The following is a 72,089-nucleotide window of genomic DNA, read 5'->3' on the forward strand; positions in this document are numbered from 1 at the left end:
CAAATGACAGGATGTGAAGAGTGAATAGAAAACGCTTCCCTCGCACTCTCTCCTCTCTGGTTTGCTGAGTCAGATGGGCAGTCCAGGACTCCAGCAGCTTCAAGCTGTGCACTTCTGGAGGGCGTCCACAAAGGCAGAGATCTCTCTCCCACCTGGAATTGGATGTGCGATCTCAGCATGTAGCTTGCCTCTGGGGTATTGAAACAAAAGCTGGCAGATTGTGCTGTTTTCTCTTAGAATGCAGGGCAGAGGAAGCCAAATGTCAAGCTGCATGTTTCTGCACCAAGTGACATACCTGTCTCCTTCCCTTCCTTTTTTAGGCTGACTACTACTACACAAAGGCTGTCACTGGCAGATAACAATGCATTATTCTAGTTACTCCGGTGAGTGCCAGAGACAGGGGGCTTAGCTGCAGTGAGTCAGTGTCAGGCAGTACTATGAAATGTAGTTAGTTAAAAAAAAAAAAAAACCCAAAAACCCCTCGCATATTATTGATTTTTCATGAATTGTAATTGTATTATAGGAGTAAGGACTTCTTAAGCTGCTGTGATGGGTCAGGGATTGATTTTGATGATTTGTGGGATCTTCTAGGGAAAGAAAGAAGCTGATAAATTGCAGAAGCTGGTGTTGCTTATTGGGACATGAACATCCGTAAATTCAAAACATTTTTAGATAGAAGCTAACCAAGAGATCGTAACTTTCAGTGCCCTCAACTTAAGATATTTAAACTGGAAATATCATTTATCATTTTCTCAATGATTTCAGAGATCATTCTTAGCACTAGAAACATCTTGAATTCTGATCTAAAGAATAGTCAGAGGGCATGGAGCCTAGCGGACCAGGTAATGTTTGTGAATCTATCTATGACAATTCTTGGTGTATTGAATGTTAACTGTAATTGAAAAATAAAATAAAATGATAATAAAAAAAAATAAACCCTGAGAGCGTAGGTTGCAGGTTCGATTCTGCAGTCAGGACACATATAGGAGCTGCTCAATATTCTTGTCTCTCTCTCTCTCCCTGCCTTCCATCAGAAAAAGGAAAGAAAGAAATACAATACAAAGAATAGTCAAAGGGCATGGTGCCTGCAAGAACAGATAAAGTTTATGAATCTATCTATGTTGTTCTTGGTATCCCTGCCAGCAATTTTTAATATCATCAATCCACAGTCAAATAGAAACATTAGTGCCTGAATTTTTTACTGACATAGAACAGTAAGCATATGAAAATTTGAGAGGGATAATAAGTTAGAAACTATGAATGGATTTCATCACCAAAAAAAAAAAAACAACCCACTTAACCCTTTAAAAATGATACGTTTGTAATAGTCTTTAATGGACTCCAGAGTTCTTAATTAACCACTAAAAAAAGAGGATGGCTGTAATTACTGGAAAATCTAAAACAATCTCTAATGGCTTTTATTGTTAATCCTAATCAAGAGGGACCTGAAACATTGAAGACAAGGTCCGTCGGTTACACACCAAAGATTTATTGTCTAGCTTGGCCAAGCGGCAGCAACTCCGACAGAAATCTGAAGGAGGAGCGCGCTGGCCCTTTGTTCTACTTAGTTTTTATAGTTTTGCAAGTGGGAAGTACAGAGGCAAAAATTGCAGTTAGGGGCCTTTTACCACTATTGGTTATAGTCATATGTCCTTTAACATGATAAGACCATGTTCAATTTGCAAGCCATACATCCTTTTGGAGAAAACAAAATTTACAAGTCAATACAATGGCAGAAAGATATCTTTTTACATATTAAAAGGCATTCCCATATTATCTAGTGTTCATCTGCTATCTCTCTGTCCAGAGTCACACCTATTAACCACATACATTTACATAGGAGAGGTAGTTTCCGTGGGGACAAATGCCCGCAAATGGCTCATAGTTATAAGAAAAGGTTTATTTTGGCTTTTCTCTCCCTGCACCTGGCTAGCCATTCACCCCTTTCCCCACAGGTGTGGTGGAATGTCTGGGGATCCATGTTTTCCTCCCCTTTGCATTTACAATACAATGCCAATCACACAGTACAAAGACTATTCTCACAATTTCTCTGCACACCTTAACCCAAATTAATAAAATGTTCTTCAAGCCTCCCAAAATATTAATATTAATTCTGTAGCTTTTGGTACTTTACAACATCTGCGGGTGAAGTGGCTCAGTGGCTCCTCATTTATCATGTGCCTTCTAATGCCTATTTCTTTGCTTTCTACCAACAGGATCCTGCCATTCCAAGGTGTTTCCTTTGGTGGAAATTCTTTCATTATCAGCCATGTTTATTCAAGGGGTGAGGTTTACCCATTCTAACTTCAAGGCTGTGTTCTGATAATCTTAAATCAAGTTGGCCATTCTATTTTTTTAGTCACAGTATCAGATTCAGAGATGAATACATAAACCAACCAAATGCATTGAGATGTGAAGAGATATTTGCTAAGATTTCTAGAAAAAAGCAGCTTTCAATTTTTTCTATAACAATTCCTGGAAGATGCATGTGAGTCTCTTCCATTTTATAATTGTTTATAATGATGCCATCCATTTGACTAACACTACAGGTGGAGTCTGGTGGAGTCAGTATGAATGTATGTATGTATTGGTGGGAAGGGTTGTTGGCATAGTGCCTATAGATATACTGACCCTGTATATAGAAGGCATTGTAGAAAAATAAAGATAAATTAGATTCTGGGAAACATTTTTGTTTGTTTATTTTTTTAACTGGAGGACCATTCTCTGCCTGAACTAATGAGTGGACTACTTCTGGTTACAGATTAACTTTATTAAGCTTGTTTGATTTTATATATATATATATATATATATATAGAAATATATTGTGATTATATATATAAATATATAAATAATATATATATATAAATATATTGTGAGGGAGAGTTGGAAAGGATAGAGATGAGAAGCATCAACTCATAGTTGCATCACTTTAGCTGTTCATTGATTGCTTCTCAGATGTGCCTTGACTGGGAGTCTCAAGCCAAGCTAGTGACTCCCTGCTCAAGCCAGCAACTTTTGGGCTCGAGCCAGCAAACTTGGGGTCATATCTATTATTCCACGCTTGAGCCAGTGACACTGTGCTCAAGCCTGTGAGCTTGTGCTCAAGCTAGATGAGCCCATGCTCAAGCTTGTGACCTCGGGGTTTCAAACCTGGGACCTCAGCTCTATCTACAGTGCTGTCACTGGTCAGGCTAAACTTGTTTGATTCTTGATCTCTTACAAAATAACTAGTCCTAACTGTTACAGAATTCCAAAATTTTTGTAACAGAAAGTTCAACCATATGTTCAAAGAGGTCACAATCAATTTTCATAACAAGATCAATCTGTTTGTTAGAAAATGGCACACAGTTAATTTACGTATCTATCTTAACTCACTGTATTCTGGGAAGCAGTGTTGCAAGGAATAAATTCAGGGTCAAATTAATTCCCAGGTGTTCTTGTGCTGTGGCACCAACTGTTAAACATTGGCTCATACATCCTCACATTTTATTATGATGTGAAAGGAGAGGAGTGGGATCATTTATTTCAGATCAACAAACATTTATTGAATGCCTATTGAGTGAATTTTCTGTATTAATTTTGAGTGCCCAGGATTTAAATCTGCTTACTATATTCAGAAATGTCTGAAAACAAGTTAGGTATTTGCTTTCTCAGTCTCCCTTGCAGCCTGAGCATAGATAGGTATATGATGTAGGCTCTGCCAATCCATATAACTTCTCCAGAACTTTAAGTCAGAATCTAGTGATGTTATGAAGGAGAGTCTGTGCAGAAGATGTTTTGTTTGTGTGTGACAGAGGGAGCAACACTAAACAAATCTATCATCTAGATTTCAAAGTGGCCATAGTTTTCAGTGTAGTCCCCTCTGTAGTTTTGTCAGAGATGTAAGATGTTGAGTTTATTGTCTAGAACAGCATTTTTCAAACTTTTTCATGTCATGGCACACATAAACTAATTTTTAAAAATGTGCAGCACTCTAGAAAATATATATTTTCTCTGATCTGACAAATAAAGTTATAATTTTGATAGATTTACCTCCCCAAAATAGTAATTACCTACCTTTTTTTGTCCCAAAGTGACTTTTAAAAAAAACCCGTTGCCTAAACTTGTATATAAGGATTTCTGATATCAAGAATTAACTAATCAGATGCAACCTTATTATGTGACATGACCAATAATATGCAATTCTATTATATGACCTATATATTTATGGTTCAAGACAGGGTTTTCACATCAATGGCTATTGTTGTGTTAGCTGTTGTCATTTTTTTCTTTTTGACAATCTAAGGGTAAAAAGGTCAGTGTACCTGACTAAATAGTTCAGTATTACATGTTTAAAAATTCTTGTGGCACACCGGTTTTCAACACTGGTTGAAAATTGCTGGTCTAAAACAATGGCTATAGATTTTCCACTGGATCATTTCTGTGGATCTGTAGCTGCTTGGTTGGTCCTTAAGACCCAATGAGGTCTAAAGTGTCTGGAACAATCAGAAATTTATGTAGCTGTGATAAACTCCAATTAGAGAATAATGGCAATAGTCATTAGAGAAAATTTAGATCCTCTCTAGCAAACAACTCCTTTCCCTTTAAGAAAGAGCTCTTGATTTGCAACTAGGCTCAGAGGGAGACCAGAAGTGTTATCATAGTTCATTGGATGGTCATGCAATAAAAGCTACCCATTAATTAGTATTTCAAGCTATAAAATAAGAGCATGCTCAGTAGAACCCCCTTATTAGATGGAGTGGAAATATGGACTTAGATCCAAGCAGGCCCTGAAGGCACAAATAAAATAAATAATGGTTGACTTATACCTAGTGTGCCTGCTTCTGTTAACCCATAGGGTTGGCTGGGTAATCAAGTTACCTGAGTGACTCAAGCCCAAGGCATACTGGCAAGACATTGCAGTTTCCTTGCCTGTGGTCTGGAGCACAGTGGAGAAAGGAAATATTCCTAGTAGTAGAAACTCAAACTGTATTTAAATTTTCTAGAAAAAGACACTCTTGAAGGCATGGATCTATCCCAGTTCATAAAATGTGGCAAATAGTTTGGCTAGTTGGTCTAGAACTTAAAAGATACACACTTGAAAAGAGGAATGCAGAGGTTTAAAGAAGAGTTAGTTGACCTCTCAAATGGGCCCAGAGCATGAGAATACTGACCCATATTAATGCTAAGCCAAAGGCCCTTCCTGGAGAAAATTCACTTGACTGGAAAGGGTAACAAAAGATGCTATCTAAATAAAAAACATACACAAGAAAATGTGCCCAACCTCATTAGTTAGAAGGAAAATGGAAATCAAAATTTCAATAGGTCCCACTAAATACCTAACAGACTGGCTAAAATTAAATAGATTTAAAATACCATAAAAGTTTCAAGTGTCACATGTTGGCAACTATATAGAGTAACCAAGACTCTCTAATCCTGTTACAGGAAGTGCACATTATAAATTTACAGTTTGGAAAACTGTTTGATAATACCTACTGAAATATAATATATATACTTTCTTTGACTCAGCAATTCCATTACTAGTTCCATACCTAATATAATTGCATTTTGTATACCAAAAGATACTTAAAAGACTACTTATAGAAGCTAAAAAAAATATGAGAACTAAAGTTTGGAAACAACCAAAATATCTACTAATTAGAATGGATAAGTAAATTGTGTATTCAGACAACTGAATATTATTTAGCAACAAAAATGGGGGACTTCTGGTAAAGATAGTGGCATAGGCAAACACGGAACTTACGTCTTCCCACAACCACATCAAAATTACAACTAAACTAAAGAACAACCATCATTCAGAAGCACCTGACATCTAGCCGAATAGAAGTTCTACAACTAGGGATTTAAAGAAGAAGCCACATCAAGACTGGTAGAAGGAATAGAGATATGGATTGGGATGACACCCATGTGCGACAGATAAAAATTGGGAGGGATATCTTGGCTGCCAAGGTCCCCCTAAAGAATGTGGGCTCCCAGCCCCACACCAACTCCCCAAGCCCAAGGTTCCAGTTTAGAGAAGAAACCCCCCACTACTTCTGGTTATAAAAACCAGTGGAGAGGGAGAGTAAAGGAGATGGAGTGCTATTGGAGTCCCAGGCAGTTCCTCTTAAAGGGCCCAAGTGTAGACTTAGTCTGACTCACTTTTCCTAAGTTCCAATGCTGAAATAGCAGCTCAGAAGGCAACAGGAACATACAGAGAAGAACTGAATTCTCTGGCATCAGGAGTACAGCTGAAGGGTCACCTTACCTAGAAAAAAGTACAGGTAGAAGCCACTGTTCCTTTGATGATCCCTCCCCTACAAAGCTGGCAGGCAGGCACCACATTTGATTCTCCATCAACCAGACACACACTATTTTCTCTGCCTTGGATGATTCCCTGAGACCAAACTTGCAGGCCCACCCAAACTTTTTCTAGTGCCTTTTCCATTCGAATGGCCTGTCTTGGCTCATACTTCAGACTTCTAAAATTTCTCAGACAATAAGCATCTGGCCTCAGCATGCCCTGTACTTCTCACTAAGTGGCCTCAGATCTAGCACTAGGAGTAGCCAGCCATGGTTCCCAGCTTGGCTTCTTTTGGGCACCTCCAAGCCTAGTAAAAGTAGCAGGAAGCTGCAGATTGCTTTGTCACTTAAGCCAGCTGGCCCTGGGCAGAACATAGATAGCAGCTGACTTTGGCCTGCATATTCTGGGAGACCCCAGAGCCAGTGCACCCAGTGGACAACTCAGACTGTGTTAAAACATCGTCCAACCACCTCCACAGCAACACACTCAAGTTGTGGAGTCAGTGGGCACCAGATCCCCACTGAAATAAGTCCTGCTTTATGGGGTGGGCCCTGAACAGCTTACCCTCCATGGTGGTTGGTGGTCATAGCCAGTCTTTGCACTGGATTAGACTGGGAGTAAATCCCTCCATCTGCTAACAACAATCAAGGCTCAACTACAACAGGATTGTGTATACAGTCCACATGGGGATGGCTATATAGCACAACTAGAGTGGCCTGCTTGGGTAATTGGGGAGGCTGTGCCACTGGACCCTACAGGATACCTACTACATTAGGCCACTCTACCTAGCCCCGGAGATGTAGCAGCTCTACCCAATATGCAGAAACAAACACAGGAAGCCTGTCAAAATAAGAAGACAAAAACCAAAACCAAACAAACAAAAAACAAGTCCAAATGAGAGAACAGAACAGAACTTCGGAAAAAGAACCCAACAAAACAATAGCAATCTACTAGATGCACAGTTCAAAACATTGTCTATCAAGATGCTCAGCGAACTTAGAGGAAGAGAAGTTGAACTAAGAGATATCTTCAACAGCATAAAAAATGACATGAAAACCATAAAAAAGAACCGGTCAGAACTGAAGGATATACTGACTGAAATGAAGAATAATTTACACGGAATCAACAGTAGAGTAGATGAAGCCAAGAATCAAATCAGCAATTTGGAATATAAGGAATTGAAAACACCCAATCAGAACAGCAAAAAGAAAAAAAAATCCAAAAAAAAATAAAGAAAAGGAACTTCTGGGACAAATTCAAGTGTATCAACATGCATATCATGGTGTTTCTGGAAGGAGAAGAGAGAAAGCAACACATTGAAAACCTATTTTATTTTATTTTATTTATTTATTTTTTTAATAAATTTTTATTAATGGTAATGGGATGACATTAATAAATCAGGGTACATATATTCAAAGAAAACATGTCTAGGTTATTTTGTCATCAAATTATGTTGCAACCCCCTCGCCCAAAGTCAGATTGTCCTCCGTCACCCTCTATCTAGTTCTCTGTGCCCCTCCCCCTCCCCCTAACTCTCTCCCTCCCTCCCTCCCATGTCCTCCCTCCCCCCCCACCCTTGGTAACCACCACACTCTTGTCCATGTCTCTTAGTCTCATTTTTATGTTCCACCAATGTATGGAATCATGTAGTTCTTGTTTTTTTCTGATTTGCTTATTTCACTCCTTATAATGTTATCAAGATCCCACCATTTTGCTGTAAATGATCTGATGTCATCATTTCTTATGGCTGAGTAGTATTCTATAGTGTATATGTGCCACATCTTCTTTATCCAGTCTTCTATTGAAGGGCTTTTTGGTTGTTTCCATGTCTTGGCCACTGTGAACAGTGCTGCAATGAACATGGGGCTACACGTGTCTTCACGTATCAATGTTTCTGAGGTTTTGGGGTATATACCCAGGAGAGGGATTGCTGGGTCATAAGGTAGTTCTATTTGCAGTTTTTTGATGAACCACCATACTTTCCTCTATAATGGTTGTACTACTTTACAGTCCCACCAACAGTGAATGAGGGTTCCTTTTTCTCCACAGCCTCTCCAACATTTGCTATTACCCGTCTTGTTGATAATAGCTAATCTAACAGGAGTGAGGTGGTATCTCATTGTAGTTTTGATTTGCATTTCTCTAATAACTAATGAAGCTGAGCATCTTTTCATATATCTGTTGGCCATTTGTATCTCTTCCTGGGAGAAGTGTCTGTTCATGTCCTCTTCCCATTTTTTTATGGGATTGTTTGTTTGTTTGTTGTTGAGTTTTATGAGTTCTTTGTAAATTTTGGATATTAGGCCCTTATCTGAGCTGTCGTTTGAAAATATCAGTTCCCATATAGTTGGCTGTCTGTTTATTTTGATATCAGTTTCTCTTGCTGAGCAAAAACTTTTAATTCTGATGTAGTCCCATTCATTTATCTTTGCCTTCACTTCTCTTGCCATTGGAGTCAAGTTCATAAAATGTTCTTTAAAACCCAGGTCCATGATTTTAGTACCTATGTCTTCTTCTATGTACTTTATTGTTTCAGGTCTTATATTTAGGTCTTTGATCCATTTTGAATTAATTTTAGTACACGGGGACAGGCTGTAGTCGAGTTTCATTCTTTTGCATGTGGCTTTCCAGTTTTCCCAACACCATTTGTTGAAGAGGCTTTCTTTTCTCCATTGTGTGTTGTTGGCTCCTTTATCAAAGATTATTTGACCATATATATGTGGTTTTATTTCTGGGCTTTCTATTCTGTTCCATTGGTCTGAGTGTCTATTTTTTTGCCAATACCATGCTGTTTTGATTATCGTGGCCCTATAATATAGTTTAAAGTCAGGTATTGTAATGCCCCCAGCTTCATTCTTTTTCCTTAGGATTGTTTTGGCTATTCGGGGTTTTTTATAGTTCCATATAAATCTGGTGATTTTTTGTTCCATTTCTTTAAAAAATCTCATAGGGATTTTGATGGGAATTGCATTAAATTTGTATATTGCTTTGGGTAATATGGCCATTTTGATTATATTTATTCTTCCTATCCAAGAACAAGGAATATTTTTCCATCTCATTGTATCTTTTTCGATTTCCCTTAACAATGCTTTGTAATTTTCATTATATAGGTCCTTTACGTTCTTTGTTATGTTTATTCCTAGGTATTTTATTTTTTTTGTTGCAATTGTGAAGGGGATTATTTTTTTGAGTTCGTTTTCTAATATTTCATTGTTGGCATATAGAAAGGCTATGGACTTTTGTATGTTAATTTTGTATCCTGCGACCTTACTGTATTGGTTTATTGTTTCTAATAATCTTTTTGTGGAGTCCTTCGGGTTTTCGATGTATAGGATCATATCATCAGCAAAAAGTGATAGCTTTACTTCTTCTTTTCCGATATGGATGCCTTTTATTTCTTTGTCTTGTCTGATTGCTCTGGCCAGAACTTCTAGCACCACGTTGAAAAAGAGTGGAGAGAGTGGACAACCCTGTCTTGTTCCTGATTTAAGGTAGAAAGTCCTCAGTTTTATGCCGTTTAATAGGATGTTGGCTGATGGTTTATCATATATGGCCTTTATCATGTTGAGATATTTTCCTTCTATACCCATTTTGTTGAGAGTCTTAAACATAAAATTGTGTTGTATTTTATCAAAAGCCTTGTCTGCATCTATTGATAAGATCATGTGGTTTTTGTTCTTTGTTTTGTTGATATGGTGTATTACGTTAACCGTTTTGCGTATGTTGAACCATCCTTGAGATTCTGGGATGAATCCCACTTGATCATGATGTATTATTTTTTTAATATGTTGTTGTATTCGGTTTGCCAGTATTTTGTTTAGTATTTTAGCATCTGTATTCATTAGAGATATTGGTCTGTAGTTTTCTTTCTTTGTGCCATCCTTGCCAGGTTTTGGTATGAGAGTTATGTTGGCCTCATAAAATGTGTTTGGAAGTATTGCTTCTTCTTCAATTTTTTGGAAGACTTTGAGTAGAATAGGAACCAAGTCTTCTTTGAATGTTTGATAGAATTCACTAGTATAACCGTCTGGGCCTGGACTTTTATTTTTGGGGAGATTTTTAATAGTTTTTTCTATTTCCTCCCTGCTGATTGGTCTGTTTAGGCTTTCTGCTTCTTCATGACTCAGTCTAGGAAGGTTGTATTGTTCTAGGAATTTATCCATTTCTTCTAGATTGTTGTATTTGGTGGCATATAATTTTTCATGGTATTCTACAATAATTCTTTGTATTTCTATGATGTCTGTGGTGATCTCTCCTCTTTCATTTTGGATTTTATTTATTTGAGTCCTGTGTCTTTTTTCCTTGGTGAGTCTTGCCAAGGGTTTGTCAATTTTGTTGATCTTTTCAAAGAACCAGCTCCTTGTTTTATTGATTTTTTCTATAGTTTTTCTGTTCTCTATTTCATTTATTTCTGCTCTGATTTTTATTATCTCCTTTCTTCGGCTGGTTTTGGGTTGTTTTTGTTCTTCTTTTTCTAGTTCCTTAAGGTGTGAAGTTAAGTGGTTTACTTGGGCTCTCTCTTGTTTGTTCATATAGGCCTGAAGTGATATGAACTTTCCTCTTATTACTGCTTTTGCTGCATCCCAGAGATTCTGATATGTCGTATTTTCATTTTCATTTGTCTGTATATATCTTTTGATTTCTGCGCTTATTTCTTCTTTGACCCATTCATTTTTTAGAAGTATGTTGTTTAGTTTCCACATTTTTGTGGGTTTTTCCCCCTCTTTTTTGCAGTTGAATTCTAGTTTCAAGGCTTTATGATCAGAAAATATGCTTGGTACAATTTCAATTTTTCTAAATTTGCTGATATTGTCTTTGTGGCCCAACATATGGTCAATTCTTGAGAATGTTCCATGTACACTAGAGAAAAATGTATACTCTGTTGCTTTGGGATGAAATGTCCTGTAGATGTCTATCATATCCAGGTGTTCTAGTATTTCATTTAAGGCCACTATATCTTTATTGATTCTCTGTTTGGATGACCGATCTAGAGCCGTCAGCGGTGTATTGAGGTCTCCAAGTATGATTGTATTTTTGTTAGTTTTTGTTTTAAGGTCAATAAGTAGCTGTCTTATATATTTTGGTGCTCCTTGTTTTGGTGCATATATATTAAGGATTGTTATGTCTTCTTGATTCAACTTCCCCTTAATCATTATGAAATGACCATTTTTGTCTCTGAGTACTTTTTCTGTCTTGTAGTCAGCATTATTAGATATGAGTATTGCTACACCTGCTTTTTTTTGGGTGTTGCTTGCTTGGAGTATTGTTTTCCAGCCTTTCACTTTGAATTTGTTTTTATCCTTGTTGCTTAGATGTGTTTCTTGTAGGCAGCATATAGTTGGATTTTCTTTTTTAATCCATTCTGCTACTCTGTGTCTTTTTATTGGTAAGTTTAATCCATTTACATTTAGTGTAATTATTGACACTTGTGGGTTCCCTACTGCCATTTTATAAATTGCTTTCTGTTAGTTTTGTATCTAGTTTGATTCTTCTCTTTTGTTTTTCTATCATTTGTTTTTGTTTGTTTGTGTTCCATACTTCTTTCCTCTGTTGCTACCTTTTTTAAGTCAAGTGTTTTTGTGGTGGTTTTTTTAAGGGTGGTTACCATTAAGTAATGAAAAGGGTACCTACCATATTCATTGTAGTACCCTATTTTATAAGTATTTCTGCACTTCATCATCCTTTGCTACTGTTAATCTCCATCCTCTCCCCCCTTTTTTTCCTTTGTTGTCACAGTTTAAGTTTGGTTTTATTGTGTTCTTGGTGGAGCTGTTACTTGTGGTGTTGTTTTCTTTTGTTCTTTGAATCTGGTTGGAAAACCCCCCTTAGTATTTCCTGGAGTGGGGGCTTTCTGTTGATAAATTCTCTCATCTTTTCTGTATTTGTGAATGTTTTTATATCTCCTTCATACTTGAAGGATAGCTTTGATGGGTATAGTATTCTTGGCTGAAAGTTCCTCTCTTTCAGGGCTTTAAATATTGGGGTCCACTCTCTTCTAGCTTGTAGAGTTTCTGCTGAGAAATCTGATGATAATCTAATAGGCCTTCCTTTATATGTTGTACTCTTCTTTTCCCTGGCTGCCTTGAGAATTTTTTCTTTGTCATTGGTTTGTGTCATCTTTATTATGATGTGCCTTGGAGTGGGTTTGTTGGGGTTAAGAAAACTTGGTGTTCTGTTTGCTTCTTGAATTTGAGGCTTTAGTTCCTTCCACAGGCTTGGGAAGTTCTCGTCTATTATTTGTTTGAGTATATTCTCCATTCCATTTTCTTTCTCTTCTCCCTCTGATATACCTATTATTCTTATGTTTTCTTTCTGATGGAGTCAGACAATTCCTGTAGGGCTTTCTCGTTTTTTATTATTTTTGAGTCTCTTTCTTCTTCTCTCTGTTGTGCCTCAAGTTGTTTGTCTTCTATTTCACTAATCCTATCTTCAATCTGGGCTGTTCTGTTAGCTAAGCTTGTTACCTCGTTTTTCAGCTTGTGAATTGAGTTTTTCATTTCTGTTTGATTTGTTTTTATAGTTTCAATTTCCTTGGTAATATATTCTTTGTGTTCATTGAGTTGTTTTCTGATATCCCTATATTGCCTTTCTGTGTTTTCTTGTATATCTCTGAGTATTTTTAAGATTTCTATTTTAAATTCTCTGTCATTTAGCTCCAAGGCTTCCAATATGTTAAGTCTTTTCTCCATAGATTTTTCCACATCTATTTTTGTTACCTCTCTTTCTTTTGTATCCATAATATTCGATTTCCTCTTTCTTATCGGCATCTGAGGGTGGTCTTATTGATAGCACGCAGGCGCACTCCCTCGCGGCTTGAATGAGCGTTGAATGAGCGTCGCTGCGGTAGCTTCCTCCACACCCTCGTCTCTCAGATTCAAGTGATAACAGTCCTTTTGCTTTCAGTTTGTGTGGAACTCCGGAATGCTCCGAGGATAAATTTTTCTGTTTCTAGTTGATAAATTTGTTGTGATTTAGGGGAGAGCTGTCGGACGCGCTTCTCACGGCGCCATTTCCGTCAGAAAACCTATTTTAAAAAATAAAGACAAGACGACTTCCTTAATCTGGTGAAAGAAATAAACATACAAATTCAGAAAATGCAAAAAATCCCAAACAAGATGAACCCAAAGAGGCCCACAACAAGACACATCACAATTAAAATGCAAAAGGTTAAAGACAAAGAGAGAATCTTAAAAGCAGCAAGAGAAAAACAGTTACTTTCAAAGGGGCTCTTATAGGAGGCAGTTGATTTCTCAACAGAAACTTTGCAGGCCAGAAGGGAGGGGCAAAAAATATTCAAAGTGATGAAAACCAAGGACCTACAACCAAGATTACTCTCCCCAGCAAACTATCATTTACAATCAAAGGACATATAAAGAGCTTTGCAGAAACAGAAAAGATAAAGGAGTTTATCACCACCAAACCAGTATTACATGAAATATTAGTCTTCTTTAAAAAGAGAAGAAAAAAAAATAAAAAATGTGACAAAAAAGTTGCAATAAATGCATATCTATCAATAAATAAATATAAAAAAATCAAAATAAATGAACAAGCAGAACAGAAATAGACTCATAGATACAAGAACATTTTGATGGCTGTCAGATGACTAAGGGGTTGGTGGGGGTCTGGGTGAAAAGGTGAAGGGATTACGAAGCACAAATTGATTGTAACAGAATAGTCATGGGGCTGTGAAGTGCAGCCTAAGGAATATAGTCAATGTTCTAATAACTATCTGTGGTATCAGATGAGTACTAGATTTATTAGGATGATCACTCAGTAAGTTATATAATGTCTAATCACTAATGTGTACACCTGAAACTAATATAATATGTTAACTGTAATTAAAAAATAAAAAATGATTTAAATAAAAAAAATGAACAAACTTGATACATTTAACAACATGGTCAGACTTCACAAACATAATTCTGAATAAATGAAGTAAGATCCAAATTATATATATCTATATTATATATATTATATATATTATATACATATAATATATATCCATTTGTACAAATATATTCAAAACAGGCAAAACTAACATGGTGATTATAGGATTCAAGATAAAAGGGGCTTATTGACTTGAGAGGAAATTCTGGAGTTACTGATAATGTTCTATTTCTTGATCTGGTTGTGATCAAGTGGTTGTGTTTGAGTGTAGTAATCAAACTGTATTCTTTGGTGTATTTTTCTGTGTGTTCTTATATTCCAATAAAAATATTAAAAAATGCAGGATAGATAAAATCATAGACTATAAGATAGCATTTTAAATGAAAAAAAGCATAATGATTGAAATAGATTGAAAAATATAAAACACATAAAATTATTGAGACTATAATGATAAAACAAAGCTCATAATTATTACCAGGGCACCAACATACTGTTAATGATTTGAATTAAGTGAGCCAGACTTTCTATCACTTGAGACTGTGATATTCCTTATATGACAAAATCAAGTTAGGTTCAGGAGGTTCACAATGTTACTAACGTATGCCAACCTTCTTAAGTTAGCTGAGCTGAGCAGCCTGCATGACATCTAGCTTTGGGCACCTAGATTTCTTGAAGGCTATACTTTTTGTCTATTTAACCTTTTTTATCTCTTCATTTAAGATTGCTGGACAGTTACCCTTTTCTAATCTAATTAAAGCCAGAGAAGTTTGTCATTCACTGGACATGTGAAATGTCTTGTCACCTTTGAATAGTCAACTGTGAACATTCAATTTTAGTACTGTATTCCAGAAGCCACTAATCACTAGCAGAGATAAAGGGCTCCCAGAGCAGTAGGTCGGTTAGCAGTGGGCTTGTCTATGACAGGGAGAATGGATGTTTCTCACTCTTTAGCCTGTTGCTCTAACTGCTAGAAAAGGGTAGAAAAGAAGCAATAGAAGAACAACGTTTAAACAAGGGTGAAAATTCTTGAGATGATTCATTTCTAGGAGATTTCCCAGGAGGTTGATATCTACTTACCTACCAATCTATATTTCCCTTGTTTTTCAAAGGTAGACGCTTATTTAATTGTATTAGTTTTTCAGATATCCCCACCCCCAACAATTGGAAACTATACAATTTATATAGTGGTCCAGCGCCCAGTCAAGAGATAAGGCCATGAATTCAAAAATTATTGACTAACTTCTGTGACCTTGTATAAGTTTATGTTTATCTTTTCATATATGGATTAATAACTGAACTGTGTTTTAAATAAAAGTAAAATATATCTTGTTTAGAAAGATCTTTTTAAACAACTCCTTGGGGAAATAACTGGGAAACAGACATTTTATTTAAAAAAATATTTTTAAAGATTTTATTTATTCATTTTAGAGAGAAGAGAAAAAGAGAGAAGTGGGAAAGGAGCAGGGAGCATCACCTCCCAAATGTGCCTTGACTAGGCAAGCCCAGGGTTTTGAACTGGCGACCTCAGCGTTCCAGGTCAATACTTTATGTACTGTGCCACCACAGGTCAGGCCTGAAACAGACATTTTAAATGTCTTTACAATCCTAGAATTTATCAGATGGAAAGACTTGTCAACTCCAAACATAATTGTTAATGTTATTTTCACATGGAACATCCCTAATGCTTCTGATTTTTGTTAAATTAAACCCACATGGAATTAAAGTTATTTTAATTAAACATATACAGCTAGTGCTCGACTTACGACCATGATTGGTTCCAATAGACCAGTCATAACATGATTTGGTTAAATTGAGTAGGCTATATGTACAGTACTGTGAAATGATGTTATAAAAATCTTTAAGTCATATTTTATCATAATTTTCTTTCATTATTGTTATATATCATCATTTTCTTTGTTCATTTTATGCCATTTGTATCATCTCTACACCATTTTGTTTCTTATTTTTACATTCGTCAGGTTTAAGTAAAACACTGCATTACCAGTATAACTGGTTTAATATTTTCAAAACATACAAAATTACAAAATACAGGTGCATACAAAAATACAAAATACAGGTGTAAAAAATACCATAGGAAACATTTTCACAATTGCAAAACATATCAAAATAGATAAACATGTACGAAACATTTTATTGGCACTGGTGCTTGACTGCAGATCATTGATGTCGTTATCTGAGGCAGTAGTTGGGGTTACCGAAGTTGGTTTTTTCATAAACATGTGCGATCACATTCACTTTCTTTCCTCCTTCGTACTTGTTCATTGATTGCTTTCTAGTATGTGCCTTGACCAAGGGGGTTACAGCAAAGCGAGTGGCCCCTTGCTCAAGCCAGTGACCTTGGGCTCAAACCAGTGACCATGGGGTCATGTCTATGATACCATGCTCAAGCCAGGGCTCCCGCACTCAAGCTGGTGAATCCATGCTCAAGTCAGATGAACCCGCGCTCATTTTGGTGTCGAGATCGATGGCCTTTCTTTTCTTCTTGGCAGGCTGAGGTGTAGACAAAGACAATTTCCTCTTGGTAGATATCTTGGGAGGGGTTTGATGAAAAATAACCAAGACACAAAACACAAATTGCTGTGCTGAGTCTGGGATAACATTTGAAATGATGCACGTGGAGATGGTAGTGCTGCAGGAAGCACTGGTTCACACTGTCGTACACCCAGCTGGGCAACACTTGCGCTGCCAGATGCGGAGCAGTCGTGGCTAGCAATTGTGGTTGTAAAGTCGAATGGTCGTAAGTTGCATAGGTCGTAAGTCAATCAATATCTGTAACTTGGCACTTTCTCTTTTCTTTCCTTTTTATATTTATTTATTTATTTTAGAGAGAGAGAAAGGAAGGGAGATAGAGAAAGAGATAGTTCAGTTTGTTCCACTTATTTGTGCATTCACTGGTTATTCTTATGTGCCCTGACTAGGGATGAAAGCCACAATCTTGGTGTATCTGGATGACACTCTAATCAACTGTGTTATCCAGCCAGGAATAACTTGGCACTTTCTAACCTTAAATTTTAAGACAATAGTGTATTTTATAATGCTCAATATATTAATCACTCCTGGGACCTTTATAAATATGATTAGGAAGGGTAACTATCCAATTATTCTAGATGTAAAGCTAAAAAATTTGCATTAGCCAGCCCAAAAGTTCAGCCTTTGAAAGACTTTCTCTCCAGAAATGAGTGTTTGGACAATTGCTGAGCCAAGAAGAAGCATTTATAATGTTGGAATGGGAAGAAAAATAATACACACACACACACACACACACACACACACGTACTCATATATATTATTTTTCTATTGATTTGAAAGAGACAAAGAGAGAGAGGGAGAGAAAGCCTCACTCATTGTTCTATTTAGTTGTTCCATTTAGTTGTGTCCTCATTGTTTGCTGCTCATGCATGCCCTGATCAAGGATTGAACCTGCGACCCTGGCACAGTATTGTTTCAAAGAGATAGGTTGACATACTTTTTTTGTTGTTTTGTTTGTTTGTTTATTGATTGATTTTAGAGAGTGAGGAAGGGGATCAAGAGGGACAGCAACATTGATCTGATTTTATGGGCCCTACCAGGGATCGAACCAGCAAATTTTGATTATCGAGAGATGCTTTGACCAATCAAGCCATCTGGTCTGGGCAGGGTGACATACATACTTTTAGTGGTGATCAGAAATATAAATTTCTCACTGTTATTTATTCTGAAACCTTAAGAGAAGCTCCAAATGACAAAAAAAAAAAATTCTGTTGTTTCTGCTAATTTAGCCATAACTGTGTAGGTTTTTTTTGTTTTGTTTTGTTTGTATTTTTCTGAAGCTGGAAACGGAGAGAGACAGTCAGACAGACTCCCGCATGCGCCCGACCGGGATCCACCTGGCACGTCCACCAGGGGCGACGCTCTGCCCACCAGGGGGCGATGCTCTGCCCTTCCGGGGCATCACTCTGCCCCAACCAGAGCCACTGTAGCGCCTGGGGCAGAGACCAAGGAGCCATCCCCAGCACTCGGGCCATCTTTGCTCCAATGGAGCCTTGGCTGCGGGAGGGGAAAAGAGAGACAGAGAGGAAGGGGGGGGGATGGAGAAGCAAATGGGCGCTTCTCCTATGTGCCCTGGCCGGGAATCGAACCCGGGTCCCCCGCATGCCAGGCCAACGCTCTACTGCTGAGCCAACCGGCCAGGGCAACTGTGTAGGTTTAATCCTCACACCGGCCTTATACAATAAATGTTACTACCACCCTGGCCGTTTGGCTCAGTGGCAGAGTGTTGGCCCAAAGTGTAGAAGTTCCCAGTTTCATTTTCGGCCAGGGCACACAGAAGCGCCCATCTGCTTCTCCACCCTTCCCCCTCTCCTTTCTCTCTGTCTCTCTCTTCCCCTCCCACAGCCAAGGCTCCACTGGAGCAAAGTTGGCCCAGGTTCTGAGGATGGCTCCCTGGCCTCAACCTCAGGTGCTAGAATGGCTCCAATTGCAGTGGAGCAATGCCCCAGACGAATTGAGTATCACCCCCTAGTGGGTATGCTGGATGAATCTTGGTCTGGCGCATGTGGGAGTCTGTCTGTCTGCTGCCCCTGCTTCTCATTTTGAAAAAATACAAAAAAATAAAAATAGTGTTACTACCTTAAAATTAGATGAGGAAACAATGGCCAAGAAAGGCTAAGTAATTGTTTTAACACAGAATTATTGAAGCCAGCTTGAAAAACGTAGGTCTATCTGAAATAATTCAACTTTCCCCTACTGTGTCATGTTGCTTTTTTTAGCATTTTGCAATCCAAGTTTGAATGATATAAATAAGGAAATCAAAAGAAAATACAGTAAGACCCTTGGATATTGTGCTTCATTGAAAAAGAGAGCCAGAGAGAATGAGTGAGAGACATGGATTTATAGTTAGTTGGAAGACCTTGGGTTCTTCCACTTGTTAGCTAAGACCTTGCTCTCTTAAGAAACATCTTTGTGCCTTATGATTTTAAATCTGTTTAAATGCTTACTATAAACCTACCACATAAGAATATGGTAAGAGTCTGACTAGGCGGTGGGGCAACGGATAGAGCGTCGGACTGGGATGCGGAAGGACCCAGGTTTGAGAACCCGAGGTCGCTGGATCAAGCAAGGGGTTACTCGGTCTGCTGAAGGCCCAGGGTCAAGGCACATATGAGAAAGCAATCAATGAACAACTAAGGTGTCACAAAGAAAAACTGATGATTGATGCTTCTCATCTCTCTCTGTTCCTGTCTGTCTGTCCCTGTCTATCCCTCTATCTGACTCTCTAAAAAAAAATAAAATAAAAAAGAATATGGTAAGAAATTAATTATGTATGTGAGCATTTTTATGATTATCACCTGCCATTTAATAGGTGCCTTAGATTTTTCTTACATGAATGAAATGACTACACAGAGTATGTAGATCTCAGCTTTAAGTGTGTTTTTATCTACTTATAAAGTCTGAGTGGTATCTTCTAAAATATGAGTGTTTCCCAGTCTTTTAAAATGATCTCTTAAGCCCTGGCTGGTTGGCTCAGCGGTAGAGCGTCAGCCTGGCATGTGGGGGACCCGGGTTCGATTCCCGGCCAGGGCACATAGGAGAAGCGCCCATTTGCTTCTCCACCCCCCCCCTCCTTCCTCTCTGTCTCTCTCTTCCCCTCCCGCAGCCAAGGCTCCATTGGAGCAAAGATGGCCCTTGTGCTGGGGATGGCTCCTTGGTCTCTGCCCCAGGCGCTAGAGTGGCTCTGGTTGCGACAGAGCGACGCCCCGGGAGGGGCAGAACATAGCCCCCTGATGGGCAGAGCTTCGCCCCTGGTGGGCGTGCCGGTGGATCCCCGGTCGGGCGCATGGGAGTCTGTCTGACTGTCTCTCCCCGTTTCCAGCTTCAGAAAAATACAAAAAAAAAAAAAAAAGAAAAAAAAAAAAAGATCTCTTAAATCTGATATGACTCCTAAAGAGAGAAAAGCTCATCTTCTTCTTAATTCTGCCATCTGTATGGGCACTCAGATGCTAATGTGATAGGTACCTTTGAAATAAATATTTTAAATAAAATTATGCTGTTTTAATAAACTGGGTTTTGTTTTTTGTTTTTTTGCTTCTTTGCTTCCTCATTTTTATCAGCAAGGCAAGAAAACACCTAGATGGGGTTGTCAAGTCTCATTCATCATAAATAATGAAGTCATATATCTGACTAAAAATCTCTAGGCACTTCCAGTAAATCAGTTGTTTCTTTAATATTGCCTTCATGTATTTTATTTTCTAAGCTCTTCCAAATTTGATGCCGACATACTCCAAAAAAAAAAAAAAAAAAAGAAAAGAAAAGAATCAACTTTACTAAATTCAGGATTTGACCTCTCAAATCGTTGTTCTTTTCTTGCACAATAGTATTTAAAACACTAATGAATGTAAGGAAGGCATTAACAATGAAATAACTCTGTAGCAGCTGATTAAATGAGTGAGAAATTCTTCATCTGAATTTTAAGTGTGAAATGATGAAAATCTAGTTTACAACTTATAAAATTCTAAAAATGGAAGAGTATCACAGTTTTTTTTGTATCCTCATGAAACTATTTTGTGAATATGATTGCACTTTCTTAGCTCTGGATAATAATAGCTTAGAGTAAGTTTGCAATAGTTCAGGTTTAGTGTATCCCTGTACATTAGAGTAGTAGTTGTAAAACAGCTAAGAAAATATTAGCATTTAGTTAAAGATATTTGTGTTGAGCCCACCTCTGCACCATGCTTACGATTTAAGCACACTAAGCTTCAGTTTTTCCATCGGTTCTACTACTTGAAAATTAGTAATCTGACCCAATGTAAATACTAGCACAATGACAATGACAGTGCCTGCTACTAGCTACACAGCTCAGCTATGTAGCCATTAGTCCTTCCATTAAATCTCATACCTTGGCTGAGTACTGTATAACCCAATCTTAGTAATGGTGGAACTTCTAGGCCCTTGAAATGTTCTTTTGAAAAGGAATCTATATTATAAAGTACTGTAATTATTGACTGTCTTAAAATTGGGTTGCTGGTCTCCTACAAGTTAAATGAAATTTCTCTACTGTAATTATAGACTGCATAAAAATTTGGGTTGCTGGTCTTCTATAAGCTAAATAAAAATCCTCTTATTTTATTTTTTCTCTTTGTCTCTGTCTCCTTCATGGAAAGCATAAGAAAGCAATTCTGTTTATTAGAATTCCAGGTAGATGTTTGGTTTCTAAGAGTTCTGAGAGTTATTCTTTTTCACATTAAAAATTAATCAGTTCCGAATTAATTGTGTTTACAATCGTATTTCCTTCTTCCTACCAGTCATTAATAATGTTCTAAAAAAACCTGTTTTTTCCACCTGATCAAGATGCTTCACTGGAAATAACTGAGATTATCTTAAACACAATGGTTTCTTTCTCTGTAAAGATTTCTGCTTAGCTTTTTAAGGATCTTTTACATTTCTGCCAGGCAGTAATCCAAAGGATGATAGTCAGCCTATTAGAGTAACAAAGCTACATTTTTTTCTTAATAAATTGAGGTATGAATAATGAAGAAAATATGGCAAAAAGTTAATGGATTTAGTAAAAACTTTTTTGACTCAGTGAATTTCAAAACCTAAATATTAAAAATAAAAACACAGAGTTGCATCTTATCATCTTTAAAGTTTTAAAATTTTAATTAAATTCAAATGTATGTGCATGTGTGTGTGTGTGTGTGTGCATGTGAGCACGTACAGTCAGATTATGATCCAATCAATGAGCAAGTTCCCAGAAGTAAGAAACAGCTGACTTGAAGGAATCAATAGTATTTTACATTTGTGTGATTTATGGACTGAATATAGATTCCTATTCCTGAGTAAAGTTCAACTCTAATTTGCATTGTGTTGTCTTACTTTCTTTTTCCCCTTCTTATCACCCCTTCTTCCACCTGCCACTCTTCCTGCCTAGAAAAGTGGTTAGTAACTTAGTTTCCACCTATAGCATGTGTAGCAGGTTTGTTGTAGTTATGTGAGAGTGTGTGTGAATATACACAGTAGTATTGTGGGATGGATTCACTAGATCAACACTATTACTTTTTAACAAGAGTTTTAAAAAAGCCAAACTCTGAAAAATTAAGAAAGCTATCTTTTAAAATGAGCTAATAAGTTGGAAAGTTAATAAAGAATAAAATTAATTTATTAAATAAGTAATTCATTAAAGAATTTATTAAATAAATAGAGATTCTTCAAAAAATTAAAAGTAGAACTACCATCTGATTCAACAATTCCACTTCTGGGTAATATCTTAAAAAAACCCCATAAAACAACAAAAACACACATTAACTTTAAAAGATATTTGCGCACTCATGTTCATTGCAGTACTGTTTACAATAGCCATGATATGAAAACAACGAAATACTATACAGATAGATAGATATAGATATAATATTTATAAAATGGAATATTAGTCATAAAAAGAATAATACCTAAATAAATGATCATTATTTATAGATATGATTGTATAAGTAAAAACAACACAAAACATAATTTATATGTGTTATTATAATTGTAAGAGAACTGGGCAAAGGGCCTAAATATGAAAAACAATTGTACTGTTATTCACTGTGGGTAGAAACTTTTATTAAAATGTAATCTTAAAAGATACCATTCAAAATAGCATTAGAATATAAAGCACTTTGAAATAAATCTAACTAAATATGAGCAAGAATTTGAAGGAAAAACATCATAAAAGTCTATTACTTGATATTACCCAAAATCTAAATAAGTGGGGTAGGAAGACACAATTTTGAAAGGCCAGCTGATCTATAGATTAATCTATAGTGCTAATGTAAATTGATCTACAGAGTTAATGAAATTGAAGCAAAAATCCCAATAGGTGTTCTGGGTGGAATTTGATTAGCTAAACATAATACAGAAATTAAAAATTCCCCAAAGGGCTAAAACACCCTTGAAGAAGTACAGAATGGAAATACTTTCCTTATCAGATAAAAGAAAACTTACAGCAAATTAGATAATGTGGCACGGCTACAGGGATAGATAAAAAGACCAATGAAACAGATTGAAATGCCCTCAAAAAGACACACTCATATATGGAAACTTAATTTTGGTCAAAGCTGTCACAGTAGCTATGTGGGGGAAAAGAAGGGATATAAAAAATATTGTTGAAACAACTGAAAATCATATGAAAGTTTAAAGATTAATATGTGAAAGACAAAACTATAAAACTTAACCAGAAAATATAGGAGGATATATTTATAACTCCCAGGGTAGTGAAAATTTCTTAGATGTGGTTCAACAGCATACATTTTAAAGGGAGTGATAGATGAATTTCACTAAATTAAAATTAAGAACCTCTGTTCATCAAAAGATGTTTTAAAACTGTTCATAAAGACACTTTGAAACAGGGAGAAATATAATCCACAGAAGGAAGAAAATATTTGCAGCACACAAAACCAATAAAGGAATATAATTCAACTCAACGGACTACAGAATGGAAAGACAATCCAGTAGAAAAATGGGTCAACGACGTGCATAAACATTTCACAAAGAAAAATCACAAATGGCTTATAAATACAGGGGTGGACAAAAGTAAGTTTACAGATGTTCATATGGAAAAATATACAAGAATAAATAATATAAGAACAAACTGCTTTGTGTGCTAACAACTGTAAACCTTCTTTTACCACTTCTCCCACCTCCCCTCACCCACCCCATGTGTGAAAATTTGCTCAGCCTCATAAGTGATCATGAAAATACAGGTTAAACTGTAAGGAGATACCATTTTACACAAGCTTATAATTTTAAGGTGAGATGTGGAGTGATGTGCACACTATGGCACACTTCATGTGAGAATGGGAGATATTGGAATGGTTCTTGCATGAGACATGGCCAGGAATGTTCAGGGTCAAAAATGGAGGCAGCCTCGAAGTCCAACACCAGTCAAATGAGTAAAGGAATGGCAGTACATTTACACACTGGAATATGAGGGAATCATGAAAAGTGAAGAATTATAGCTTTAGGTAACAAAATTGATGACTCTCAGGAGAAATATAATGCTGTGAGGCAAAGAGAGAGCTCTGGAAAAATATGTTCAACATGACTATGTAATGTTCAAAACCATGTAAACCAAACAATATTCTCTTAGGGATATAAAATAGCCATGGCAAAACTTTAAAAAAGAGCAGGGTGCTGCATTCAGGAGGTTGTGCTTCGCTCTGAGCAGGGAGGAACTCAGTTGGAGGAGAGACATGAGAGGCCCTCTATTTTAATGGTGTTACTTTTTACTGAAACTAGGTAAAGGATGCACAATTATTTGCATCACTTTTCTTCATGATTCACCTGTATCTCATAAATATTCTTTTGTATCTAGTCAATATTTAATGAAATGAATGAAAACAAATTAAATCTAAAGCAGAAGAACAGGTTTGAAAATATTGAGCAAAATCTAGATCAGGGGTCCCCAAACTTTTTACACAGGGGGCCAGTTCACTGTCCCTCACACCGTTGGAGGGCCGGACTATAAAAATAACTATGAACAAATCCCTATGCACACTGCACATATCTTATTTTAAAGTAAAAAAACAAAACGGGAACAAATACAATATTTAAAATAAAGAACAAGTAAATTTAAATCAACAAACTGACCAATATTTCAATGGGAACTATGCTCCTCTCACTGACCACCAATGAAAGAGGTGCCCCTTCCAGAAGTGCGGCGGGGGCCGGATAAATGGCCTCAGGGGGCCGCATGTGGCCCGCGGGCTGTAGTTTGGGGACCCCTGATCTAGATTGTCACTTAGGATGGTTATCCACAGAGGCAATTTTCCCAGATCCTTGGCTCATGTATCCTGGGGTTGCATTCTGTGTGGTGTGGACTGCCAGGGCCCTGATTAGCCCAGCTGTTAGCAAGGGGTGGCACTTCAGACTCCTGACTGACGTGTCTCTGAGAGTTCTTAATTTCAAATTTAGTTAGAGATGGTCTTTGGCACACTAGTTAGCAAGAGGTTGACATCACACTCCTTTCTATATTGACCCAAAGGAAGAGCCACTGTGCTCTTCCTCATTAGTAATCATGGAATACTTGGAATCTGTGTCCAATATGTTACTATGGGATCCTCCTGTTTTCCAGGCATATAGGGCATTCAATGTCCGGGAGCCGCCCACCACTGACCCTGTGTCTTTCTGTCTTTGGGGTAGCCAAGGCCTTCATCTTTCTAATCAAGCATCTATGGTAACTTCAAAGGAAGTTTATCTCTCTTCTAATTTCATTTGTCTTTTAATCTAGAAATAGTACACCAACAAACAAATAATGAAAACATGAACAAAAAGTTAGAGAACAAGTGTTAAAACAAAGGAATCCTATGCATCTTGAGGGCAAGCAGAGCCTGCTTCTAATAATTTCACATGAGGTGTATTAAGAGCATTTGTTTCTGTGGCAGTCCTGTGTTCTGGTTTTAGCCTTGATGCCGAACACAGTTGTTTAATATTGTATGAGCCGCAACCCTTTGAATGAAAATTTCTTGATCTTTTCAGCATTTGTTACCCATTAGACATTTAAAATACTGCATTTCTAATCCTTAAAACAACTCTATAATGTGGGAATTATTACTGCTGCTTTATAGATGAGGCAGCTGAGGTTCACCTTAGTTGTGTTTCAAGGTCAAGCAGCTTTAAATGGTAAAGACAGACTTGAGCCCTTTTCCCTGACTCCAAAGTCAAACAAATTCTTTTCATTTTGTACTCCTTCCTGAGAGCCATAAAAAAGGGCTTTGGGATAAATCACCACCCTCCAGGGTTCCTTACAGCTCTAAGTATTTATATTGCTCCCTGCTAGCCTCAGTTGACACTGTCTAATTAACACCGATGCTGTAAATGGTTTCCTCCTCACTGTAACTGGAGGGATGAACACACAGGACTCACAGGGGCTTTTCCACTCACAGTGGAACTCAGCTTCCACACGGAGCTATCAACAAGCAACTTGTTCTTTTCAGCTGCCTTTTAAAGGAGGTTAGAATTTCCACCCTGCTAATTATTTTGAATTTAAAGAATCCAGAAGAAAGTCTTGTATTTTTTTTTTTTTTTGAGAGAGAGAGAGAGAGAAAAGGATGGATAGGAAGGGAGAGAGATGAGAAGCATCAATCATAGTTGCAGCACCTTAGTTGTTCACTGATTGCTTCCTCATATGTGCCTTGACCAGGGGGCTCCAGCTGAGCCAGTGACCTTTTGCTCAAGCCAGTGATCTTGGGCTTCAAGCCAGCGACCTATAGGCTCAAGCCAGTGACCATGGGGTCATGTCTATGATCCCACGCTCAAGCTGGTGACCCTACAGTCAAATTGGTGAACCCATGCTTAAGCCATCGATCTTGGGGTTTCAAACCTGAGTCCTCAGCACCCCAGGCTGATGCTCTATCCACTGCACCACCACCTGGTTGGTTGACAGTCTTGTATTTCTAAGTTAAGAAGGGTTTTATGCCACATTTTTGGGGTAAAAGAAACCATCCGGGAGATAGACTTTGATCACAAAGGAGTTGATATCTCTGGGACATATAAACACTTAATTGAGACAAGTCAAAACATCATTTGAAATTAAGATTTTATAGTTGCAAATTGTATTTGGACATCTTTTGCTTTAGAAAGTTAGGGTTTGCAAGGGGGTGGGGAGACTTTCTGACTGCTAATGAAAGGTAGAGAAGCCCTTCTCAGAGTTCTTTTTGTTCTCTCAGAATGGCAGCTTGGTCATGCATAGTACAGAAAAATTCTGTTCATCCTATCTGTTTAAATTTGCTGGAGGTAGCATATGCCCAGAAATGCTCTAATTTAGTTTCTACTACATGGAAAATAGGGCAACTTTTCATTTGTCTCAGAAGCTCAAGGGAAGAATAATTATTTCTTGAAAATATTCTGAAACATGTATCCCATTTCCATTGAAATACAGATGTTTGTACTTCTATGAGATGAAGTAACAATTTAAATATATAGCATGGTTTGGCATCAAAGAGTCTAGACTCACTCGCCCGATCTGTGACCACATGAGTCACCCTAACTCTCTAAGTCTCTCTTTGCATCTATATCATGAATATGCTTATGTCTGCCTTTCAGGAGTTTTTTCAAGGTTCGATATAGAAAATTTTGCAATGTGCTTGGCATGTGAGAGGAATGCTTTAAAGTATTATTATTACTATTCTTGCTGTTGTATTGTCATTATTTTTGAAATGTACCCCTTCTCTCAGGGACGATGTTGTATGTTTGAAAATCAACCCGAAGAAAGTGTTGATCACGAGGGCTGTAAAACTCCTCTGGACTATACATTTTTGAGAAAGGGGTTTAGATTATTTTTGACCCCATATTATACAAAAGATATCAGGAATATCAGAGATCTGTGTTTCAACCACTCCTCTACTTTCCCACTGTGAGCTTTAATATTAGCTTTTGCATTAATTCAGAAGAAACATCTGCAGGATGTTCTTTTTTGCTGACTTCACTGCAGCAGTTGAGTGAAGCCCCTTTTCTAGTCTATGTGATCTAAAAATCATTATTTCTTTTGATGTAGACTAAAGCAGGAAAAGGTTATTATTGTATGAATTTCAGGTTATGTCTGTAACCCTACTCTGTCATTGTACTTTCTCCAAATAATTTTTTTCTGTGACAAAACCATTGTATTTTTAGTCATGCTCTCTACAAAAATAGAAAATGAATGTACTTGAATGAAAAGAGGCATAGAAGATTTTAATAAAATGTCTATTTATCAATCTATCATCTAGCTATATAAACAAACCTATTTTATATATGGAATATAGGTAAAATACTTTAAAAAATTTTTAATATTGCCTGACCAGTGGTAGCACAGTAGATAGAGCATCAGTTTGGGACTCTGAGTTCCCAGGTTCAAAACCCTGAGGTCACGGGCTTAAGCATGGGCTCTTCTGGCTTGGATGAGGGCTCACCAGCTTGAGTGTGGAGTCCTGGCTTGAGCATGGGATCATATACATGACCATGGTCACTGGCTTGAGCCCAAAAGGGTCACTGGGTTGGCTTGAACCCCCTGGTCAAGGTATATATAGAAGCGATCAATTAACAAATAAAGTGACATAACTATGAGTTGATGCTTTTCATCTTTCCCTGTCTTTCTCATGTGTGCATGTGCATGCCAAAATTTTAATATTTTAATTTTTTTATTATTATTTGCATTCAAACATTCAATATTATTTTGTATTAGTTCCAGATATACAGCATAGTGGTTAGACAATCATATACATTACAAAATATCTCCCTAATCTTTCTAGTACCCAACTGGCCTCATATATAGCTATTACAATATTACTGACTATATTTCCTATGCTGTGTAAAATACTTTTTGATACATTAAATATCATCAAGAACAATCATCCTAAATATAATGTTATTTTTTTTCTTTTTCCAAGTGAAAGAAGGGGAGATAGAGAGACAGATTCCTACATATTCCCTGACCAAAATCCACCTGATGACCCCATCTGGGGCTGATGCTTTGCCCATCTGGGACCATTCTTGGCAACTGAGCTATTTTTAGCACCTGAGTTAGAGGCTCTAAGGAGCCATTTTCAACACCCAGGGCTGATGTGCTCAAACCAATTGAGCCATGGCTGTGGGAAGGGAAGAGAGAGAGAGAGAGAGAGAGAGAGAGAGAGAGAGAAAGGGGAGGGGTGGTGAAGAAGATGGTTGCTTCTCCTGTATGCCCTGACCAGGAATCGAACCCAGGACATACACGCACTGGACTGATGCTTTACCACTGAGCAAACTGGTCAGGGTCAATGTTCAATTTTTCAATGACATAAATTACAAAAGGGGAGAGTATTTACTTATAACTACATTTCAGGAGTTAGCAAATCATGGTGGTAGAAATGACTATGACAGTAGAGGGAGAAAAACAAAATGAAATGAAATCTCATTTTATTCAAGAAGCATTTTCTAAGTTACTACAGGGAATATGTGAATGTAATACTTACTTTCCAGGTGTTTCTAGTCCAGAAAAGGCGACACAGATATAAACCCATAAGTTAAAATATGGGTGGTAATGTCAACAAAGAAAAACGTATTGGTGTACTTATCACAAGATAAGCAATCACAGCATAGGGAGAAAGTGGTAGACTCTACAGTGTAGTGGAGGAAAGATTTTTAAACTTTCTAGAAGTGTAGGTGTTTGACTGCTGTGGTAGAGGGACCACTGAATCATCTTAAGATAAACTTTCTGGGTTTCAACTCAGTCATCTATAAAATGGAGTTTAACTGAATGAGAGCTAAGGTCCTTTTCAGCTTTAAAATATTGTTCTGTGAAATAGGAGAGGTAAGGTGAGCAGATGGTGGCTAATATAATTCTCCCTGAGAGTTGATTAATTTGGTTGAAGTCGCCATTTCTTAGAATTCTAGTGTGAATTTCTTAGCCATTATTTTATTAACTTATATACAAATATCAAAGACAAAACTAAGATGGAAAATATTTAATTCAAAGTCTTTATAGTAGAATCCATGTGGGTTAATGAAATAGCATGGTTTTAGAAGTCAAGCAAACCTGGGTTCAATTTCTAGCTTTCTTGTTTATGGAGGGAAAGTCAGTGGGTTTCAATGTAGGGTCCCTGGACCTATCACATCATCAGGGAACTTAAATCATACAAATTCTCAGGCCCTAGCACAAACTTCCTGAATCAGAAACAGTTAGGGTGGCACACAGCAATCTATTTCCCAACAAGTTCTCCAGGTTATATTAACATTCCCTAGAGAACTGCTGTGATGTCTGATGCCAGATTGGTAACTTTCCTTTCAGTGTAAGAATAAGAATAACACTTAACTTATATAGTGGTTGTCAGGCTTTAATGACATTGTATTTATTACTTGGCACATCGTAAGTTCTCAGTAGATGATCTTATTTACTATCTTATTTATTATCTTATTAACATTACAATAACCATTGCTATTTCAAAAAAGAATTGAGGACAATACCTAAGTTTAATACTCCTTTGCACTGCATATAAAGTTAAATCTAAGTTCGTTAAACACATTATATTTTTTTGAATAAAAGCCCCACATTTGGTGAAAAAAGTGAAATTATCTGGATATGCTTTCTAGAAAACACAATATATTGGGTGATTGTTTAGACTTTCACTTTATTGGTGGGGAGCACTGGGAATTCATGGCATTTATGAATTCTGTTGTTCTGTCACCCTTTGCTGGGCCAGTTTCATCAATTACTAACTATGACTTTAAATAAATTCTAAGACTTTAATAAACTTCAGTTTTCTTTGGAGTTATGTATCTCCCCACTAGGCATTTGTGATAATCTAGTGAAATACATATTATTTTAACCCATTTGTAACATACACATTGGCATATACAAGTTCAACAGAATTAGATTGTCATTCATTCATTGCATTTAACAAATATTTATTGAACACTTAAACTATAATAAGCATTGTGCTAGAAATTATTGCATGGATAGAATTTGCCTTTGAATGATGGCCTAAATATTTGTGACTTTTTTATTCTAGATGCTGATTAACGTTGTGTAGAAAATTGATTTATTCCAGGAATACTTTACCTCTTGGGAAAGCTTAACTGTTAAAAGCTCCAAATTTGATAAGCGTGACACAGAATGACAATTTATAAATATAACTTGGTCCAATTTTTCAGGAAAGCAATTTATCAATATCTATCAAGAGTCATTTAAATAATATACCCTTTGACATATTAATTTCACATCTATGACTTTCACAAGTTATCTTAAGAAAAATTAGGGATGTAACAAAGATTTAAATTAAAAGTACTTATTATCATTCTGTTTACAATGGTGAAAAATTGGAAATAATGTCTAACAGAATGATTGAGTTAACATGCATGGTGTAATATCATATATATTTGCTATTTAATAGAGTGTTTAAAGGCCCACAATAAAATATTACCTATAAATAAAATTATAATAGATATAGTAAAAGTTATTTCAATTAAAGAATGTATATTCAAAGAATAAAGGCTTTAAGGAAATGAATCAATGTAAGTTCTTAGAACATGGCAAGGAAATAGACCAAAACAGGGTTCTTTAATGAGTTATTTTATACTTTACTGAATTTTATAAATTTTCTGAAATGAACATATTTTTATTTTGTAATAAAGTTTCCTACACATACTCTTCTTCCACTGCATATGAGAAGCATTATCTCTTGCCTTTTCTTGCTAGCTTTTACAGGTGCCATGAAGAACTGCTGAAGAGAGGTATTTTATCTCTTATATAATGTGTAAATATGTTAAATCATCAGCAGTAATCATGTAAATGAGGATATCTCCTTTCATTTAGCAATTGAGTCAGTAACTCAGAGAGGCAGTTACCCATTTTCATAAATATCATCTGTATTTTGTAAATAGAACAGGCCCCCTCACAGGTGAGCTTTGGGTAAGGTAATTTTTTCTTAGGTCTGGAATTAACCTAACCAGTTTTTACCCTTACCCTCCAAATGGTTTTCTGGTATTGCAGTATTATTGGACTGGGGAGTGTGCTAATAGGAATGTGTCCACAATTCTCCAGCAGTTTTTCCAAAAGACTATTCAGTCAGAAAAGGATAATATGGACACATTGTAATACAGTGACCAATTAATACATATTACTTTAATGCTCCTAGACTTTAGGAGTGAAAGTTTGCTTGCAAAAGTACTAAATGTTTCAAAAATTAAAAAATATATATATATAACAGTGACTTTAATTAAAAACACACTTACTTAGCAAATATCAATCCAGTAAACTGGGCTCATTTCTATCTTTGCTGAGTTTCATCTAATCTTAATTCTTGAAATATTTATTTATAGGCAATGGAGCATAATGGAATAACCGGTTTTTGAGCGAATCCTGTCTCTCTTACTTAAGATCTTTGACAAGATGCTTGTATTTCAATTCATTATGGATAAATGGGAAAATGAATACCTGTTTCACAGGGTAATTTTTTGAGAACAAACTGTCAAGAGTATATATACTGGGTGCCTAACACAGCGTAGCATACTAAACACATTGTAGCTTCTATTCTTTTGTTTTTATTTAAGGACAGCTCCCAGATACACTACTCACAAAAATTAGGGGATATTTCAAAGTTAATATGAAGCTATAAAATATCCCCTAATTTTTGTGAGCAGTATAGATTGCTTTTCTATCTTCTGGAGATCTCACTCCAATGAGAGCCAATGCACCAACTCAGGCACAACTAATAAATAACAACAACTTCCTTTCTGCATGCCATTTCTTTTCTGTGTTATCTCAAACATTTCATGTTGCTTTATAAATTTAAAATGGCCAATTAATTTCTCCCCTCTACTGAAAATACTTCCCTATATATTCTTCAACACTACTTGGGATTTTTATTACTTGATGTTCTATAGAAACAATTAGCCAGAGGAACGGAAACTAAGACCATCAATAAATCTTTGACATGAATTTTCGAAATATCTCAGCAGCCTCTGCCTTTTCTAGCATCTCATCATTCAATCCCAGTACAGCGTTCATAAGCATGCACGCATGTGTGTACACACACACACTCAAATATATAAATAATATTTTCAGCCGTCACTTTTGGGAGCATGAAACTGGAAATATGAATCTCAGACTAAATTTCAGTAAACAACTTGCCCATAAATCGTTCCAGGAACTAATTTGTCTCTACTGTATTTGAAAACTCAAGGGGTCCACATACAGCGTCCTGGATGCATTTGAGAAGAAAGCAGTCTAAAGCACTTACCCCTTGAAATAAAAAGATAGATAAATATATTCATTTGAAAAACTCATTTTTATACTTTTCTGACAAGTCATCTGAGTAACTCTTTCCCCTCGTACCTACAAGTAACCCCACCCAGGGAGCTGGGTGAGCTCTGGCTGCAGCCTGGAGCTCAGTGGATGCAGCACAGCAGCCATCGTTGTGCAGATAGTGAGACTGATTTTTATGTAAGACCTTTGCTTTGGATCCCAACTGTTTGTGAAACTGACTCAGATGTTCACTTTGAAACAAAGAATTGGCTAAAAAAGAGAAAGACGGGCCCTTTGGACCATGCACAGAGGATAGAACTTTCATCTTTTATTTCTAATTCTCGAAGGTCACAGTCATTCTGTGATGGTGGATGCTGGTTTTCCTTTTCTGACCCTTTGGCCAGAAGTCAGGATACTTCTATCACCAAATGCCTAGGACAGTAATGATGGTAGTAATATTCACAGAAAACTTGACGTGTTCCCCAATATTTTGCTGATGGCTTCTCATAGTCACTGTAATCATTCCCTACAATGCCCACTCAAGAGCATGGTGTGATTTGCACTTCAAATTCAGTCTGAGCTGTAAGGCCCCTAACACAACAGAAAAGATTAGCAGTCCAAGGAAGGCTGGCATTTATGATGGTGTTTGTTGTTGTTATCACAGGTCATTTGAATAAAGCTGCCTAGCACCTACCAACCTTCAGCCCTCAGGACATGGCCTGTGTGCAGATTTCCATGGGACAGTCACAAACTTGAGCATTTTGCAGCTTCTTGTTGGCGTGAAGGGCTGGCTGTACAGACTCCACGCTGTAGTTGATCACGGGTGTCCTCCTAGACACATTCCTTTCCTATGTTCCCTTTCTCTAACAGGCTGTCTTCCCTTTTCCTTTCATAATGCCTCTTGAGTCCTTCCCCTCCTTCCTTCCTCCCCTGCTGTCTACAGAGTCCATGCAGCCCAGACTGTGGATGCCCGGATGGCCTGACCTGCTGTTCCTGGACACACTTGCCCTTGGCTCTAGAAGGTAAGTTCTCCCCAGAAGCCAGGACAACTTCTGTTTCTTAGCATGAAAAGCCTAAACTTGCTATTAACTATAAAGTGGCCCATCCTTGATCTATCTTGAAACCTGTTTCTTTTTTTTTTCCCTTTACATAGCATCCTGCCTCCCCTCTCCCACCAGCCCTCCATGGCAAGCACTCTTCTTCCTCGGTTTTTCTGCCTGTTTGAGACCTGCTGCAGCTGCCAGGGTGCGGGGCTGTTGCCTACATCCACACCGGTGGGTTTCTGATCTCTATTTCCAAGATGCCCAAAGTTACCGAGCCACTCAAGCTGAGACTCTTTCCTGTGCCTCATACTGGCGGAAGATTTTACAGCCTGCTCACTGCTTTCCACGGTGGTAGCTGTCAGGCATGCTTCAAGTACTGGGACTGTGAAGTGAGCAAAAAGAATCAGGCTTTTATAAACAAAAAATATACCTTCTGAAGGCTTCTTTTCAGTAGTTTTGGCCAGATTGCCACCTAATCAACAAGAATCCAACCTGTAAAGAACCTTTAAAAACTTGATTACACTCAGATAAATTACTCTATTATACTTTTATTCTATTTGATTTATTGCCGTGAATCCATTTTGTTTCAGGAAACAGATTATTAGTTGCTTTAGTTTTCAGCAGTCAAGTCTGAGTAGTTCACACACTCGAGATAGAAATAAATCAGATCCCGGTGCTGTAGCAGTGGAGGCTGAGGGAAGTCTTAGGCAGAGGCGGATTTAACGACAGGCGCTGGGGGCGCGCAGTCTGGGCCCTGCAAAACCCCAATTTGACACTTTTTTCTAATGACACCAAATTTGGTTTCATATATATGTGCAATTTTAACATTAATAGTATATAATATTTTTTATTTATTTAGAAACATGGTTAACATGTATTTTTATTTCTCTCTCTCTCTCTCTCTCTCTCTCTCTTTTTTAAGGAGCCCAATATTTTCTTCCGTGCCCGGGGCTCAACTGACCTTAACCCACCTCTGCTTAGTGTAACATTATCGAAACATTTCCATTGCAAACAGGAGGTAACACCTGAATTTACCTTCTCAGCAATTGTATCTAGAAGGCAGCTCTTGGTATAGTAGTTTAGAAAGCTAAGGTTAAGAAGACAACCCATGAATCTCTGACCAGAATATTCATATTTGGGGCCCTAATGAGCCTTAGGGCAATAATTGGTCAAATTAGGGATATCAGTTTTCCCTCAAGGAGCAAAGAAACTGCATCAACTTTGGGTTAGGTAAATATTGGCTTCACTACTACTACCTCTGGCTGGGTGAAGGAATCCCTGTGAATTTCACTTCCCTCACTGGGGAGGTGGTGGTGGTCATATAAAAATGATGCCTACATGTATTATTGTAGACCCCGATGAGATAGTTATAAACATAAAACTACACTATACACATAATGTTATATATTAACACATAAATATATTAACTGTATAAATATATTCATTTTTATTTTGTAATATTTATCTCAATTTTAGAGTTTGGTTATAAAGTATAACTATTTCATGTTCTTGTACTTTAGTGAGTTCTTAGCTCTGCCTTAACCTCACTTTTTTTTTCAAGCCTGTAATTTATCTTGTGCGAGGTTCTGTGAACTGGCTGAGACCAGGTATACCAAACGGGTCATTTTTCACTGGAGCTCTATTTACTGTAATAGGTTGACTATTCTTTGTTGCCTGAGTCCTAGGTGAATGCACATGATTTTCATTACTTGAAAGTCACAAGAACCAGAGTTCAAAGGTAAAATTTATGCAGTCAGTACGATATGAGGTTATTCATGCATAGATTTCAATTCACCTTGTACAAATACAACCTATTTATTGTTCTCACACAGTATTACAACTTGTTGAATTAATTTTCTGACAGATTCAAGCCCATATATTTTCTTGAAATTCATTATGTATTTTTCTACATAACCCACATTTCAAAATTATTTAGGCTCTACTACTTTGGGCTCTCAAAGGCATTGTTACAAGAAAAGAAATACAGAATTATTGTAAAACATATTTCCAGAAAATCCCTTATGCTTGTCGGCTGATAATATATATTACCTCTGTGGGTATTCATCTGGCTCTGACTTAGACAAAGGAGCATATCATTTTTACAAAAGTGCTTGAAATACAAACATTTCACACATACCTCTGGTACCTCTATAGTGATGAAGGGTCATCAGAGGTTTCCGTTTTTAAGCCATGTAAGGGAGAGATTAGGTATGTTTGGATCACATTAAGTTTACAATCTGGCAAACTACTAGCTAATATATAACAAAGGGAAGCACCCCTTGTCATGTTTACTATTTTATTTTACTTTTACTTCATTTTTAGTGAATGAGAGAGAGAGACAGACGACAGACAGGAAGGAAGAGATGTGGGAAGCATCAACTCATAGTTACGACACCTTAGTTGTTCATTCACTGCTTTCTCATACGTGCCTTGACCAGGGGACTCCAGCCAAGTCAGTGACCCCTTGCTCAAGCCAGCAACCATGGGGAAGCCAGAGACAACGTGCTCAAGCTGGTAAGCCTACACTTAAGCCTGGTGAGCCTGCACTCAAGCAGGTAAACTCAGGGTTTTGAACCTGGGTCCTCCATGTTGCAGTCCGACGCTCATCTATTCCACCATTGTCTGGTCAGGCTCATGTTTAGTATTCTTATACAGGGAGTCCTTCGGTTACAACAGTCTTGGCCTATGATGTTTCAAGTTTATGACACTTCCATAAAAATTTAAAAAACTTGAAGCCTCTTTCGGCTTATGCTATTGGTGTTGTACTTACAGACTACGAGGGTGAACTAGTTTGGTTAGATGCAGTGGAAAAATATGCATTAACACAGCTTATGAGTGCGTGAGTTGGCGTCCCCCAGTATGCTTACCTATGCTAAATATTTTAGACTTAAAAGTGCAAGTGTTTCATTTGTGTTAGGTTAAGGTGTGTTTCAACTTACACCAAAATTTAGGTTATGTCACTGTCCTAGGAACGGAACTCTGTCATAACCTGAGGACACCCTGTAATTGGTTGACAATGGTCTCAAGGATCCTTATACAAATGGAGTGCCACAGGATGAACAGAGCCCAGGCTTTGACCTTACAGACCTGGTTAGAGCTCTAGTATACTGAGTAACACTTTCCTCATCTTTATAACGTAGTGTTGTTTAGTTTAAATGAAATCATGTAAATGAAGTACCAATGCATATTGCTTGCCATAAAAGGAAACATTTAACAAATGGTAGCTTTTTTCTTTCCTGAAAATTCTCAAAGAAACTGTTGTTGTTAGCTCTAAGGTGAAGCTGAGAAAGTTGTGTATGTATGTGAAGGAGCAGCATCCATGAGCAGGAAGAAGAATGAGTCTTCAGTGGCATCTGCTGAGTTGGGACATTGGCTGTTTTAGAAAGTACCATTCTCTCCCCTCCCCCAACCAGGTATGAAAGCTACCTGTCTCTGGTCCCAAAGTACTACCATTGATAGTTATTAATAAATTCTATCTGGGTAACGTGTGACAGGAATCAACCTTCCCTTTTGCCAACCAGAAAAACCCTTTGAGAATGATTTTGTGCCCATTTATGTTAAACTGTGGATGAAAGTAATCAAGTGTAATAGCTTAGTTTATAGAACTCAGAGTATTATGATTAGAATTCACCAAATCTAATGGGAACTTTGACTCCTTAGAACTAGTTGATCCGGAAGTCTCTGAAAGTTGAAGTCTGATCATTGATCTTAATGCTTAAAAGGAATCCTTTAACTTTCAAAGAAAAAATAATAATTTTTTTGGAAATTCTAAGTTTCATTTTGTAGCCTGGGCAATCCTGATTGAGCTCTTGCCCTAATGTAGTTGATAGTTCTTACTGTTTATTATGATAGAAAATTGCATCCATGACAGGAGGGTGATGTGCCTACATCAGCATGGGTGAAACCTTTTAAGACATCCTCAGAACACTTACTGTGTTCATTGTAAAAAAATGCATACTTTCTATTTTAAATTAAAAGCACATTTTGAAAAAATAGAATACAAATTTTGATAACATGTAAAAGAGGGAGTTTTCTATACTCCTTTTGAGGCCACAGACGTATATAAAATTTTTAAATTGAATATTCTGGAAAGATACACAAAAATGCTAATTTTCTTGTATTATAGCACAGGACTTCTTTATACTCTTCAATGTAACTTCAAAAACTAAGTATTTTAAGACAATTATACACAGGATGACAATTCTGAATCACTCTTTAATATTTGAAGACTCTGTATAGTAAAGAGGTTTGTGTTAGATAAGAATTCTATCAAATATAGCTTTCAAATGGTATTTAACTATTGTATACACATTTATGTCCCCTAACAGACTGTGCAACAATTGCATATTCCATATATATTCTCAGCTCTAACTTACTATTAGGTATTTAATAGGGATCTAATTAATATTTGATTTAAATAATTATGATGTTATAAATGTTGGTAAAAGATACTATGTGTTGATTAAATTAACATCATTTAACAAGTAAGCAAGATCAGAGTTTTCTTTAAACTATGAACTTAGAGGGGAATTAATGAAAATTTGATTGAACATTTAAAAGTAATAATAATATGTGGTTTTAATTTCCATAAGTGTAAATGTATTTATGTTTATAAATTTTTGGCTCAATGTTTTAGAAATAAAGAATGGTTCACATGGACTAAATATATAATATTCTGATTATGCTATCAGATAAGAATAAAAAAATATAGTTAGAAAAACACAATCTTGAAAACAAATGTATGTACAATAATGATTATAAATCCAGGTGAGTTTCTGATTATTTTCTTCTTTGAGATGTCGAGAGATTATATAGAGAGTACAGAAGACACCTATGGTCTATTTTTATACCAGAAGGAACTGTACCAAGTGAAAACCTAGGATACTAATTTCAGTTGGAAGCTGGCCCTGTATAATTGGGAACATTTTTTGAAGGTTGAAACTTTTCTTCCAGATTATGCTGTAATGAGTGGAAAGAGCTGTGATTTTTGTCGAAGCTTCTACTGTTTGTTGGCGCAACCTTGCACAGAGTATGAGGCAGGCAGCATTAATCTGGAACTTTCAGTTCCGATTTGATCCAGTTCTAATAAGTAAAATTGAAGGTTATTCATTAAAAATTCTTTCTTACATATTTTAAAAGTTTGTTTCTTCATTCTCAAAGCACAAATTTATTAAACCAGGTAAAAATGGTGGGTCGAATTATATTCTAGGAACAACATTTTAAATATTTTGTACATTTAATTTTTTTAAAAAAAATTATTGATTTTTAGATAGAGGAGAGAAGGAATGGGGGAGAAGCAGGAAGTATCAACTTGTAGTAGTTGTTTCCTGTATGTGTCTTGACCAGGCAAGCCCAGGGATTTGAACCAGCGACCCCAGCATCCAGGTCAACGCTTTATCCACTGCGTAACCACAGGTAAGGTCAATACATTTCATTTTACCTTAGGTCATTGAATAGGTATTTTTAATATTTTGAGAAAGGTAGATTTCCAAATTTATATTAAATATATGGTACTTTGAATATACTGTGTGAGTTTTAAATAGGTGTCAATCAATATTGAAAAATAAAATTTAAAAAATTTTAAATATTATTTTTATATCTTTGCTTGATTTGGTGAAAACATGTTTGTTATTAGGCTTCTGATATACTTCTAATAAAACAAAAAATATGATGTGTAACAGAGTTGAGGCAGAACGACTTATTGAATATGTGGTTAGCATTACCAGTGCTTCTGTTTTCTGTGACATCTATGTTTATCAGCATATTTGAGACTTTTAGTTGCCTGCTCCCTAGTCATTTTTATCTTTTAAAAATAGTAACAGATTCCTGACTTCTCCAGGCAGGAATGTGCTCAGCTGAAATACCATATTTCTCAATCTTTCTAGTAGCTTGAGATGGCCATTTACACGTTAATAAAAGTTGTTGAGTGGCTCTGAGGCTCCTTTATTAAAAACCAGGTAGCTTGCAAGTTTTCTTTCCCTCTTAAATTTCCTCCTTCCTGCTGCCTGGCAAGTGATCATAATGGTTGTTCTCCAGCAGCCATTTTGGGCCACGAAATGGCCTTGAAAATGGAGGCCACCTGTATTATGTCAAAGAAACATAAAAGGTGAGTCATTCTGGTCAGTGTGACTGAACTTTAGATTTGTGTTTTTCTGTTTGTTTGTTTTTTCCTGACTATAGGTCTCTTACCTCTCTTTTCTTAGAGCATATATTTTAAGAAATTTTCAGGTATATATTCTTTCTCTGCTGCTATGAGATATAAACTTCTCTCAGCCCTTTGTCAGTTTTACAACCCAAGAGTGTTAGTCTTAAGGAACTGGGAGCCACCCCTTTGAAATATAATAAGAAATATTGTTATCCTTCTCTGAGTCTACGTGGGAAGGTAGTAGAACTAACTAAAATTAACAAACATAGGTGACTTGATTACATTGGCCAACCCCCCCCCCCCCGCTGGTACCTTTTTACTGGTTCACCCAGTGCCCCAAAGCCTCCTGTTCTTTGTTTCAGCAGAGTTCAGTTCAATGTCTCCTAGTGGAACAATCTTAAATAAAGTCTTCCTTGCCTGTTTAACTGTGTCCCATGAAATTTTCTTTGACAGCCTATGACCCTTATTGTGCAAGAGGAGCTGATCTTACAAAAGAATACTAGTTAATAAATGAAGAAGGAATAATAAATTATACAGTTGCCTTGTTGGGACTCTCAATGTAAGAACTATTTAGCCAAAGACCATAAATGGATGCTGTAACCATTAAGTGAAAAGTTGGAGGGGAACAGTAATATTAGTATGATGGCAAACTAACACTCTTCAGATCACCTATACATTGCAAAGGAACAATGTACTATTACATAAAGAGATCTGGAAATGACCAATTTAACTAAATGGTCTCACTTTACATTTATAATATGGTAACATTCTGACAGTATATGCTTCCTGATGTGATATAATATGAAACATGCACCATTGCCTATGAAATTTCCTTGACAAATATATATGTTTTCCTGAATCTAACCAAGTTTTTAGATCTAAGTACAAGTTCAAAGGTAGTCATTATTTTAAAAAACAAAAATGCTGCTCTTTTAGGAGATAGAACAACTAATGAGGATAGTAAACATTTCCCTTAATCTCCACAATTAAAACATTGTAGAGCCCAGAGAGAGAAAGGGCCTAAATTCTTAGTGCTACTTGGAATTGCTATACCTGGACTGCAGAACTGTTGAACTTATTTTTATGTGATATAGAAATTAACTTTTATCTTACATGAGATATATTATTATGTTTCTGAAATTGAAACTGATATAAACAGAAATTTTGGGAATCTGACTATGGTGAAGAAACCCTGCTCTCTCTATTAATTAGGCAAACCACTGAAAGGATGGAATGAGCAGATAAACTCTACTGATACACATTTAAAACAGAACAGCCCCCAAATAGTGCAGGTTTGTAGATTAAGCATATAATAAAAAAACCTAATTAGCATCACACAAAAATAAAATATAATAAAAAATAAGTAGCTACATGTTCTTGTAAACATAAAATTTTAGAAATGCAAAAGAAACAAAAAAGATCTTCAATTCAACCTTTTCTTCCCACAAGTGTGAAAGCTCTATTTCCAGGTAGTGGAGTGACTTCCCAAAGTTATACAGTTCATTAGCATAACTGGGACTAGAACTTAAGCCTTCATGTTCTTGACATGTTTTCTTGCCACTACCTGGCATAAACAAATATAGAGGTAAACAAGTCCTGAAAGAGTTGAATCTGCTTTGGAAGTTCTGTTGATGTGATAAAAAGGGAACGTAAGTCAGAAGGGTTTCCTTATGGCTAAGATAGCATTTGAATGGGATTTTGAAAAGAAAGATAAAAATAAATTTTAACATTTCACCAGAATGATACAAATATAAGGTTTTTACCCCTTATCAAGAAAGGATGAGTACAGTCTGACTTGGGTGGTATAGTGAATTAAGTGTTGTCTGGAATGCTGAGGACCTAGGTTCAAAACCCTGAGGTAGTGGGCTTGAGCATGGGCTCATCCAGCTTGGCACTCACAAGCTTAAGCACAGGGTTACTGGTTTGAGTGTGGGATCATCAGATCAACCAATGATCCCATGATCAATGGTTTGAGCCCAAAGGTTGCTGGCTTGAAGCCCAATGTTGCTGGCTTGAGCAAGGGGTTACTGGCTCAGGTTGACCACCCCCCTCGTTGAGGCACATATGAGAAGCAATCAATGAACAACTAAAAGTGATGCAAGTACAAGTTGATGATTCTCATTTCTCTCCCTTCTAGTCACTCTCTTTATCTCACACAATAAAGAAAGGATGAGTTCATTAGTTGAAGCTGTAGCATCATAAAAAATGTTTTCCAAATATTAGAATAAAGAGCTGTTCTATTTTAACCAAAAAAATTGACAAATTAATTTTATCAATTTTTTAAAAGGAATGTAGATATTTGATGATACATTTTCTCCTCAATCCTCAGCTCTGATATTTATTATCTGGGAACAAATTTTCTGTCAAAGTTTTATAAACTACTACTTAAATCACTCTAAAGCTCTTCATTGCCTGTCTTTCCTTCTCTCTAATTTCATGTTTTTAATGTATGCATTAGTAAAAGAGTACTTAAATGTTATACTTATTGTTTTGGGATTGTCAAGAATTTACCATTTGGGCTAAGGTTTAGATTGGACCAGATATTACAATAAAATCAATCACATGTACTGTGACCTGAGAACTTTCCCCACTTATTTACAAGATATTTGTATAGCACATGGAAGTTTTTCTACAATAATTTCCACTACTAGGCTTTCCTCACAATAATTCTATCAATAGTCTATAAATTAAAATTTTCTTTTTTTAAAATTTTTTTATTTTTTTATTTTTCTGAAGCTAGAAACTGGGAGAGACAGTCAGACAGACTCTTGCATGCGCCCGACCGGGATCCACCCAGCACGCCCACCAGGGGGCGACGCTCTGCCCACCAGGGGGTGATGCTCTGCCCCTCTGGGGCGTCGCTCTGCTGCGACCAGAGCCATTCTAGTGCCTGGGGCAGAGGCCAAGGAGCCATCCCCAGCGCTCCGGCCATCTTTGCTCCAATGGAGCCTTGCTGCAGGAAGGGAAGAGAGAGACAGAGAGGAAGGAGAGGGGGAGGGGTGGAGAAGCAGATGGGCGCTTCTCCTGTGTGCCCTGGCCGGGAATCGAACCCACGACTTCTACACGCCAGGCCAATGCTCTACCACTGAGCTAACTGGCCAGGGCAAAATTTTCCATGAGCAATAATATAAAGGTTTTAAGACTTGGTCAATATGGCACAATAAGCTTAATATTGAAGAATAAATCAATGAAAATGAAGGAAAAAATAAAAGAGAAAAGTGAGCATAAATCCATGAAAGGAAAATATCCAGGCACTAGAAACAAAAAGGGAACTCTTGTCAGAGAAGTGGACAGACCCTGAGGATGAGTGGCTTATAGGAATATCAACCATCCTATATAGACAGCTCCATAGCCTGGGGTACACGCGGCCCCTGAGAAAACAACTTCTGCTGAAGATGAGCTCAATGTCAACATATGAACAAAATAAGGCTGAATGAATAATAGAATATGAAAGGCTTTAAATTAATTATGTTATAAATGTTTAGAGAAACGAAGGAAGGAATTGATTTATAGTCAAAAATAGAAATGAATAAAAAAAGTATAATATAAGAATTCTAAAAATGAAAATAGTAATGAGTGAATTTTAATTAAATGGGTCAGTTTAAAATAGATATATATCTGGAAGGAATTAGTAAACTAGAAGATAAGTCTAAGAAAATCAACTAGACCAGTGTTACTCTAAGTGTGTTCTGTGAGTAGGGTAGTTCTACCAACTGTTACCTTAAAAGAGATTAGTACAAAATTGATAGTGGGCATTTAGAATATTTTAAAACAAGTTGACAGAATAACTTCATGTTGTTGAACCTATTAACAAAAAAATTGAAGCTTGTCTTTCTGTAATAATTAATTTTGTTATATTTTATAAAAGTACCTATGTGGGATTGAAAAAAAATGGTCTTGTACCTCAAATAGTTTAAAAAGGACTCAACTAGACTATAGCAGACAGAATAAAAAGTGGATAGTATAAAAGAAATTTAGAGGCACAAGGAATTTATAATCCATCAGGCTTTGCTTGATGATAACCAAGGGACCTATGTAATTTATCTTTCAAATCAGTTGGAGGGAGGCATTTCTAAATTTTTACACCATAATATAAATTAGAACATTTCCTAAGAAAACAGAACCTATGGTCACTTTCCTGATGCCCTATTATAATAGTAGTACAGTCTAAAACCCTTAACAGATAACCTTAATACATAAAGAGAGAGAAAATTCTTTTACACAGTGTGGCCCAAAGCAACTTCTCTGTTTCCTTCCCCAATTTATTATTTTAAAATTCTCTGGCTTAAACAATATCTTCTTTAAGAACCACATTTCTAGCATCATTTAAAATTGAGGTTAAAAAATAAGATATTACAAACAATCTACTATAAAAACATTGCATAGTTGTGCAATTTATTCTGTAATGGTTTTAATGTGCATTCATTCTTTGGTATTAAATGTATAATTTATGCATATATTTAATACTGTATAATTCTGTAGCATTTTCCTTAAATTATTAAAAGCTCTATGGACAAATCAACTGGTCAATCCTAGCTTAATGGAGATTTTTATTTTAATTTTCTTGCTGCTCATAAGAGGGATAGATCTACATTGAGATGTATTCAGAGCTATATTTAAACATTCTCATTCTGTTATTTTGAGAAAAAATAGTTGTATGCCATTGGAGATGAGAGTTAGACTCATAAAAGACAATAATTTTCAAATTTATCCAGTATGTTTCTCTGCACCTGATGTCCAAGCTACTGACTACATAAAGATTGAGGGTAAAGCAGGGAAACATTATCAGGAAAAAGGTTAGATGTGGTTAGTCCTTGTTCACTTTGTTTTCCGTAGTGTATGTTTTCATTTGCCTATAGTAACATGAGGATGTGTCTTCAGAATGTTAGGATATACATTTGTTGTGTGCTTTTATATGAAGTGTGCTATAAGGATTATAGTCTTACTATATTAAGTATTATATTGTCATGAAAAACCTCTTAGACCCTAACCACTTTTATGAAAAACTTTTAATTTAGCAAAGCAGAATTTTTGCTGATTAAAAAAGAGTAATATTGCTTGTTTAAATAAACATAGTATGTGGAAGGTGAAGGCAAGAAAAGATAGGAAGTATTATATATAAATTTTGAAAAAAGTAATATGAATTTTTAGTTAAGAGTTTTACAAAAAGTTTTACCAGCTTTAACTATTTAAAATATTTTAGAGTTTAATTAAAGTTGTTTTAATTTACATAAAAGATATCCTAAATGATTATTCCTTATTATTTTAAAATAGAATATGTAATACTTAGAAGCTCAAAATTTAGAATTGGAGAGATCTAGATTTGAATCTTTGCAAGTTCTCTCCAAATTCAGTTTGATCAGTCAAATTCCAAAATAATAGTACCAGCTTTATTGGGTTGTGTTTTTTTGTTTGATTGCTTTTGTTTCTGGTTTTGTGTGTGTGTGTGTGTGTGTGTGTGTGTGTGTGTGTTTTGTAATTGAATGTTATACTAACTGCTTAAAATAGAGCCTGGAGCATAGGCAGAACTCAAGAATGCTAATACATCGTTATTAGTATTAATATTATTATTACTATTATTCTTACACGTTTATTATTAAGTCATGCATTTTAACAGGTTGTTGCGAGTGCCAAGAGTCAAGACTAGGATGTTCCCAGCTATATCCATTGGGAATAACTGTGTCTGCAGTTTTATTGCTATTTTTCTTAACATTTAATGAATTCTAGTAATGCACTCACTGTTGTATGGGCGATTGTCCTTATCAAGAGATTTGTTTTTAGTTTAGTTAACTCCATTGACTGTACAGTGAATGTCATTATCTACTTTCTTCCATCTTTCATGAGTTCTTCCATCTTTCATTTCCATTTCTATATATCCTGTTTAGTACATTTGAAAATGTCACAGTCAATAGATTTATGTAGTCAAGTGGCGTCAATATGAAAGGAATCAACTTGTTAAAATGACTTTGTTTCTCTTTGCTTTTGTCTCAGGTGTCAAAAGTTTTTGAATACTTCAGAAAAAGCTTTTTTTTTTTATTTAGAAGATTAAATTTAACAGGGTGACATAGATCAAAATGAGTACATAGGTTTCAGGTAAATATTTCTATAGCATTTGAACTTGATTATGTTGTATATCCATCACCCCAAATCAAATCATTTTCTGTCACCTTATATTTGTACCTTTTTACACCCTTCCACAACCCCTCTTTCTCCCCCTCCCCTATGTTCCTTCCCCCCTGCTAACCACCTCACTTTTATCTATGAGTCCATGAGTCTCAGTTTTATATCCCCCCTATGTGTGTGTAAAATCATACAGTTCTTAGCTTTTTCTGATATACTTATTTCACTCAGTGTATTGTTCTTAAGGTCCATCCATGCTGTTGTAAATGGCACTGTGTCATCATTTCTTATGGCTGAGTAGTATTCCATAGTGTATATGTACCACATCTTCTTTATCCAGTCCTCTATTGTAGGGCACTTTAGTTGTTTCTATGTCTTAGCCACTGTGAATAATGCTGTGATGAACATGGGGGTGCATGTGTCTTTACGTACCAATGTTTTTAAGTTTATGGGGGAGATACCCAGGAGAGGAATTGCTGGGTCATATGGTTTTTTTTTTTTCTTAATTATTTTTGAGGAACCACCATACTTTCTTTCATAATGTCTGTGCCAGTTTACATTCCTACCAGCAGTGAATGTGGGTTCCTTATTCTCCACAGCCTCTCCAACACTTGTTATTACTAGTCTTGATGATAATAGCCAGTCTAACAGGTGTGAAGTGATATCTCATTGTAGTTTTGATTTGCATTTCTTGAATAGCTAGTGAAGATGAGCATCTTTTTATATATCTGTTGGTCATTTGTATGTATTCTTGGGAGAAGTGTCTGTTTAAGTCCTGTCCCCATTTTTAATTGGATTGTTTGCTTGTCCTTTTGAGTTTTTTTTAAAATATATTTTGGATATTAATTCCTTATTGGAGTTGTTTACAAATATCATCTCCCATTTAGTTGGCTGCCTATTTGTTTTGTTGTCAGTTTCTTTTGCTGTGCAGAAGATTTTTAGTTTGATGTTGTCTCATTCATTCATTTTTGCCTTTACTTCTCTTGCCTTTGGGGTCAAATTCATAAATTGTTCTTTATGGCAAATGTTTATGAGTTTAGTACCTATGTTTTCTTCAATGTAATTTATAGTTTCAGATTGTATATTTAGGTCTTTGATCTCTTTTGAATAAATTTTTTGTGTATGAAACTGTAGTCAAGTTTTATTCTTTTGCATGTGGCTTTCCAATTTTCCCAGCACCATTTTGTGAAGAGACGTTTTTTTTCTCCATCATGTGTTTTTGGCTCCTTTTTTGAAGATGATTTGTCCATATATATGTAGTTTTATTTCTGGGCTCTTGATTCTGTTCTATTGGTCTGTATGTCTGTTTTTCTGCCAATATCATGCTGTTTTGATTATCGTGAATCTATAATATAATTTGAAGTCAGATAGTGTGATGCCTCTGACTTCATTCTTTTTCCTCAGGATTGCTTTGGCTATTCCAGATTTTTTATGGTTCCATAAAAACCTGACAATTTTTTGTTCTATTTCTATAAAAATGACATTGGAATTTTTATGAGGACTACATTTCATTTGTATATTGCTTTGGGTAATATGGCCATTTTAACTACATTGATTTTTTTCAATCTATAAACATGGAATATTTTTGCCATTTCATTGTGTATTTTTCATTTTCTTTCAATATTGTTTTGTAGTTTTCAGTATATATGTCTTTCACATCCTTTGTTAAATTTATTTCTAAGTGTTTTATTTATTTATTTTTTGGTTTCAGTTGTAAGAGGAATTGTTTTTTGAGTTTATTTTATGTATTTTCATCATTGGCATATAGGAAAGCAATAGACTCTTATATATTGATTTTGTATCCTTTATTTTATTGGTTTATTGTTTCTAGTAGTTTTTTTGTGGAATCTTTGGGGTGTTTTACATACAGGATCATGTCCTCTGTAAAACATAATACCTTTACTTCTTCTTTCCTGATATGGATGCCTTTTATTTCTTTCTCTTGCCTGATCGCCATGGCTAAAAGTTCCAGAACTATGTTGAATAAGAATGGAGACAGTGGGCAGTGTTTTTTCATTCCTGATTTTAGAGGAAAAGTCTTCACTTTTTTACTATTTACTATGATATTGGCTGATGGTTTGTCATATATGGCCTTTATTATGTTGAGGTAGTTTCCTTCTATTCCCATTTTATATAGTGTTTTAAACATAAAAGGATGTTGTATCTTATTGAATGCCTTTCCTGCATCTATTGATAGGATCATACAATTTTTGTTCTTTGTTTTGTTCATGTGGTGTATTACATTGATTGATTTCTGCATGTTGAACTATCCTTGTGCTCCTGAAATGAATCCCACTTGATTGTGATGTATTATTTTTTAATGTGTTATATTCAATTTGCTAGTATTTTGTTGAGGATTTTTGCATCTGTATTCATTAGATATATTGGTCTGTAGTTTTCTTTTTTTGTGTTGTTCTTGCTAGGTTTTGGTTTGAGGGTTATGTTGGCCTCATAAAATGTGTTATGGTGTATTGCTTCTTATTCTATATTTTTGGAAGACTTTGAGAAGGATAGGTACCAAATCTTCTTTGAATGTTTGATAGAATTCACTAGTATAGTCATCTGGTACAGGAATTTTGTTTTTTGAGGGAGGTTTTTAATAATTGTTTCTATTTTCTCCCTGCTTATAGGTCTATTTAGGTTTTCCACTTCTTTGGGACTCAATCTAGGAAGATTGTATAGTCCTAGGAATTTATCCATTTTCTCTGAGTTTTTTAATTTGGTGGTATATAATCTTTCATAATACTCTACTATAATCCTTTGTATATCTATGATGTCTGTGGTAATTTCTCTCTTCATTTTGGATTTTGTTTATATGAGTTGTTCTTCTTTTTTCCTTAGTAAGTCTAGCCAGTGGTTTGCCAATTTTATTGATCTTTTCAAAGAACCAGCTCTTTTTTATATTAATTTTTTCTATAGTTTTTTTGTTCTTGATTTCATTTAGTTCTCCTCTAATTTTTACTATTTCCTTTATTCTGCTGACTTTGGGTTGCCTTTGTTCTTCTTCTTCTACTTTCTTAAGATGTGATGTTAGGTAGTGTATTTGGGATCTCTCTTGTTCTTGATATAAGCCTGTAATGATATAAACTTCCTTCTTACTACTGCTTTTGCTACATTCCAGAAATTTTGATATCTTGTGTTGTCATTTTTATTTGTCTATATATGTCTTTTGATCTCTGCTTTTATTTCTTCTTTGATCCAATCATTTATTAGAAGTACATTGTTTAATTTCTACATTTTTGTGGATTTCTTTACTTCCTTTGAGAGAGAAACCTCGAGTCACTGGGTCTCCTTCTGGAAAAAGGAATAGCGAAATAGAGGGGCAGAGGAGATAAACCAAAGCAGCCAGAGTGCAGGTCATAGCCAGTGTTTCTGCAGTCAACCTGCAGCCCATATTATGCAAAGACAGAGAAAACTAAAGTGTGGCCTTTAGCCTCTAAGATCCCACCTCCCTCACTTAGTTTACAGTATGGTGAATGGCAGAAACAAACCACAACTAGCTCTCTAGAGCCACTCCCTCCACTGAGGGGCAAAGGTGTTCCATGTCTGGTCCCTGGCTCGTTGAGAAATGAAGAGGAGTGCCCTGAGGCCTGAGATCACCATTGCTAGAGCCATAAATCCAGAAAACTAAAGCCATTAAGCCAAAGTTGTAAAACCTTCACAACACGCCCCACTCACCAACACAACTGTGTCCCTACCTACATCATTGTGATAGCCACATCTCAGTGGAGGATAGCCCAGAAATGTCACAGAGCTAAAACTTGTAGTACAGCAATACTTACTGAAAGAAACCTCTCAAAACCAAAATTTATTTTTCCTTCCTTTTCTTTTATTTTTTCTTATTTTTCATTTTTCTTCTTATTCTTTTTTTCTCTTTTGAATTTCATCTTCTTTAATTTTTATATATTTTATTCTTATTTTTTCTGGGTGTTTTGAATTTTTTTGTTTTTTTTTTATATCTTTTTTAAATTGTTTTTCTTCTTGTCATAGTTTTTTAACTTTTATATTTTTTATTGTATTTTTCAAAAATTTTTCAGTTTTTCATTTTTTTAGGGTTTTTTAACACCACTCTCAAATGCCATCAAGGAAGAAAAAATCTAATACCATGGCTACACAAGAAAAAATCTTCAGGTGAAAGATATTACGTAAGTGCTAAACTTCAGATATGTGACACAGAAGAGTGAAATGTGAATATTATTACCTCTATATCAGGGATCAAAACCTTATGCAAACAGTGAGTGTTTTAATAATGAGAATATTTAATGTAAACAAGGAAATATAGAGCCTGCCCGCGGGCCGCATGCGGCCCACCAAACAATTTTGTGTGGCCCGCAGACTAATCCACGAAGTTCAAAATATTTTGGATAAAATTAAGTAAGCCCGTGGATTAGTCTGTGGGCTGCACAAAATTGTTCGGCGGGCCGCGAGTTTGAGACCCCTGTAACTTGTGGTAGTGCAGTGGATTAAGCTTTGACCTGGAATGCAGAGGTCGCCAGTTCAAAACCCTGGGCTTGCCCAGTCAAGGTACATACCAGAAATAACTGCTATGAGTTGATGCTTCCTGCTCCCCACCCCCTGCCACTTTCTCTCTCTCTCTAAAAAAATAAAAACAGGAAATATAGAAAATGTTATATTTAATAGATTTTTTGTGGGTAGGGCAGGCTGAAATGTGGCTAGGGCTTTTTAAATGTTTATAGTAACTCAATCCTAAATCATTGTTGAATCAGAATGGTCAATTGTGACAAATTATACTCAATTACATGACTATTTGCCACTAGAGACTGAGTTAAATTGGATTTGTTATTGGAAACCAGAGCCAGTGCCTTGGTAAGCCAAACTGCTTTTTATGTTTTTGAAAAGCTGCAATAAATTTTTTAAATTGTATTTTATAGAATGGGCTATCTATAACTCTTTCTCATTCCATATATATATTTGTTTATTTATAGAAGGCAAAATAATGTAATAAGGATGTCATTAATTTTAATGTTGGTTTAGTTGGCCTGGAATTTGAGGTTTGTTAATTCAGACAAGAAAACTTGTCATAAAACTAATGCCAGTAATTAAACCTGATTCTCCAAATCACTTTCTTTGGAGGATTAATTCTGTCAGAATATTATATTTGGTTAAAATTTAAAGTAATGCTTCTCTACAATAAAAATTGAATGTGTGGCCAAGTCACCAGAATATTTATTTTTTTGCCATGTTTTTACTTGAAGGTAATTTCCAGTCTCAAATGGGGAGTCACAGCCAAAGCAGTGTTTTGTTTTGAGCTGATTGTACTTTAAGTGGTTGTAGAATGATGATTAAAAAGTTCCTTTCTGCTAAAGCACAAAAGATCCGATAATGAATTAGCAGATCATCTTTAGTGCAGTTATAAGATTGGAGAAGCTGAGTTGAGAGGGAAGAGGGTAGGAAAGTTGTAAATACAGATGGATCATTCTCAAATATGACCATAAGTGATAAATGTTTTTTAAAGGGCATATCCTTTCATCTGCAGGAGAAATGCTTGTTTATTTTTGCCTGTGTTTTTTTAAACAAATGATTTTTGAAAGGGGTTCTGCTGGAACATCATCTGAAAGTTTATAGCATCTCAGCAAGATTACATTGCTTATTTTGATACCTTATCATTTGGTCTAAAATGTCTAGAGTTATTCCTCTTGAGGAAGTCAAAATTGTAGCCTTGCCTGACCTGTGGTGGTACAGTGGATAAGGTGTTGACCTAGAATGCTGAGGTTGCTGGTTTGAGGTCCTGGGGCTCGCTCAGTCAAGGTACATACCCGAAGCAGCTATGAGTTGATGCTTCCTGCTCCATCTGCAACCCCCCACACCCGTCTTTCTCTCTTTCTCCTCTCTCTAAAATCAATAAGCAAAATCTTTAAAAAAAAATTGTAGTGTTTGATTCCAAATGTAAAATGGTTGGCTTTGCAATTTATTGCTTTTTCTCTTAATATGTTGTTTTCTTGGGAGTGATGTTGGCAGCTATACAACCCGTTTAGCCTCCTGAGCCAAATGAACTGCCAACTGGATTCTAGAGGAAGGGAAGGGTGTGGAATGAGGACAAGTAGTACTCTCTTTCTTGCTGGAAGTTCTCAAGGATGAATATTTTCACAATATACTAGAACCAAAAGACTAGTTTTAAATGATTTGGATGGACTTTTGATTTATTACTTTTATCCTTGCCAGAAAATTTTGTCTTCCATGTGGGAAACCTAGATGAGGTACACTTGGAGCCAGGTTTCAATTTAATATAAAATTCATCCAAGTCTTGTTAGCTCTAAGAATAAAGCCATTGTCTGGCTCTTTTCCTTTGGATTTATGCAGATTTATAACCTAGATTCTGTGACTGTTCTCTCTTTTTCAAGTCGGAGCTATGAGCTTTGTGAATTTCAATGTCACTGCTTGGTTATATCATCCTTTGTTCTTAGTACTTTTTATACCAATAATGGTTAAAATTATTAACTGCTGAATTTCATATCCTATAAATAGGTCTATTATTTAACTTGATTCAAATGATTTTTAACTTAAAATAATTTTGGCTTATTATTATTGTTTTATATTTTATTTTTAAAATAAATTTGTTTTATTTACTAATTTTTAGCAAGAGAGAAAGGGAGAGAGATGAGAACATCAGTCGGTTCCTGTATGTGCCCTGATGGGGGATGGAACTAGCTACCTCTGTACTTCGAGATGATGCTTTAACCACCCAAGCTATATGGCCAGGGCTAATTTTGGCTATTTTTTAAATGTTATTAATACAATATGTTTTTGTTTTTGTATTTTTCTGAAGCTAGAAACGGGGAGAGACAGTCAGACAGACTCCCGCATGCGCCTGACCGGGATCCACCCGGCACACCCACCAGGGGGTGATGCTCTGCGCACCAGGGGGCGATGTTCTGCCCATCTGGGGTGTCGCTCTGTCATGACCAGAGCCACTCTAGCGCCTGGGGCAGAGGCCAAGGAGCCATCCCCAGTGCCCGGGCCATCTTTGCTCCAATGGAGCCTTGGCTGCGAGAGGGGAAGAGAGAGACAGAGAGGAAGGAGAGGAGGAGGGGTGGAGAAGCAGATGGGTGCTTCTCCTGTGTGCCCTGGCCGGGAATCAAACCCGGGACCTCCACACGCCAGGCCGACGCTCTACCACTGAGCCAACTGGTCAGGGCCTAATACAATATGTTTTTGAAGAATTTTTTATAAATAATAAACTTCTAAAGAAAAAAGTTATTCAAAATATAATATCCAGAGATAAATCATAGTTCAATGTATTTTTAGTCATTTTTCTTCTTGAACACACACCCATATATATTTGTTTCAGACTAAATAGGGATTATACTGCATAAATGAGTGTCTTATGCCCGTTATTTCATTTTGCACCATGAACAGATTTCCATTTCCTATTATATACAGTTTTGTATTGGCTCTGGTCAGTTGGCTCTGAGGTACAGTGTAGGCCTGGCATGTGGATGTCCCAAGTTTGCTTCCTGGTTAGAGCACACAAGAGAAGCACCCATCTGCTTTTCTATCCCTTGACCTCTCACTTCTCTTTGTCTCTCTTTTCCCTTCCTGCAGCCATGGCTTGATTGGAGCAAGTTGGCCCCGGGGTACTGAGGATGGATCCATGGTCTCAACATCAGGCACTAAAAAGAGCTCGATTGCTGAGCAACCAACCAACCCCTCAGATGGACAGAGCATTGCCCCCTAGTGGGATTGTCTGGTGAATCCCGGTCAGGGCATGTGCAATAGTCTTTCTCTGCCTCCCTTCCTCTCACTGAATAAATAAATTAAATAAACAGTATTGAATCATAAATATAATTTATTATTTCTTAAAAGCATTATTTTTAATTATTGCACACAGATCTTAATTGATATATTTCCCTGGAATGTAAGGTGGCATTGACTCAAGTAACAGAGCTACAGTGAATTTTCTATGACTTTTCAACAACTAGTTACCACAGAAACTTGCTCAGTATTTTAAGATTCTATTCTGATGCTTTGTAAGCCAATTCATTAATATTAAAATGTCAAAGGTATGCTAAGTAATTAACCAAAGGTTATAATTTCTAAGAGAATTTTGATGATTATAGGCTAATACACATGCTCTGGCTCGTTCATTCTGTGGATAGAATGTTGACCCGGCATGTGGACATTCTGGTTAAATCCCCGATCAGGGCACACATGAGAAGCAACAGGTACTTCTCTTCCCCTTCCTCTCCCCCTTCTCTCTCTCTTCCCCTTGCTCAGGCAGTGGCTCAATTGTTTTGAGTGTTGGTCCTGGGTGCTTGGTTGGTCTGAGTGTTGACCTAAGGCACTTAGGATAGCACAGTTGTTTTGAGCATTGGCCCCAGACAGGGGTTGCTGGGTGGATCCTAGTTGGGGTGCATGCAGGAGTCTATCTATCTCCCCTCTCATTTCTAAATAAGTAGATAAATACATACATACATTATGACAATTTATAAATTTATGTATTTTCACAAATGACTCCTTTTTTTTTTTTGTATTTTTCTGGAGTGAGAAGCGGGAAGGCTAAGAAACAGACTCCCAAGTGTGCCCGACCAGGATCCACCCAGCATTCCTACTATGGGGCAATGTTCTGCCCATCTGGAGCATTGCTCTGTTGCAATCAGAGCCATTTCAGTGCCTGAGGTAGAGGCCATGGAGCCATCTTCAGCACCCGGGCCAACTTTTCTCCAGTAAAGTCTTGGCTATGGGAGGGGAAGAGAGAGATAGAGAGAAAGGAGAAGGGAAAGGGTGAAGAAGCAGATGGTTGCTTTTCTTGTGTACCCTGGCCAGGAATTGAACCCAGGACTTCCACACACCAGGCCAAGGCTTTACCGCTGAACCAACCTGCCAGGGCCTAAATGACTCCTTTTGGATGAAACTAGTTCTATCAAAGACAAATGTTTACTGAATGCCTACTCTGTGCCAGGCACTATTCTGTGCACTAGGAATAAATCAGTGAGCAAGTCAAATTCCTTGCCTTTTTGCAACATATATTCGAATCAAAACCAAAATAAACAAGTAAAAAATAAGCAATTTGTTTATATCAGGTAGACATAAATGCTATAAACATAAGTAAAGCAAAGTGAAAAGGTTGAGAGTTATTAGAGTACATTATGGGAAGGGCCTATTACAGGTTGTTAATTCCTGAAGAGCTTTCTGAAGAGCAGATCTTTGAACAGGAGTACTGGTGTGATCGTTAGTAAATATAGTTTACTTTCTCTCCCTTTACCATAGCCTTATCTTATGGAATAATTCTCCCAAAACAGGAGTTGGCATATATCATTTTTAAAAAATCAATCAACAGCTAGGCTAGGTAGCTCAGTTGTTAGAACATCATCCCAATACACCAAGGTTATAGGTTCAGTTCCTGGTCAGGGCACATACAAGAATCAACTAATGAATGAATAAATAAGTGGAACAAGAAGTCGATTTTTTTCTCTCTCTTTTCCTTCCTCTCTCTCTAATATCAATAATCAATTAAAAAAATCAATCAACAAAGAAATTCTAAAACCCAAACAAATTACAAACTTTCAACATCTCCTTAGTATGTAGAGGAAAAACTCTAAACTCCTCATTCTGGTAGGCAAGGCACTCTGTCTTGTGGCACCTGTTTTTCTGGCCAACATCATCTCTCATCTGTTCTCAACAAGTAACTTCCACATTGCTTAAAGAACAAGAAAGCTGTATTCCTTCCTCTGGTTTCTTCTTTCTGCTGGGAATATCTTCCTTTCTACTTTTTCAAAATCATCTATTTAAAAACTCACATTCTTAATTATTTAATTTGTATTAATGACTCATAATTTCTTGATGGTGATTCTAGAGATATTTAAGAATTGATTCCTTTAGCATTAAATGTAGAAAACCTTTATAAAATGTCCTTAACTTCTTTCCTTGCATTCTTACACACTTTATAGTAAACATATTCAAGTATACTATACTGATTTGTACATTAGTAGCACTCATATCTTTTATCTTCGCTTGATAGTCAGTTTGTAGTCAGTTTGTCTATCTCTATATATTTATTCACTTTCACTCCCTACATCTATTTTTCATCCTATGATCAATCCATCCATTGTCCATTCATCCAGCATCCTTCCGTGCATCCATTGTTCCATCCATCCATCTATCCATCCTTTCTTCAGCTTTTCATCTATTCATCCATTAATGCATCAACTTACCCCTACTTATACACAGAACCCTACTTTGTAGATAAAATATATATAAAAATGGCATTTATATTCTTTTCCTTTAACTATATTTTAACCTCAGTATTACAAGCCATAGCCCTTCTTTGTGGTCAGCTTCTAATTTGGTAATGGATTCATATAACTGTTCAATAAGTTACTAAAAAAGTAAAAATCCTAAGTAAAAATACAACTGAAATGTTTATTAAATGACCTTTGAGACTCGTTTTTTTCTCTAAACATGGTATTTAGGTCCTATTGTTATTCAGAGGGAAGAGTAGAAAATTCCTAGGTCTATGATTCAGTGTCTCATAGTAGCTGGTAAAAACATTGAGAGGCACTTTACCATTTTTTGTACTTTTTAAAGCACATTTATAAAATAGAAGTATCTCTCCTTCAACTCATTTCATAGGAAGGTGAAGGGAAAAGATGAAAGGATGTGTCCAAAATAACTATTAGCTCTTTAGAGTGGAGTGAGTAGATGCTCTGATACCTATTCAGCCTCATAGGAAATGAGCTTTCCTAAGTCATTGCTTTTCAAATTATTTTCTGCAAAGCCTAAGAGTCCCTCTCCTTGAAGAATCTCTAAGGGCAACTAGGAGTGTGAGATATGGGTTTGGGTGTGAGCAAGCTACACACTGCAGCTTCAGCCAGGTGGACAAGCACACACTGGAATGTTGTATGTTATGCTTCTGCAAATATTTGCCTCTGGAGAAATGCCTCAGTTTTCTCTTCAATAAAAGAGAAACAAAAGTAGTTCACATTTCAGATGGTTGTTGTGTGGATTCAGTTAAATTTTATATGGAAAATGCATGGGACATTGTTGAATATGTGGTGTTAGAAAAGGTTTACCTGCCATTATTATTATTATAGTTTTATTTATGCACTTTTACCTGATACTAAATCTTCTCAGCTTCGTGTGCTTTTTAATGATTGTTTGCTTGTCACTAGATGATAAGCCCCAGTAGAACTTGGCCAGCTTTTTGTTTTTCTGTTCAGTGATTGTGTCCAGTTACTGGAGCAGTGCTGACACATATAAGAAACTAGGTAACTAGTTATTGAATGAACAAATCCTAATAAGTTTTCTCTTTCCCTCCTGGCTAGTTATTCCTCTCTCCCTGCTCTCATTACACCTTCTAGTAGCCTTTTCTCCTGTGATTTGATATTTATATTATGATTTGGATATGGGACCTAGATATAGTGCTATTAAAATTGTATATAGAAGGAAAATAAATAGGCTGAGAGGAAAAGCCTATGCATTTGACTATAAACTTCATGACAATGGAGACCCTTTTGGTTAATCCTTTTATCTCCAGGGCCTGGAAGAATGCCAGGCCTATAGTAGGTCACACAATTATTTTTGATGAATGGAAGAATAAGTGTGTCAATTAATGAAATAGAGTAATACATTTTTTGGCTGCTTAGAAGCTGGGGTTTTTGGCTGTGTTCTGCAGAGGTGTAGTTTGCAGAAATGTTTTCCAGGTAGGGAAAACATTCTAATTACAAGATAATTTTGTTGTTTTTTTAACATATTCTGTTACACATTGTGACAAAGCACTACAGAGAAAAGTATAGAAATTAGAGTTTGTCTTTTATTTCATCTTTCATTTTAAAGTTATTAGTTATTCTAATTTCTAGCTTAGATACAAGTAGAGAAATTAAAAATAGGTTATGACATATGTAGAATATTTGCTTTTGGATCATCCCTAAGAGAGTTATAAAATGCTTCTGTGTGTGAATCATCTGTTTTTACAAATTTAATTGATTTCCATCTTAAAAGCGGAGTAATTGTTTCAATTTACAGGCCCCAAATACAGGAGTCACTCTCACGGGAAAGATCTTCACTTAAATTGCAGAGTCCAAAACCTGCTAATTAGATACTTGATTCCTGAAGGCACATCTGATTTCTAAGTGTGTGAGGTTGAGCAGTCCCCAAAAGTATTCATTCCCTGACTTCAGGACATATTTAGAAAGCTGATGGACTTTAGATCCTACAGAGATTGATGCCTACTGTAATGTGGCTCATCAGGAAGAAATAGAATACATGAAATAGCATAATAAGCAACTCAGTTTATTCCAGGTAACTTTCAGTTTCCTTCAACATTCATCAAGAAAGGTGTTTCTTGTGTTCCTACTCATAGATTGTTTCCTGAGTTGTTTCTGAATATCTGGTCTGATAAATAATTAAGCCTAATTACAAAGTTCATAATTAAGCCTAAAATTTTTTGGTCCTGAATTATTTTTGCTTAAAAGCATTTTACCCAGGTTTCTGAAGAGGTAAGTGAAATGATTAATTTAAAACTGTTGAGAGAGCATGAGTGATTTGGCAGTATTTTTTATACATACATATAGCTATCTAGCCACATATGTATGAAATTTACTATGAAATTTAAGAGTAAAATTCATTTGTGAGAAAAATAAAAGTAAAAAACAATAATTCAAGAAAGTCTTTATCTCCTTCCACTTTATCCAGGACCTTTGTCCTTTGTCAAAATCAGTGGTAGTCAACTCTACTGCCCAATAGTGGGCATTCCAGCTTTCATGGTAGGTGGTAGTGGAGCAACCAAAGTATAAATAAAAAGATAGATTTAACTATAGTAAGTTGTTTTATAAAGATTTATTCTGCCAAACTTAGCAAAAATCTGACAAAGTACTTGGTAAGTAATTATTATTATATGCTTTAAGTTGCTGTAACTTTGCTTTATAAATTTTATAAAGTAAAGTTACTTCCCTACTTTATAAATCACCATTACTGTGGAACCAGAGGGCAGTTAGAAAAATTTACTACTAACAGAGATACAAAAGTAGGCGGTAGGTATAAAAAGATTGACTACCCCTGGTCAAAATAAAGTTATTTAACAAAGAGAGGAATCCTGGGAACAGGCCATGAGAGAGAGAGAGAGATAGAGAGATAGAGAGAGAGCTGTTCCCACGCAGACCCCTGGCACTGCCTACTCACAGTCTTTATTTGGAAGTTTAAGTGTGAAAAGGAAGATCCTGAGGTGTTTATGGCACAAAATTCTATAGACAATAAGTGTTATTAATTTTCTGAGAAGTTTAGGTATGATGGATTTTTAACATTATACTTATTTGAAGTTGATATTGTCTTTGGATAGTCATGTTAAAAAATAGTTATCTTGAGGGGTGAAGGGCCCAATGGAAAGTTCTCATAAAATAATATATTTTTTTCTTTTTGTTTTTGTATTTTTCTGTAGTGAGAAGCAGGGAGCAGACAGACAGTCTCCCGCATATGCCCGACTGGGATTCACTCAGCATGCCCACTAGGGGGAGATTCTATCCCCATCTGGGACATTGCTCTGTTGCAACCGAAGTCTTTTTAGCGGAGCTATCTTCAGTGCCCAAGCCAACTTTGCTCCAGTGGAGCCTTGGCAGTGGGAGGGGAAGAGAGAGACAGAGAGAAGGGAGAGGAGGAAGCGTGGAGAAGCAGATGGTTGCTTCTGCTGTGTGACCTGACCAGGAATCAAACCTTGGATATCCACATGCTGAGCTGATGCTTTACCACTGAGCCAACCAGTTAGGGCCTCGTAAAATAATCTATATTAGCTTTGGTTTGAATTAAAAATTGTATCTTCTTAATTTTGCTATAGTCTGTTGGGAAGTAGCAGATGAGAAAAATTTGGGATAATGATTCCAAAATGCTATGCAAATATGGTGATTATATCAGAGGAAAGGCATTAGAATATCTTCACTCTATTGGTGAAACTTTTAATACAGGGTCACAACAATTGTAAAAGTGTCTAAATCATTTCCTTCTGTTTCTGAAACTGTGCTGACCGCTGCCAGATAAAAGTGGCAGGATACCACAGACGAATTCTGAGTGAAGAGTGGTGGTTCAGTACAGTGGCTTTCAAATTTTGGGAAAGGGCACAGAATTTTTTATTCAAATGATATCTTTTGAGGAAGTTAAATATATGGTACAATAAGCATAACTGCTTTTCCTGAAGGAGGAAGGTGGGAGTTCATCTCAAAGTGCAAAGTAAAGTCAGAGCTACCATTAAGTATGGCCACCTGAAAATTTAACATTTCAGTTAAGAGTAACTGACTAGTTATCTTACCTGGTGGTTCTCAGACTATCCTAGGAGAGCTTCCTGGGGGGTCCTGTGAGGGCTGAGAAGAGACTGAGGAGGGGACAGCAATGACCTAGACCAGGTCCGTTTTATAGTTGGTATTTTTGGTCGCACATCAACTGAGTAAAGGATTCTCTTGATTTATGAAATTTGAAAAACCATCAATATAACTGGCTCTCTCTTTCTCTCTCTCTCTCTCTCTCTCTCTCTCTCTCTCTTTAATCAGGGGAGGGGAACAGATAGACAGAAAGGGAGAGAGATGAGAAGCAGCAATATTAGTTGCAGCACCTTAGTTGTTCACTGATTGCTTTCTCATATGTGCCCTGACTGGGGGACGCTAGCTGAGTCAGTGACCCCTTGCTCAAGCCAGTGATCTTGGGCTCAAGCCAGTGGCCTTGGGCTCAAGCCAGCAACCTTGGGCTTCAAGCAGGCAACCTTTGGGCTCAAGTCAGTGGACTCAGTGTTCAAACCTGGGTCATCAGTGTCTCAGGCCAATGCTCTATCCACTGTATCACTGCCTGGTCCAGTTGACTTACTCTTTTTAAAAAAGTTTTTATTTATTCATTTTTAGGAGAAAGAAACATAGATTTGTTGTTCCACTTGTTTATTCATTCATTGGTTCATTCTTATATGTGCCCTGACTGGGGATCAAACCCACAACCTTTGCATAGTGGAACGATGCTTTAACCAATGGAGCTACCTGGCCAGGACCTGGCTTTCTTTTATATAAGGCTGTGGAGGTCCAGCAGATTATTGACCAGTAAAGATGATGGAGTTTTTCAGAGGCAGAGCTAGTGAGGGAGCCATCCAGGTTGCTAGACTCTCACGTTAGTACACTTTCAACTATGATAATATGGGGAAAAACAGCCATGTTAGGGTTGCTTGCTGGCTTCCCAGCTGCAAGCACTTTGCACAGTTAGTGCATGAGCACGCAGCAGAAAGCCATGTGTATCCTTACATCCTGCATTGCAGGAAAGGACATGGAGTTGGAGCTTATGATTGCACTGCTCAGGGGACGGGGAATTTCATAAGCTAGAGGACAAATGAAGAAGAAGGGGGAAAAGGGAGGGAATCCCCTGGTCTGATCTCTATTAAGACCCTACCACAGATGTTTGGAGGCTGTTCCTCCCTCACATGTGTCCCACTTACCAGGATGTGTCAGACATCCTTTTCCTTTTCTAGGCTTTGGGAGGTCGTTTTGTTCATGTGCCCCATGTTAGATGCGATTTGTGTCAGAGTCAGTAAGTACTCAGAGACCAGATGGAGTGCACCGAGGGACCTAGGGGAGACTGCCTCACAATCCCCTATACAGGTTTCATGATACAGCCCTGACCCCCAGTCCTTATGAGGATTTATTGATACACACAAATAGAAGCTGAGATGAAAATGAGGAAATCAGGAAGCAGAGACGAGAATGAAGAAGTCAGGAAAGGCAATTTCTTTAAAGCAGACATAAGGACAAGGGCAGTGGCTCAGTTTTGAGATATTTACCCCACCTACTAAATAACAAGAACTGGTATTTCTATCCCTAGTGTGCTGTGTTTGGCACCGTACTGAGTTCAGTACTTTTTGTCAGGGATGCCACTCTGGCTTTTGCCTCAGGTCACTGAACTCTATCTCCGTCCTATGTTCCTATTCAGGGCCTCTACAATTACAGAAGCACCAGTCTTATCAGAAGAGTGAAAAAATTATAATATTCAATAGTTAATAAAAATCCCAACATTTTGATGATACCAAGAACAGGGGCCCTGGCCAGCTGGCTCAGCGGTAGAGCGTCGGCCTGGCGTGTGGGGGACCCGGGTTCGATTCCCGGCCAGGGCACATAGGAGAAGCGCCCATCTGCTTCTCCACCCCCCCCTTTCCTCTCTGTCTCTCTCTTCTCCTCCCGCAGCCAAGGCTCCATTGGAGCAAGGATGGCCCGGGCGCTGGGGATGGCTCCTTGGCCTCTGCCCCAGGCGCTAGAGTGGCTCTGTTCCCGGCAGAGCAACGCCCCGGAGGGGCAGAGCATCGCCCCCTGGTGGGCAGAGCGTCGCCCCTGGTGGGCGTGTCGGGTGGATCCCGGTCGGGCAGATACCGGTCGGGTGCATGCGGGAGTCTGTCTGACTGTTTCTCCCCATTTCCAGCTTCAGAAAAATACAAAAACAAAAAAAAAAAAAAAAAAAAAAAAAAAAAAAAAGAACAGGGCGTCCTCGGGTTACAACAGCCTCGACATATGACATTTCGAGTTTACAATGTTCAATCCCATAAAAACATTAAAAAATTGAGATGTGAGTGTTTCAGCTTATGCCATTAGCATCATACTTATGGACTATGTGTGTGAATTAGTTTGGTTGTACATGGCAGAAGAATACACAGTAACATGGTGCATGAGTGAATGACTGGCGTCCCCTAATATGCTTACCTACGCCATTTTGGATTATTAAAAGTGCAAGTGTTCCATTTGTGTTGCTTTGTTTGGAGACCTTTTGGCCCTCAAAATAGCTGGTAAAGGAAGGTCAGAGTCTTCAGATGTTATTACTTCAAAGAAGAGGAAAGCCATCACGATGAATGTCATAGAGCTACTGGTATCACGTGGAAAGGAACTGTCTGCTGAAGACCTCATTCAGTTGGAGAAGCAGCTGATGGAAGAGGAAGAGATAGAAACCCCAGAACCCAAGAGATTTACTACTCAGGGTTTGGTAGAAGGTTTTTCTACGGTAGAGGATGGGTTGGCAAAATTTCAGGCTGAGAACCCTATTCAGTAAAGTTTACGGAACTGTTACGGATGTTTTGCAATGCTATAGGCAGATTTTGGAAGAGAAGAAGTCATCAACCTTCTAGACTAGCCTGGAACAATTATTTAAGAAGGTAGAGAGGCCTGCAACAGATCCTGTGCCTTCTATATCAGCTGCTTCTCAAGGTAAAACACCTGTAGTACAGGTAGAATCATCTCCAGCGTTTCCTGCATGTTCTTTAGGCAATCCTGATTCACCTGACCCAGTATCTCCAGCACCTTCTGCAGGTTCTCCTGTCTCTCAGCTTCCTCCTCCCAGTAGATCACTCTCTCCCACCTTGCAATGCCCACTCCAGTGTGCAAGCCAACCACAGGAATAAAGGTAAGGAATTTTTTTTACATTCATTTTTTGTAATTTTTTAATACAGTACAGTATATTTATGTCTTTTTCCTTTTTCTGTGGCTTAGTTGTGTTTTTATGTTCTAGATACAGGGGTCCTCAAACTTTTTACACAGGGGGCCAGTTCACTGTCCCTCAGACCATTGGAGGGCCACCACATACAGTACTCCTGTGCTCTTCTCATTGACCACCAGTGAAAGAGGTGCCTCTTCCAGAAGTGCAGCGAGGGCTGGATAAATGGCCTCAGGGGGGCACATGCGGCCTGCGGGCTGTAGTTTGGGGACCCCTGTTCTAGATTATGATTTTAGAACTGCGTTAGGATAGGTAAGTGACTTAGGCTAGGGTGTGTTTCGACTTACACCAAAATTCTGGTTATGTCACTGTGGTAGGAATGGAACTGTGCCATAACCCAAGGATCCCCTGTACAACTTTACCCACTGTGTTTGCAAACTAAACTTTTCCTCCCTGATAACTGAATACAATATTTGATCTTCACCACACCCTATCTGAATTAAGTTAACCACTACTACCACAACAATAATAAACCCTGAAAAGTAGTCAACATAATGAATGGATCAAGAGTTTTGCATTTGAGGAAGTGCCCAAATGACTTACCAGAATCTTATATGGTTATGGCACTTTTTTATGAAATGTAATATGGCATATTTGTACAATGCATTGAAATAACACACACTTGCTATATCCCCTGTCCCCCAGAAACAATAGTATTTTTACCACCATTCTTACACTCATTAAAAATTTATTAGTGTTTTCTCTTGAATAAAAAGACTATTATATCCCCAAAACTGTTTCCTGAACAATTGTACTATATTCTGGAAAACATATGTTTGCCTAAAAATTAAGATAAGTAATGCCTGAATAAGTGGAGGAAGATACATATAATTCCCTTACTTGGATATGATTAAACATAACAATTGACTTTGTACTATTGAATATTATACATTTCCTTGAAAAGTACACGAATAACACACCATATTAATCACTGAACCAGCTGACCAAGAAAGGAAAAGCAGCTGCTATTCACCTATCATGACTTTCAGTGTCACTTGTGCATTTTGGAAGAGCTGGTGTTATACCTCAGTGGCTAAGTGTTCCAGTATATCTAGCATACCACTTCAGTGTAATATATATGATATTAACCTCTCAGTTTGAGTATGTAGATTTCTCAGCAAGCTATTCCTTATAGTCATTGAATATAATTATTTCATGAAGTGTTGTTAAAGTTGCATTTGTTTCTAAAACTGTAGAAAGACAGAAGTCTTTAATAGGAAAGACAACTTCAGACAAAATGTTCCCCAAACTATTAACTTTGTAATGATTGAGTTTACTCACTGATTGAAACATACCTACTTTGAACTGTCAGGAGATGGTCCTTAAACAAAATCAGGCTTGATTGCAATGTAATAGTTGACTAAATTCAGTATTTTGTTAATATAAGAAGTAAGTACAAAAGCTCAATATTCTGGAAGAGATTTTGTTATTGACCAGAGAATCAAATCATTGGGCATTTAGTTGTACGGCTGACATTTCTGTTGTCCTTATGACCAAAGCTATTACATGTAAAACACAGTGACTTGTACTCATGGTAAGTGTCCCACACACTTGTGATGATAGAGGCATAATGTCAGCTCCACACTCATCTCATGTCTTAATCATTTCTGTAGGGTGTGGGTGACAATACAAATAATTTTTATACGGAAAAAATATACCACTTATGTGAGAGATGAAACATGGCTTTCTGTTGGTTACATGTTTCTAGAGTACTCCATAATGTGTGTCATTATTTCTAAAGTAGTACTAAATATAAAAGCAAAACTAGGTCTTTCCAGGATGTGCAACAACTGAAACACTCATATACTGCTGGTGTAAATTTATATATAATCTCTTTGGAAAACTGTTCAGCAGTATCTATTAAAACTTAAAATATACATATGCATGGCTCAGCAGTTTCACCCTAGATATAGACTCAACTGAAGTGTGTGTCTGTGTGTATGTGCAAATATAATTCTTTTTCTTTTTCTTTTTTTTTTTTGACGTAATGACACCTACTAGCATAGCTCCAAACTAGAAACTACCCAAATACCCATTAACAGGAAAACAGGTAAATACATTGATATACATTCTCACAATGTAGAACTATAGGAATTATTGGAATAATTGCACAATAATATGAGTAAATCTCAAACATAATATTGAATGAAAGAAGCCAGGCACAAATAGAGCATACTGTATGGTCCCATTTACATGAAGTACAAAAACAGTCATAACTAACTTATGCCATTCGAATTTAGGATAATGTTACCCGTGGGGGTGTAGTGACCAGAAGTAATGACTGTGAGGGGCACTTCTGGAGCTTCTTAACCTGAGTAGGTGTTTCATGATTGTGCTTAAGTATGATCTTTTTGTTATGTATATAATATTTTGACATTAAAAACAACAAAACAGAATGTTATTATGAATAACTAGAAAACTTTCCTCCTGTTTCTCATAAATATTACTGCTTAAAAACCATACATATGACTGTGAAGTCTCTCAAACATGTGTTGAAAAGTTTAGTTTTACTAATCAGAAAATTGATTGAAATTGAAATTTGAATATTACTGGAGAATTGACCTATATTTTTTCCTGCCACTTTTTTAATTTAGTTGTTATAGCACATTCAGATAACTTAGAATGAAAAAGCACTGGTCAGTCTGCAGAACTAAGGATTTTACCTGCCTTCCTCGGGAAGCTTGCAGTGTTCCAGCCTAAGTCCGAGCCAGGGAGGAAAAGGTTCTCAGGATTCTACAGATGATGTCTGCTTCACCTTATACTACCATGTTTATCTTTCATCAATTCCAAACCACTTGGGCAATTACCAATAAAACCTTAATAAAACACAAATTGAATCACATCTTTGTCTTGCTAAAAGTCATCCAGTGGTTGCCTATGTTCAGTCCTTTGCTCACACTCTGACTCTGTTTCTCTTCCTTGTTTTTATTCTGCAGAACCAACCAAGCTGGTTCCCATCTATAGACCAATGCACCAACTGTTTTTTTCTACTGGGAATGCTCTTTCTTAATTTTTCCCTGGGCCTTTTCATTCAAAAGGTGAGTGAACCTGTGTATGGTTCACCTTCCCAGAGAGTTCCTTCCTGATTCAGTGTCTCAAATAGCAGTCCACCTCGGTGTGGCTTCTCATCTATTACACACTTTTAAAAAATGCTAGATAACATTATCCTTGTGTTTCAGTTGGTTGTTTTTTTTTCTGTAGCCATCAATTACAATAGAACACTGATCAAGGAAACTATTTTTTGTTGCATCCCAAGGTCTAGAACTATTAGCACTTGGTAAATACTTATAAAAAATTGTTAAACATACGACTATAGTATAATAAAAGTGGTAAGAGGGGAATGTTTCTGCTGTTTGTCCTTTTGGGGTTCTTCTAACAAAACTATTTGAATTTCTGAAGCTTCTAGACTCTTGGAGTCTTATAATATGTTAAATCCTTAAGTACTTTATTATCTATTATTTGTATATCAAATATATTAGATGTTACCCCTAATTATATACTTGCTCATGGGAGGCAGTAACAGGACTCAAACAAAAAAAATCCCAGAGACATCTGTATGTCATTAGCTGAGAGCTAATGGAAATAGAAAAAAACCATGAACCATTACATAAATTCAGCCAGGAGTTAAACTCTGAGGGAGAATGTTAGATCCCCATTAAAACTGGGAAAACACAGTTGATTGAAAAGATTTTTGTTTTTCATACAAGGAATTCTATAAAATTTACCTCATTTATCACTGAGCATTTCCTTAGAAGTTTCTCAGACATTTTTTAAAAAATGCAGAAAATATAAAATGCCATGGTCTTGCTGTCTTGGTTTAATATCATGCTTTATTTCTTTTTTTTTTTTCTTTATTCATTTTTAGAGAGGAGAGAGAGAGGGAGAGAGAGAGAGAGAGAGAGAGAAGGGGGGAGGAGCAGGAAGCATCAATTCCCATATGTGCCTTGACCAGGCAAGCCCAGGGTTTCGAACCGGCGACCTCGGCATTTCCAGGTTGACGCATTATCCACTGCGCCACCACAATGCTTTATTTCTATCAACTATTCAACATCGATGATCTAAACGACCAATGGCATCCTTTGTTTTGGGTTTGCAAGTACTGATATATTATGTTATATTAAATGACTGCTCTACACAAAGGGATAGAATAAACCTATGATAACTTGCCAGAATTATGTGTCCTGCCTCCTTCTTTGGTTTATGTAAACTTACCTTCAAGTTACAGTCACAGATTTGTGGAGGCTTTACTCTGCTTCTTTATCTTGAACATAAATTTTTCATATGTCTGGATGTTTCTAGCCAAACACATTAGCATGTTATTGGGTAATGTGCAGTAGAAGGGAATCTGAGTTTCAACTCTCTGTTGACACCATAAACTGATTTGGATTATGTTTAGTAATGGGCTTTGATGCACGTAAAGGATATTTGAAAAAATCTTAATGTAAAAGTACCAAAAAATTTCTATTATTCTTGGAGATGAGAAACCTTCAGGTGTTTTCAGACAGGCCAGTGGGAGAGGTGAGCACAGTGTCTGGCACATGGCAGGCACTTAAATTGGAAAATTTCAAACAAATATGTAAGCAATATATAGGGTCTTATCACATTTCTTCAATTTTTGGCAGGTTGAAAGGAGTTATGTTTATCAATACTTGGGTTCTTTTTTTTTTAAACACCCCAAATTTGATGTTTTGTAAAACTGTGTGCTAAAATTAACAGGACTTAATGGAGAAAATTGAGTGAGAAGAAAGCACTCACACCTTTGCAACTTTGGGACCAGTGCACTAAGAGTAATTGTTGCCTTGGGTGATAATAGACCACTCAGGCAGACTGTCCCAGAAGCTGTCCCAGAGGATATTAAAATGTACAGAAAAAATACACTGGAAATGCTAGCAATTACTTAATTAGCAGAGGGCTGCAGGTAGGTAGGAGGAGAGGTGTAAACCAGCAGGACTGCTTTGAAGGTGTATGCAGTGGGCTATGCATCCTGCCATGAAGAAAAGCCATAAGAGGCTGGGTACTCCTCTCTGGGGATGGTATCCCTGGTGCAGAAATTAATTTACTTGTATAAAAATGTTGTTGAGCCTGACCTGTGGTGGAACAGTGGATAAAGCATCGACCTGGGATGCTGAGGTTGCTGGTTGGAACCCCCGGCCTGCCTGGTCAAGGCACATACAGCAAGCAACTACAAGTTGATGTTTCCTGCTCCTCTCCCTCTTTTTCCACTCCCTTTTCTCTAAAATGAATGGATAAAATCTTTAGAAAAGAAAAGAAAGTGTTACTAAAAGATGTTCTGCTGGCTGAGCAGACCTGGGCTCAGGCTTTATCCTTTACTGCTGAGAGTTCTGTTTCTATGCTTGCTTTTCTGGTTACCCTTCCCTAAAGAAATTAAATATAAACCAGATTATTTGCATGTTATACTGACATAATTCTTCAATTTTCCAATTGTGTATGAGCTAATTGGTATTGTCAAATGCATTCAAGAGTAGAAGAGATTTCTCAGTGATTTGAAGTTTTGTAAATAATGAATTGAATCTTGTCATTTTAATCTACAGGGATCTTAGTAGCCATCCCACAAGTTTCATTTTACAAATGAGGAAATAGAGAATTAGAGAAATTACATTATTTGTGTAAGGCCCTATAGTAATATAATATTTACTAAGTTAAAAAAATTTAAAAAGCCGTAACATTGGAGGTCCTTTGTAAATTAATGTTAAATGAAATAAATTAGAACTTTAAGAAGCCTCTAATTAAATTAGTTTATTTTAACAGCAATTAATAATAGTAATAACAGTTATAATATCACATATAAATATTCTGCTTTTCTGGTGGCTTTATAAAGTGTTGAAGCAAAAGTTGCATTGGATAAAGTTAAATAAGCAAGGAAGACTTTAAGATTATTGAAGTAGAGGAGAGAGGCTAAAATCAGTCAGCTAGCTGAACTCTGGAAGCAAATGCCTGGAGAGTTGTTAAGAGCTGGAGTGAAGAGGAGTAGTAGACCACTTGTATCTGACAATTGGATTCAATCAAAATAAAAGTAAACTTTCTCTTACCTTCATGAAAGGAAATCACCCATAGTCAACTGTTAAGAATTTCTTTACGGTGTGGACTCGCAAGGAAAAAGACACACCAGATTCAAATAACTGGGCAGAGGGCTGAGATTCTTAGGTGGAATCAGCCCCGAGAAACTGCGCCACTGCATATTTATTGAGTTTCAAAAGCCACAGCTCAGCAGATAAAACTAGAAAGTTACACAAGCCTTTTTTCTTATCCGTTTCTTCCCCAACCCTGCACGTCTATTGTTTCTTTCATGAACAAGGACAGGAGAAGCGTCAGAGTCCCAGAGCTTATCAATCATAAAGGACATCTGGTTCTTGGAGGCATTCCTCCAAGAATCCTGCATACCTGCATTCAAGTAACCCAGGCCAATGTCTCCTTATGGCTAATACACTCCAAGATCTCTTGTCTCCAAGTAACCCTTGCTCTGCAGTTAACTGCTGTTTATATTGGTGCAGGGTCGTCTCTTACAGTCTACAAATAAGAGATAGCTAAAAACAAGCAAACAAACCCCCAAAGCAAAACAAAACAAAAAAACACACAATTTACATTTGTATTATTACGGAATTCCTTGCAGTTATTAAAGATGGAAGATAGCAGAGTATTTAAAAAAATGTTGATTTACTTTAAGTAAAAAAGAGCCACATTTCCCCATACACTTATATGTGAACACATATGCTGTGACAACATGTGGTAATTTAAGTTTATATTCTCATGGTTATTCCATTTTCAAATCCGATTTCTACAGAACGCTAATGTCTTATCCTTGCATTCTGCTGGCCTTCATTTTACTCCAACAAAATGTGGAGCATACTTTTCTGTAATTTCTCCTAAGCATCAAAAGAAAGCAGTTGTGTATAGGAGATCACTTGTGTTGAATGTTTGATGTTCTAGCGCATTAGGCTCTCAACTTAAAATCACATGATGATATTCCTCTTCTCAAAGTCTCCTAGCCATTTCTTCCACCAGGCATTTCTCATAGATTGTTTCTTTACCTTGGGCAGTTGCTTCCTGTGATTGTTTGCTCTTTTCTCTAGACCTCTTCACCATTACCCTTTCCTGGACACTCTCATTCTTTTTCTATAGATATGTTTAGGAACCTCCAGCCTCTTTATAATGCAAAACAATTTAACTTTCTCTTGGTTTAATTTCTCTGTCTTAAGGATCATGCCCTAAGGCTGTCTTCCTATTACCCAAATGGCTCATTAGTTTTCTTTGTAAGATTGTAGACTCTAATCTTCATACAACATCAGGGTGGTTAACTCTTTTGCTGACTGGCATGAAATTTCTGGTGGACTGGCATCAGTCTGTGAACCAGTGGTTGAAAAAAAACTACTAATGAATTGCTAGAATAAAGTAGGGTAAATTAGTCAGGATTTTTTTTTCCCAAGAGCATTTGAAGAATGCTTTCTAGAAATATTATATCCTAACAGGGGATGTGTCCTAAGGGAGAAGGGAACCATAACCAACTAGACCTGCCAACAAAACCAGTCAGATTAGGTCTGGCATGCAAGTTCCACTTGTGTCCCCATGATCCAGCTCTGTTGGTGTCCCAGGGTGCAGGATGCTACTAATTAATTACTGAAGACCACCTTCTCCAAGATCTCAGGGAGGTCTGGTCTTGGGGATGCAAGGCTCTTCTACTTTGATCCCTTTCTAGCTGACTGCAACACAGTAAGAGTGAGGGACATTCTCCTCACTTTGGCAAATCAGGTCTGGCTTTGGCTTATAATTTTGGCAGTTAGGATCCCAGACCACTGAGCAAACTTGCATATACCTGAAAAACTTTCTTATATCGTCAAAAACTTTGAGATATCATCAGCACAGGGGACTCCAGAAAATGAAAAGAGGACTCTGGGGTAGCAGCAGGATCCTATTTGAGAGTGGAGGAAATATCCAGGGAAATCTAGATCAGTATTATTACTCTGAGTCCATTTACACTCACATACTTGCACAGACTGCCAAAAACACAGAACGTCTATTGATATGTAGTAAGAAAAAAAGACCTTCATTGTCTTAGAAAGAAAACTAATGAGCTATTTGGTAATAGAAAGATAATTTCAAGGCATTATTCTTAAGGTAGAGAAAACCAGGAAAAGCTAAATTGCTTTGCATTACAAAGAAGCTGGAGATTCCTCAAGAAAAAAAAAATAAAGAAAGAAAAATGAGAGTGTTCAGAAAAGAGTAATGGGTAAGAGGTCTAGGGAGCAGAGCAAAGAGATTGATAGGAAGCAACTACCCAAGGTGAAGGAACAACCTATGATCTTCACACAGTATCACGGTGGTTAACTCTTTCACGGACAGGCACAAAATTTCTGGAGGACCTGCACCAGTTTTTGGACTGGTGGTTGAAAACACTGCATTAGAGAAGCCTGA

Source organism: Saccopteryx bilineata, chromosome 1 (assembly GCF_036850765.1).
Source record: "Saccopteryx bilineata isolate mSacBil1 chromosome 1, mSacBil1_pri_phased_curated, whole genome shotgun sequence".
Lineage (NCBI taxonomy): Eukaryota > Metazoa > Chordata > Mammalia > Chiroptera > Emballonuridae > Saccopteryx > Saccopteryx bilineata.